This window comes from Momordica charantia, assembly GCF_013281855.1.
Source record: "Momordica charantia cultivar OHB3-1 chromosome 4 unlocalized genomic scaffold, Mcharantia_2.0 BLBB01000004.1, whole genome shotgun sequence".
In the NCBI taxonomy this organism is placed as follows: Eukaryota; Viridiplantae; Streptophyta; class Magnoliopsida; order Cucurbitales; family Cucurbitaceae; genus Momordica; species Momordica charantia.
The window spans coordinates 9314849-9386937 of NW_028275162.1; the positions used below are offsets into that span (position 1 = coordinate 9314849).

Genomic DNA, 72089 nt, shown 5'->3' on the forward strand with positions numbered 1-72089 from the left:
CCAAGGTCACCTTTATTGAGATCTCGGTCAAACTTGCTCTCGTATTTCTTCTTCAAAGCTTTGACCTCAACATGAAACTTGCTCTTCATAAGGTCAAACTCTTCTAGTGTAAATTCTCCTTGTGGGTTAACTTCACACGACTTGGATTTAGGCTTGTCATTGAGCTTGTTTTAAAGGTCTTCTTCTTGGCGACTCAACCTTGGATGTTTAAGGTTGATCGTCTAATTTTATTATTAATGAAATCACATAGATCTCTACGTTCTCGACGTACATTGCCATCATGCCTTGGGCGAACATGGGAATCTTGGCAACCCTAAAGGTGAGAGTTGTTTGCAATGTCTTCCTTTTGGCGAACATAATTATCTTCATCATTGACTTCTTGTTCAGCGAGGGTGGAATCTCCATTGTTCCTTGTTCACCGACCATGGAAGTCGGAAGGCACTGACTTCTCACTATGTCAGAGGTTAAGATATGACTGCTCCATAGCTTGCATTCTAACTTGAATCTCGTCCAGCTCAACCTACATATTGATAAGCACATCGGGATGCACCATGTAGCTAGTTTTCCAACCAATCTTTTTAGTACCCTTTCTCTACCACGGCTGGAACAAGTAGGCTGGCGAATTGGAACGGGTGAAAGATTTGTCCTGGCAGATCTGCGCGACTGATCCCCATTCTTGGCGGTTGGGTTGACAGTAATTTTATAGGGTCCCTGCATCCTGATGGTTCTGCGGGACGGACTGTCTTCCGTTCACACTATAGTGGCTTGGATTGCTTGAAGCTGTTAAGTCAACATGAGTCATAGCTCGTTTGGTAAGAATAACTTTAGATGTTGATTCCTACCATCGGTGTCAAATGTTTATACAATAATTTGGGTCATGGTCAGAACTAGTCAAAGGCATGACTTGGAACGAACTTAAGTGTCACTCGGCTAGGGAAGACCTGCACAAGAGATGCAAACACTTTGACGCTCAAGTTAGTTTAGTTCAACCTTAGCAAAGAGACCGAGCTAGAATGCCATACCCGATACTAGAGTGAAGTACTCTATTTATAGGAGGTTCATCCGAGAAGTATCCAACCGACGGTTTCTCCTATTGTGCCAAAAGTTGGCTTGTCGGGTGTGTAAGTTTGGAGATGAATGAGACCTTCAGACATATAGGATTCTTTCAACGTGGTTCTATGGCTAAGTATGAAGGGTCTGTCATCTTTGCTAGTCCTTTGGGGAGACCTGGTTTTCTAACCTTCCTTTGTTCTCCATGTGGCAAAGCTATTTTACTTTTCCATTCTTGAGTCTTGTATATAAAAACCTAACAAATTTTCTTTTGGATCTCAATATTACTCTTTCTAATTCTTAGTATTCTACTGACCACATTACCTCCACTTCTTCATGCCTAGTATTCCACCCACTATTTTTGCCTTCTGTTACGAGTATTTTACCTTACTATACTTTGCTTCTTTTCTATTACCAAAGGAATAATGTCCTCTCTAGTTTTGACTCCAAAGCATGCTTAGTTTCAGTTTAAATCTTTGTTTTCATAGTGAAAGTTTGATTGCTTGAGCTTCCTTGGGTCCACACATATAAACTACTACAATAGAGATGTAACTTCAAAATATGTATTTAAAATAAAACTTCTATGTGATAATTGTTAGTAATATTATTCTATGCTTTTTTTCTACAAATGCCAACAATAATATTAGTTAAAACAATAATATTAGTTAAAACAGAGAAGATAATCGATCATGCATCTAGAAAATATAGGGTTGCTTACAAAAATGAACTTATTAAGACCTAAATTTTTTTTTATAACAATTAAGACCTAAGATTAAGAAATGGTAAAACTGATCGATTATAAATTGCAAAAATGGGTCCAATTATATTTGTGAAAATAGAAAAATATACTTGTCAACTCAATCAATCAATAGTTAACAATTGTCAACGTTCAATATACTTAGGTGGTGTTTGGGGCAAAGAGTTATTAATTCTGGAGTTCTTTAATCTAGGGAGTAAATTTGACAAGTTAATTAGTCTGGAATTGTTTAGTCTGCGTTTGGGGTGCAGAGTTGTTAAACCTGAAGTTCTGAAATCTGTCTTTGGGATGAGGAGTTATTAAGTCCAAACTTGTATAAGCTTAGTGATTTTTTTCACTAGAATTTTATTGTAATTACAACTAGATTTTGAAAATTTGTTCAAAGTTTAATTAATAAGAACTTGTTCCCGTCAATGATAAAATTAGTTTTTTTACAAGATAATTTGTTAGTTTCTTCTATAAATATTTCAAAATAAAATACCACCCTTTTATTTATTATTTTGAAAGGAAAAAACATAAACAAATCAAACACTTTTTTTTGTTACATTTGAAAAGTAATCACTTAGAATTTTATATGTAAGTAAAGTTTTTTTTATATATATGTTGATGCGTGGATGATGCTTTCTCGGTTCCTCCCGAGATTCGTACCAAGCTTGATTATCAGGGACTCGAACAAGACTAGACCGGTGTGACAGTTGTCACACGGGCTTCGATGCCTAAGTTAGCAAGGGGGAGCAATAGAGTCATAAAATTCAAGGGTCGAATTCAGCTTACCTTAGGGTTAGGTTTCATAGCCTATTTATAGTCGTTTGGAGAGTTCTAGAGCCTTCTAGGTGAGCCCCAGATAACAGTCATAAGGCCCACAGCATCATGGGCAATAGAAGAGGGAGGATGCCGACTCGACAATGGGCCGAGCTCGGCTCGGCTCGACTCGGCTTGGTTTGGCCGGTCACCTCGTCGATTCTCTTATGTTCCCTTGGTTTGTTTATGGTTTTCCTTTGTATAACAATATCTCTCACTCTCAAAGTAGAAGGCATAAAGTATGTCAGGGCTTCTATATTGTGAGTATTTGTTGCTCAGTCATTCCATGAGTGACTGTTTTTGTGGAACAACCCCTGTACCATCTTGTCTGGGTCAATTGTCGTTTCACGGGTTGGCCTTTTTAGCCTCATACCCTTTTTGCCATAGTCGGTCGTGGTCAAGCCTCTTGGGCTTTGCCATACAGTTAATTTTAACTGTTTAAGCCCTTTGGGATACAACTTGCTAGGATTTTGGCCTTGCGATTTAACGTTTAGTTGGACCAGCGGTACCACCCTTGGGTTTTTAACGTATTTGGCTTTTGCCCATGACTTTATACCTTAGGGTTTACTCTTAGGTTTCTAACCTATTTGGCTTTCGCCAAGGGTTTTATACCTTGAGATTAGTCGGAACCCTTGGGTTTCTAACCTATTCGACTTCTGCCCGTTTTTACCCTGGGTTTAATCTACCCTTGGGTTTCTAACCTATTTTGGCTTGTGCCAAATGTTTTATACCCTAGGTTCCCTCGATTGGTTTAGCTTGCCTACTTTTTGTTTCAATCTTGCTGGGCCTGTACGCATACATTTTTCAGCACCTTTGGGATTCTCTTCCCTGGTTTCACTGACTGGTTTCTAGCTTATCGACCTGCTTCTAAGTATGTCTCAGTTTGAGTTCCTTGACCAGCTATTCATTAATCTACCCATGCCCCCACTTGAGGAGTTTTCATGTAGAATAAAAATAAATGCTCAAGTAGTAAAGAATTAATTAAATATCACATGCTAGAACCAAAAACAAGTAAATATGTTCTGAAATGTAGGGCCAAACATAATTTAAAACAAAGTAAACGATAATCTATATAAGCAATTGTCAAAAATTTAAGCCTAAACTATTAACTAGGCAAAAAAGAAAGAAATATTGTCCTATGTGATCAGGCCGTCACGCGTCATCTTGAGATAGCGTAATAGCATCCGTGCAAGACTCACTGCTCTCTCGATTCTTGCTCGGATGAGTTTGTCGTTGGAGTAAATTTCTCCAAAGGGTCTCGTTGATACAACTGGTCTTTAGTTTTGTCAAGACCCAGTTTTGAATGGAGTAATTCTTCTGTGCTCATATATTTCTGAGCTCGAGTCAATGCTTTTGAGAAGGTTGTTGGAGGTCTTTTTCTAAAAGAGAATGACGACTCTTTATCTCTTATGCCAGATAGGAAAGCGAGTAGTGATATTTCGTCGGTAAGATCTTTAACTAGTAGTCTTTCCTCGTTGATTCTTGATTTATGGTAAGGAGGTAAGTCACAAGTTGGCTCCTATTCTGCCATCCAACGAATTGCGTGACAAATGTTTCGGCCAGTTTTTTGAATGAGAAGATTAATTTTCTTCTTAATTGTCGAAACCAGACACAAGCAATGCTCGTTAACGTAAAAGAGAACACTCTACACTTGATTGCTTTTGTCATCCCATAGAGATCCATCCATTCTCTATACACGTCCAAATGGTCAAAGGATCTGTTGAGCGTATTGCTTTATAGTAGGGAATTTGAACTTTGGAGGGATCTTTTCTCTCATTATTTCTTCCACGAATGGGGAATCTGTTTGCTCTATAATCTCCTCAAGATCGTATCTTCTGTCTTTTCGTTTTTTACTGCCGTTTTGTGATCTTTTTGTATGCTCATGTCGGCTAAGCAATTTTTCTTTGTGGAGCGTGGTGTTCTTGAGGCTTGGTCGGGTTTTCCGTTGACGGTAAGTATCATTTCGTGGTTTGTCGTTCCCTCCCATTACTAGTTTACTCTGTGCCAATGGGTTGTTCGTCGACTCCTTCGCGTCTCCACTCGTGGAAGCTTTGCCCTTTCGTGGATCTCGTACAAGTGCTGGTGGGCTCTGCTCAAGTCTCTCAAGAATGAGAGACATGTTTCGATTTACTCATGCAATCTTCTTTTCTAAAGTAGCCAATTTGTTCTATTACCATTCAAAAATTTCTATCTGGTGCTCTTTCTACCTGGAATCCGTCGCCTTGTATCACCCAGTGCCTGCTCGGGAAATTATCGACCTATTTGACCCTCTGTTGTCTCGGGTAAAGGCAACCTCCTAATCGTATGACGTTCGTTGCCAACATGTTGTGGTCTATTTCCAGAATTCATGTCGATTTGTTTCTCTCAGGATCTGTCCTGGATTTTGTCGATTTGTTTCTCTCAGGATCTATCCTGGATTTTGTCGATTCCCTCCATCCTAGGCCTTCTCAGATCCTGAGCAGTTCTTAGTCGACTTGTTGATCGTCTAGCCTTCTAGATCTAAATTGTCCCTTCTCGGATCTGAGCAGTCCTCCGTATTCGAGCAGTTCTTGGTCGACTGGTTGATCATCTCGACTTTTGGATCTGAATCGTCCCTTCTCAGGTCCGAGCAGTTCTCGGTCGACTTGTTGATCATCTCAATTTTTGGATCTGAATCATCCCTTCTCAAATCCGAGCAGTTCTCGATCAACTTGTGGATCATCTTGACTTTTGGATCTTGTTGATCGTCTCGACTTTTGGATCTAAATCGTCCCCATAGACGGCGCCAATTGTTGATGCGTGGATTATGCTTTCTCAGTTCCTCCCGAGGTTCGCACCAAGCTTGATTATCAGGGATTCGAAGAACTGCAAAACCGAACAAGACTAGACTGGTGTGACACTTGTCACACGGGCTCCGATGCCTAAGTTAGCAAGGGGGAGCAGTAGAGTCATAGAATTCAAAGGTCAAATTCGGCTTACCTCAGAGTTAGGTTTCATAGTCTATTTATAGTCGTTTGGAGAGTTCTAGAGACTTCTAGGTGAACCCCAGATAACAATCGTAAGGCCCAAGGCATCGTGGGCAACAGAAGAGAGAGGATGCCGACTCGACAATGGGCCGAGCTAGACTCGAATCGGGTCGGGTCGGCGGCTCAGGTCGACTTAGTTTGACCGGTCACCTCGTCGATTCTCTTTTGTTCCCTTGGTTGGTTTGTGGTTTTCCTTTGTATAACAAAATATATATATATATATATTTATTTATTTATTTATTTATTTATTTATATTATTATTTGACTGTGGCTAGTTTAAAAATTAAATATTTTATTAATATAGTGAATTTAAATTAAATATTAACTATTTTACTAATTTTATTTTAGTAAGTTGGAATTAAAATACAGTTCATAATTTTGTTATCTTTTTTTAGATAAATAATTTTGTTACTTTTGAATATGATTCATTGTAAAATTAAATATATTCTTCTATTTTAATATTTGTTAGCTATATATATATATAATTATTATTATTTAAATATGAATAAAATAAAACAATAATTTAATAATAAAATAACTTTTAGGAAAATTAAATTAAGATTAAATTTTTTGGATTGAATCAAAAGATGAAATTTAATTATTTAAGTTTAACATTCTTAAATTAGGTACATAACATTGAATTATAATTTATATAAATATATATTTTTCAATAAAAGAAAATTATAAATATTCATAATTATAATTGAAAACAATTGTATATATGTGCAACTAAAAAATCATCATAATTTAGAAAAAGAGATAAATCAAAACAGTTAATTGGTAAAAAAGAAAGCAATTAAATGAAAAGAAGTTAAAATAACCAAAAATGAGAAGAAGAGAAAATATCGTCGAGATGTCCCGAAAATATCGACGTCTCGACGATATTTACAAATATCGTTAAAAAAAAAAGGGTAACAACACATATGACCATTTTAAATACGCAATTTCAAAAAATGGTCAAACAACTTTCAATTTTGAAGAAGGGTTAGGAAGATCCTTACTACGAAATTATCCCTCATGATTTTAAAATAAATATATTACTTTCCCTAGGAGAATCATACCTATATTTTTTCCTACCATTTTTCATTGAATAATTCAAATTGAGAATCTTACCTATATTTTTTAAATTCAAATATGGTTCAACCGTAGAGTTATACTAACACATCTAAGGAATAAGTATTAACTAAACTAAAATCTAACAAAAATATAAGAAAATCATAACTGAAAATTATACTAAAAATGTAAAATTTTAACGATAAAATCATTATTGAAAATGATAAGGTATGTTTTTAATACACTTTACCTCAGCATATACGTCTCTCTCTACCCTTTGCCACTGCATCGCCCGCCCCACTGTTGTTCCTCACTTGATTTCGTCAATTTGTGCATCGTCTAACAAGATCTATTTTCCTAGATTGATTTTCTCTTCCCCTCGTCAGCTAGGTTCTCATTGTTTCCCTCTCTGATCAGGCATGTTGTCTCCTTATTTTTTTTGTAAATTCTTTATCTATATAAGTAATTGTATAGCAATAGTGATTGAGAAAAAAGAAAACTAGAATCCAGGAGAGATGGAGAGCTCTAAGTTGAGATTTTTTTGCTTTTAAAAATAATAACTAAATAAGAAGGGTGAAAAGGTAAAAAACAAATATGCAAAACAGTTAGAAAATTAGAAATGAACATTTTTCCATTATCAAAATCATTTGACCATTTTTTAAAATTAGGTGACAAGTATACATACCTACAATAAATTCAAAAAAAAAAAAAAAAAAACTTAAACTTAATGCCACCCAGCCCAATAGGCCCAATACCCAATGGAGGGGATTTGCCTTTTTCCCTCTCTTTCTCTTCTTCCTCGTTTCCTTTCCTTTCCTTTTCTAAATTGTGTATATATATCAGTGTTTCATATCTTGTTCAGTTATATAATAAAACATTATATTTGGTTATAGATCACACAATTAAGTAACATTGAACTTCAATTTACTAATTCAAATTATTTCCATCAATCTCCATTATCTTATTCCGACATTTCTATCGACATCGACAATTTTATAAGTTACTCATATTTTTACATGCGATGGTTAGAAGTGATCAATTGTAGCGTAATTAAGCTACAATTAAAGTATTATTTACTAATTAAAAATATTTTTTATTATTTTTCACAATTTCTGTGATTTTTCTCCAAATATTCGTCGACATCGACATGTCCGTAAAATCGGGACCTCGACATTTCTATTGACATCGACATTTTGAACCTTGGTTGTTAATCCCTCGATACCAAATCGAAGTGACAATAAGTACCGTGAAGAAGTGGAACACCAATAAGAGCATTATGTAGGGAAGCACAAAATTTTCTGTTTGTAAATGCAAACTTTGTGACTAAACAAACTCTCTCCCCAACGTCCTCTTTTTCACAAAAAGAAATACATTTATCAAACCAATTATATATCATTGCTCTTCATAGGATTCATGTGATCCAAATACATTATGCTCATTAAATTCTTGACTCAAAATTTGAGATATGTAAATAATTTATACTTCTTTTCTTGGCAATCTCTCTCCCTCTCATATCTGATTATATAGATAGGAGAGAGAGATCAAACTGAACTCTAGCATGTGGCCATGGACAGATTTACAAAGCTAATCTTCAGTCCAGAAGCAGTAAAGTTTATCTCCCTCACCAATTTCCTGGTAGCTGCAACTGTTTTCACTATTGTATTTAGCTTACTCTATTTCAGATCCACTTATGTTTACCTTATCGATTTCAACTGCTATTTGCCACCGGATAACTTGCGAACATCAGCTGCCAAGTTCCTTGAACACGTGAAGCTGAGCAACTTGTTCGATAGAGAGAGCATGGATTTCCAAGAGAGAGTATTTGAGAGATCCGGAGTCGGACCTGAGGCTTGTATGCCGCTTCCTATGCACGAAATCCCGCCGAATACTTCCTACGATAGTGCAAGAGACGAGATCGAAACAGTTCTTTTTGCGGCCGTCGATGAACTACTTTCGAAGCACAAAGTTGATGCAAACAGCATAGACTTTCTGGTGTCTAATTGCAGCCTGTTTTGCCCCACCCCCTCCATTACTTCTATGATAATAAACAGATTTGGATTCAGAAGCAATATAAAGAGCTTTAACTTGAGTGGAATGGGGTGTAGCGCTGGAATGGTGTCCATGAGCTTGGCCAGAGATCTCCTGATAGTTCACAAAAACTCAACGGCTTTAGTTCTCAGCATGGAAGCTGTAACACCAAATGGATATAGAGGAAAAACAAAGTCAATGCTTATACCTAACATTCTCTTTCGAATGGGTGGAGCAGCTATATTGTTGTCCAACATGAAGAAAGACAAGCACATAGCAAAATACAAGCTTCAGCACATTGTTCGAACCCATATGGGATCCGATAATCAGGCTTACCAATCGGTTTTTCAGAAACCAGATGAAGACGGGATTGTCGGGGTTTCACTGTCAAGAGATCTTCTTCAGGTAGCAGCAAAGGCTCTTACAACAAACATATCAACTTTAGGCCCGCTTGTACTGCCCTACTCAGAGCAGCTTCGATATGGATGGTCTTGGATCACCAGGAAATTTTGGCCACCTGCGAATGGGAAAGAATTGTATGTGCCAAATTTCAAGAAGGCTTTTGAGCATTTCTGCATACACGCTGGCGGAAAAGCAGTTATCGATGCGGTAGAGAAGAGTCTCAAGCTGCAAAAGGAGGATGGAGAAGCTTCACGAATGACCTTATATAGATTTGGCAATACTTCATCTTCTTCTCTGTGGTATGAACTCAACTATCTTGAGGCAAAGGGAAGGGTGAAAAGGGGAGATAGGGTTTGGCAACTTGCATTTGGAAGTGGGTTCAAGTGTAACAGTGCAGTCTGGAAATGCATTTCAGAGATTGATCCAAAAGCAAGAAGTGCATGGTCAGATAGAATCCATCTATATCCCATTGACATTGCCATCCCCTAAAGTTTCTTCTTGACATATTCTCCTAAAGGAAACCCCAACTACAGGACTTTTCTACACAAGCATGGTCAATACTTCAATGGCAGATAATTACCTTCTTAATTACTTCTGGTCTAAAAGGGGCACATACCATTGTGTGACTAAACTAGTACTAAATAGTATTTGTCTACAAAATCGTAGTCGTAACAAGTCCAAGAAAACAGTGATCTTGTTCGAGTCAGATTGACATCTTTTTTCTATGTAAACACATACTCCGTACTGTTTCTACATACTGTTTTGCTGCAGGCCTGCAGTAACCTTCTCCAGGCATTCAAAAGTTCCCATTGGCTTCAATATTTGGAGTGTTTGCTGGGTGCAAGTAAGATCCTTACCTTTCTCTGCCTTTGACAAACAAATCCATTTCTATCATAGTTAGTCTCAACAAATATATACATATATTTTGAATCAATGTTAAGGGTTGATCAGTCATACTAACAAATAACGGTATCTTTAATCAGACATCACCCAACCCAAAAATCTTACGTCTTGGAGAATATTTTATAATCTCCTTGGCCTAAAATTTCTTTGAGACCCCTATTCTACCCTCTCCTTTTGTTATATTTACTTATCAATACAATCGTTCCTTATTATTTTAAAAGAACGAGTTCGCATGAGATCTTGTAGCTTTTGACACTAGATGCTGCTTTGAGAGAATCTCTGCAATAAGCTGGCGACCAAATAAATGTGAGTTCTTTAAGATAAGGTTTCTTGTTGATGAATCAACAACATAGCCCTGACCAGGCATCCATTGTAGTAATTGAAGAAACAAATCCTTCTTTTCAGGTAGCTCGATGTAGCGTGATGTAGCCATCATAAATAGATCCTAAAACAAAAATCAGTAAATTAGTTACCTCATAATATTTAATATTAACATATTCTATATAATGATGTGAAGCTACAAGACAGATGCTAAAACTACAATCAGTTGAACTCGAGCATTTTATTTATGTCTATCTTTACCTGATCAATCTTATATCCAGAACCATGGATTGCCTTCATTACGTCATTTATCAAGTTCACATTGCCCGACTTCATAAATTCAAAAGCGAACTTCCTTATGGCAGGTCGAGAAATTAATTCCGCATTGTCCTGCAAGGAAACAACCTTTTCAGCGTATGAAAATAGATGGTACACAAAGCAGAAATTTAAAATTTTAATATAGATAAATAAATAATTATTAAATACCTTGACAACAACATATGCATCTTTGAGAAGTCGACCTGCAATCAGAATGTGCAAGATCTTCTCATGCAGTGCCTTGCACATAGTTCTTTTACTATATTTCAACATATTGTAAACTGAAAATGCTTCTGAATAAGCCCTTATCTTCCCAAGAGATGATATTAAAGATGAACAGAGTTCCTGCGTAACGAAAATATTCAGAGTGGATTAATCAATTCTGACCAGGAGCTAACATTTTCCAGACACAAAAACTAATGTGTTATTTTTCAATTTGAAGATGAAATATAGAAACCAGATATGCAATCACACAAACTTATTAAAAAAAAAAACAAGGCCGCTGCTCCAACTTTATATTGGAAACTCCTAATTTTTGTAAAGAAAAAGTCTTGTTGTGGGAAGATACAACACAACCTGTTTCTTCAGGGGGTCAAAACATTTATAAACGGAGGTATATTAATTGCTTTAGGGTAGAATGAACCAAAGAACATAGAGTAAAATTTTTCCAATCTAAATCCTTTGGGTTAAAATGTGCTTGTGAAGTGCTAGGTAATTCTACTGGTCAACATGCATCAGATTAAATTATCAAACCAAGAAAAGGTAATGATAACCGAAATACTCAGCCTGCAGTTACAGATCCAAGTGAAATAAAAGAACGGTCAATAGTTGTACTGTTATGATTATATTATTATAAAGCTGTTTAAAATATCACATTAACCTCAACTTTTAACAAAGAGTAGTTCAGACAATGTGCCAGTTCCCCAAAAAAAAAAAAAAAAAACAGAGGGGCAAACTGAATATAGTAATTAATGGCGGTAAATCCCTTCAGAAAAATTAATGGATAATATAACAAAACTTTACCTCTTCTGGTTGGTGGCCTTTACGATGCATGTCCTCCAAGGTCCTATGACCAAGTAGATACAGTTTCTCCTTACAGAAATATTTGATTAAGATATGAAAGGTGTTATAATCTGGACTGATTGCTAAGTCATCCATTTTCCTAAGCATTTGCATGACACTCTCCATTTCGCCGGCTCTGCAGTAGGCACAGAGCATTGTATTCAATATCACAATGTCATATCTGTCATATGTGGCTTCAAAATCTTTAGCCAACTTTTTTGCCTCTTCTAGAAGCCCACTTCGGCAAAAACCTGATATCATGATGCTGTGTGCATAACCATCTGTGAGAAGAAAAGAGATTATTGCCCTTGTGGTTCTCATAAGAGAAAAATAGGTAAACAAATTTTTAGGTGGGCTTGACTTCTATAAAAAGCAATTTTGTCAAGAATCAGCCAGAAATGAAGTTTGACCACTTCAGATGGTGTTAAAAAAGACTCAAAGCAATGGTTATGACAATATGAACTGTAACATCCAAAACCAGCCTTAAACTTAATTGATGTAATGTAGGACATAGCTACCGAAGTTTGTGCGACTGAGGTTGGGCTTACTGGCTAATAATTTTTATTTACAGTTTATAGTTACTGAAGTTTGTGTTACTGAGCTAGGTAATCCTCGAGTATAATAGAAATGGATGCTAGAGTGACATTAGCAAGGAATGTAGATAATGCATTCATGGCCTTATTCTCAAATCTTAATCAACAATGTATACATATACTTTTTAACGAAACAAGCCTATATCATTAACCACCTTAACCACCTGTAATGCTCAACACTCACCAACTGCACTTCTTTTATAAGAAACCAAGCTTTCACTGAGAAACATGTAAGAATATACACTCACCAACTGCTATGATCCTAAGAATTAAGAACTTGCTCCCCAAAAGCATAGCCTATGGTTTTTCATAGATAAGAGAATTGCCACAAACTCTCACGTAAACAAACTTCTGCCTGACTTGCTTGGGAAGGACTTGGTTAAACTATGCAAGCAGGCCTCCTCCGAACCATGTCTTGATATGGAAGGGTGGATCATCGTTGTTTTTAGTTGATTGGAAGCTTCCTCCACCTCTTGACTCCAAGAAACCGTAGTCCTTTCATTGGATTGGTTAGAGGCAAAGCAATACTACTGTAACCTTTCACAAATGTCCAAAAATACCCAACACAATTGCCTCAACCTCAAGGTAGTTAGTATGGATTGAGTAATCACTAGGGATGGCAATAGGGCAGGGGGAGACCATCTTCCTGTGCCTCCTCATGCAATGGAGAAGCATGTCTTTTCCTCATATAGTCTGTTAACTCCAGCCTGCCGCAGTGCCGCTACACACACACCAGCAGAAGGAAAGAGCGGCAGGCTATAGTCAGCAGCAAGGAAGGACTAGGGTGAGAGAGTGAATAAACACGTTTAAAAGTAGTCGTGCAATATAATTTAGTTGTTAGCTAAAAAAATGTTCAAGGGTGTCAGTGAGCCACTAATTACTCCCTTTAAAATTTTCAACTAGCCCAATGATGAAGATCATATCTGTATCAAGAAATCTAGTTTGACAATACAGCAATAACATATTTTTCTATTATTCAACTTAAGACATTTTTTCTTGACTTATCTGTATCAACTAAACAGGGTGATCCATTTTGGCCTAAAATCTGCTCCAGACTATTGTTGTCTTGTCAATAACTGCACTATTGACAACCCTTAAATCAAGACCTAACTCTACCACTGTATTCACCAGGGTATCCAAACATGCAATCATAGTTTTCTCTCTCTCTCTCTCTATCTCACTCTAATGTTTGCACATGGTGTGTGTTAACGCTGAAGATATTTACATTCCACTTTAAACGATTGCGTCAGTTGGATAAAAGAGAACTAGTATAAGAAAAAGGGGATTATCCATCATAACATTTCATGTTCAACAAGCCTTTCTTAGTTTTAAAACGAACTATCACTATGAAAATAAGTATTAATTGCAAGTTCAGTGCTCCAAGAAAAAGTTTTTGAAAAGCAAAAGAACCAGAAATCATATATTCAAGTTGTAAATAAAGTATTTAATTTTTTATAATTTATCAGCTAAAAATATCTCAGCTCGGACATGTGCATGTATTTCTATGCCTAGACAATACTATTTCCCTCTCTCTCTCTCTCAAAAAAAAAAAAAAAAAACTATTTTCTTTTGAAGTGTTACCTTTTACTGTGTTGAGTTTTCTAGTGCTCAACTTTCTAACTAAGTTTGACCTTTTTCATTTAAATTATAAAATTCTTGTGATTGAACTTTGGTATTAGATTACAAATAATAAATTTTTTCAAACAATTGAGAACTTCAAATCTAAAAGGAGGACATAACATACCAGATTTAACGTTTTTTTCTTTCATTTCATCAAAAATTGACTTTGCTTCTGTAATAGAACCTGCCTTGGCAAGACCATCCATCAACAAACAATATGGCATCTACAAAAGAAATATTGTTATCAGTATAGAAGTACAGTATATTTTTAACAAGACAATCTAACTTTTTTTTTATATATAACCGAGAGTTGGAGCTTTGCTCCCCTATTTTTCTTGGGGCACCCACGCCCACCCAAGGCCCGGACCCAAGACACATTAAAAGTCTTTTTTATTAAGCTCACCCGAAGGTTCAAACTTGAGACCTCTAAGCCGGTAAGACCAAGAAACCTCAAGCCCTTGTCAATGGGATTGTCCTTTGGGGGCAAGTTTTTTTTTTTGAACAAGATACGAACTTTTCATTGATATATGAAAAGGAACAAAATTGTTCAAAGATACAAACTCCTGAAGGAGTGATAGAGAAAGCAAGAAATAGAAAATAAAACATAAGACAAGACTACAAAAGAGAAATAAAGGCCTCCCAATCCATACAAATCATACTAGGGGAATACGAAGAGAACAAATCGGAAAGAGCACACCATTGAGAAGCTTTGAATTTGGCAATGTTGAAGCATTCCAATGGCGGGCGACAAGAATCTTCAAAAATCCTTTTATTTCTCTCAAACCATAATTCTGAGGTGATAGCCTTAAATCCATTAATCCAAAGTAGATTAGCTTTAGGTGCCAACCCAACACCATGTAGAATCTGAAAAATATTATTAGCAGCCACACGATCCCACACCCATACTAATTGGAACATCCGGAGAAAAAGATTCCAACAAACAGCAGCATATGGGTAGAAAAAGAAGACGTGATTTAAACTTTCTTCATTTTCTGCACATAAAAATCAAATGGATGGCTGTAAAGCCATCTTAGGAGACTTTCTCTGCAAAATATCTGTTGTATTGACTTTGCCATATAATAGAATCCAAATTAACATATTAACTCGTTTTGGGCTGCCCGAACTCGAAAGAGAGAGTAGAAGAGCTTTTGAAACCCGCAAATCAGCTCTTTGAGACTTGCACAGAGAAGAAACGGAGAAGAGGCCCGACTTTTCCAAGCTCCAACAACGAACATCATCATTTTCTGAAATAGTAACTGAAGAAATGCAAGAAAGAAGCTCCGAAAGCTCCAAAATCTCCTCATCTTTCAATGCCCTTGAGTTACAATATTCCATGAAGAGGACTCACTATCCTAAGCTTCCGAAACCGAAATAAGAGGAGAAGCCGAAATGCTGTAAATAGAATGAAATCTATCCTTGAAAGACTCCAATCCATAAAAAATGCCAGAAGAGAGTTCTCTGACCATTGCCAACTTTGAAAAAAGAGGATTTCTCCACCTGAAGCCACTGTTTATTGATATTATTCCAAGGACTACGACTCGAACCATGAAAAAGTTTAGGTATCGCATTCCAATTAAAACGGTCAGAACCATATAAGCTGGCCACCACCCTACGCCATAAATCTTTTGTCTCCATGCTGAACCTCCATCCCCATTTAGATAAAAGAGCATTGTTGCGCTTAAGAATACAACCAATGCCTAAACCACCTGCTTCCTGCGGGAGGGAGGCAATATCCCATCTCACCAAATGTCTCAAGGATCCTTTCGAAGAATCGCCCCACAAAAAGGAACGCATTTTTTGCTCAATTTGTTTACTAACTCTCACTGGGACTTGAAAAATAGATAAGTAGTAAAGGGGAATGCTCCCAAGTACATATTGACATAAAGTCGCTCTTCCACCTTTTGATAAGTGATACTTTTTCCAACGATCAAGTTTCTTAGAAATTCTTTCTTGAACTGGAGCCCAAAAAGAATCCAGTTTGGGATTTCCTCCTAAAGGCAGGCCCAAATATAAAATAGGAAGACGTTCAGCTTTGCAACAAAAATAATTTGCAACCTGCACAACCCTTTGGTCTTCCATATTTATGCCACTCAAAGATGATTTTTCCCAATTCACTTTAAGGCCGGACAACCACTCAAAAGCTTTAATGGCTTCAAATAGGATCTTAAGCATCTCATCATCATCTTTACAAAACAATAATGTGTCATCAGCAAATTGCAAGTGGGAGATGTGAATTGAATCCCTCCCCACAACAAAACCTTCGAACACTCCTTTTTGGTAAATGCTGTCCAAAAAACTACTAAGCACATCGCTTATCAATAAGAATAGGAAAGGAGAAAGGGGATCTCCTTGCCTCAACCCTCTTGAAGCCTTAATTCTCCCTCTCGGTCTCCCATTAATGAAAACCGAAAAGTTATTGCCTCTAATACAACCGTTTATCCAATTAATCCACTTTTTGCCAAAGCCTTTCTGTTTGAGGACTTCTGAAAGAAATGCCCAATCAACTTTATCAAAAGCTTTTTCCATATCGAGTTTCAAAATCCACCCTTTCTTCTTTCTACTTCTATAATCATTCACCACTTCATTTGCAATGAGAATAGGATCAAGAATCTGTCTTCCACTTAAAAAAGCACTTTGATTACTAGAGATGGTAGAAGAGATAACCTTATTAAGCCTCTCTGTTAGCACTTTTGCCAAAATCTTATAAGTAGTCGTCGTAAGGCTAATGAGACGGAAATCTTTTACTTTCTCCACTTTGTCTTTTTTCGGAACAAGACATATAAAAGTCTCCTTAATACACGAGTTCAGTTTGCCATTATCAAAAAATTCAACAAAGAATCTTGCAAAATCTGCCTTCAAGAACTTCCAGAATTTAATGAAAAACTCTACTGTAAAGCCATCGGGCCCTGGGGCCTTATTCTTGCCAAGGCCTTTTAAAGCATCCCAAATTTCTCCTTCCTCGAAGTGTCTTTCTAACCAGACACTATTCTGAGCGGAAATAGGTCTCCAATTGAAACCAATTGGTAAAAATCGCTGCTGTCCGTCCTCTCTGCAAAGTACTGCACAATTTCCATCTCAATATCCCTCAAATTCACAAGAGAATTCCCTGCAGAATCTTGCATCTTAGAAATTAGAGCTTTTCTCCTTTTTGCTGCCAAGAATCTATGAAAGAATTTGCTATTTTCATCTCCTTCAGCCAACCACCTGATTTTACTTTTTTGCAAAAGATATTGTTCCTCTCGAATATAAAGATCAAGCAGATTCTGTTTTAAGGAACATCTCTTCCCCACTTCCTCAATTTCTAATCCCGACTCCTCTTTCTCATCAAGCAAAGAAATTTCTTCAATAATTTTTGCTTCTGCAACCTTATCCTTCCTTTATTTCTGTTTGTGCCATTGCTTCAGAGCGATCTTCAGATTTCTAAGCTTAGCAGAAATAAGATAACCTGCCCACCCATAGGATCTATCCTCCGAAAGCTTGGATTCAATTAAATTGATACAGTCCTTATCTTTCAACCAGGAGTTAAAAATCTGAAAGGGCAAGGCCCCCAAACAAATTCTCCTGAATCTAGAAAAATAGGGTAGTGATCCGATGTAATACATTCACCTCTATATACACGAGAGTTATGAAAGAGGGAGTCCCAATCTGAAGAAACAAAAAATCTGTCCAGCAATGAATGCGTATTGTTATTTCCCATCTTTGACCATGTATACCGGCCATTGGATAAGGGAATTTCCTGGATTTCAAGCTCTTCAATGATTTTATTAAAATTCCTCATTGCCTTAGACTGCCTTCCTCCCGAAGACCGATCAGAAGCCCATCTCGTGACATTAAAATCCCCTCCCATACACCAAAGTTTGATAGAGAATCCAGCAATATTACAAATTTCAGACCACAAATTCTTCCTTTCTTTGTAATTCGTTGGGCCATAAATGTTGGTGATACATATATTCTGTAGATTAGAAAAAGAGCACATTATGGTTAATGAAAAAACTCCTTCAAGGACTTCCTGAACAACTACTTTGCTTTCGTCCCATAATGTAATGAGGCCTCCTGATTTTCCCGCCGATACATCTGAGCCCAGCCAATATCTTGAGAACTCCACAGTGACTTGATCACCATGATATCAATCTGTTGTAGCTTGGATTCTTGAATGAGTACTATGTCCGAACAATGCTTCAAGATAAGTTTCTTGATTTTTAGCCGTTTCTTATAACAACATAGGCCACGGACATTCCATGACATAATCTTCATTGAGAATTCTGAATTGGGACCACCTCTATCCCCACGGATTCAAAGAATGGAGGAATAGCAGTCTTGGTAACAAACTTTTCTTCCACTCTTTGGGCTGACTGTGCAAGGTTGGAGTTAGAGAGATCCTTGTCTAAATCAAAGAGATTAGGAAGGACTTCATCAGAAAGAAATTCGGATGAATTATCAAAGTCGGAAATAAAATTCATTCGATCAGGGGAAGGATCAGGGCTACTAAGACTCACATTAAGATCTTCTTCATCTTCATCTTCGGAAAGTGCAAAAACACTTGGACTTTTGTTGAAAGTGTCTTTGGTGGAAAACACAAGACCAGGGAACAAAGTTTGCTGAAGGGCAACCGGTAATTCTCTTTGCCCAAGGACTTTTCGATCTTCTCCCTCCTCCATTAATGTTTCCTTAATAATTGGGATTTCTAATTGCTGCAAATTAGATTCGTCATTTAGCTTTGGTTTGAATTTCTTCCGCGAATACGAGAAAGGTAATGGGGGAATAAACTTTCTTGACTTATTTTTCAATGGCGTAGATTTTGGAGAATCATCTGGAATAGCAACAACCTTTGGGGTTACAGAAATTAGGGTTTCATTTATTACGGAGAACATTCTCTCCTCCCCCAAATCTTTCCCCAGTAAATCTCTTTCCATATTTCCTTTCGAATTTAATTTGTTTGCAAATTCTCTTTCTTCATTAATAGCAATTCTGCCTCTTTCTTCACAAAGATCCTCTGCCTTTTCTGATTCCATGTGTGAAATCTCTACAGAATTGTTAACTTCCCTCCGATTTCCAAGAGAATTTAAGTTAGCCTCAATCGGAACATCTGACGTCATCTCTCCTTCCTTTAATCTCTCTTCATTATTAATGGTAACCCTAAAAGCCGGAAGAATATCTTCCTCTCCCTCCTTATTTTGAATACCAAACGACATTTGCTTCATAGACTCTTCATTTTCTATAAATGGCGCTGTCATTCCGCCTGCCATATAAGTTGTAGTGATCCTTTTGAAAATGGCAAGTCGCCAAGTAAATGGTATAACACATTTTCATCTCTATTTGTTTTATCAATGCTTCTTGGGCCCTAGCAATCACTTGACACTACGGAGATAACAAACTAGAAATCAATCAATTTTGAGAAGTACAAACATGAAAATCAACCATAGACCATCATCCTACCAGAGAGAGAATCATAGAAACAAATACCAATTAGAAAACATTAGCTTCAAACGTACACAAATATAATATCACCAACACATCATTGGCACAGACCTCATTTTCACCATAGCCAAGGGCTTCCAATTTTGATAATAATTTCTTTGATTTTTCAAACAAACCTCCCCTGACATAAACCTTCAGCAATGTTGTTAAAACCACCTGCAAGTACATACAAAACTTGAATACCAACAAAATATTATTTTTTAGATATAGAATGAATATATATATATACATATTTCTGCAATAGACCAGAGAAATTACATACATTCTAACCACATTTTTCATAACTTTCGTCGCCGTACTTTTCAAGCCTGAACCATCAGAAGTGGAAGTTAATTGGACAACTTATAGAAAACCGTCCTTGGTAAAATGGGTTATTATTAGAGTTAACAACGAACTGTGAGAGTCCTAATAGAGATAGTTTGGAAATAGTATTAGTATTGTATTTGGGGACGTTATGATAATTAGCTAGGGATAAGTTTGTTATAAATAGTATTAGGGAGAGAGGGAAGGCATCTTTGGAGATATTCTCGGTAAAGTAACTAGGCATAGTTCTTTGGGAGAGAGATAGTCCCCTCGAAAGCTCTTGATATTGTAACGTCATTTAATATTGCAATATAGTTATCTTGTTCCATTTAGTGTATTTGAGATCCTAACACGAACCCAAAAGCTTAAACTACTTGGTTACAATAAGTTTAGTATTTTATTCATACTTAAACAATCTCCTCAATTTTCTCAAGATCTCAATGTCCTTTTTCCAGAAGTCAAAGACGTGTTGATTAAGTTGCTAGCGAGCCCGAAGTTAAAGATTTTTAAAGTTCTCTTATTGTGTCCTTGCAACTTGATCAATTGTTTTGCTAATAGTTAGCATGGTCTTTTTGGCTTTTATTGTCTCTTCATTATCTGTATTTCTCCTAGTTGGGCCTCTTTTTATTTTCTCTTTTTCTCTCTCCTTCGGGAGTTTGTATACTTGAACTTTTTCTCCTTTTCATATATCAATGAAAAGTTGTTTATTGTTAGAAAGAAATAATAAATAAAAACAATCTCCTCACTTGTGAGCCTGAAATAAACACAAGGTCCAACAAGAAATTATCAATATTAATTGGTAGGAAATTACATTATAGAAGTTAAAATACAAGACTTCCTACCTTGATACCATGTTAAACAATTACTAAACCAACAAACTGTAAATTTAATCTTTCATTCATACGTTAGGAAGCTAAAAGTACAGATGTTAAAAAAAAATACCTAAAACAAAGCTTGCCAATCCAAAATGACTATCTACTGAAGAAAACTGACAGTTGAGGAAGATACCAAAACAACCCTAAACACAAACTGACCGCCAGAATGAAGAAGAACTAAATCTGAAACCTCCCTTCACCAAGAAAAGACAAGAAAACTAAAAGATCTCAACCTTCAAAACTACCGCAATGCAAAACCAACCAAAAATTGTTGTACTTAATTAAAGTCTACCTATTCAGTGGTTGGAACTAGGGTAATGCCAACATCTTCAAAATTTTTTAAAAAATCTTTGATATCAGCGCAAGAAGCTGAGTCCTCATTTGCACATTAGAAAGGAGTTCATTCAAGGATATAGAGGCTGGTTAACCATTCAAGACTTACCACTGTACTATTGGACTCGTTCGACATTCGAAGCCATTGGAAGACAATGTGGTGGATTATTGGAAGTTTCTACCAGGACTCTTAATTTATTAGATGCCTCTGAAGCCTTCATTAAAGTTAAACGTAAATCTTGCGGCTTACTTCCGGCTTCCATGATTATCAAAGATGAGAAATATATGGATCATTCAAAATCAGGGTTGTCGCTTGTCGTCCTCTAACTCCAGCTGGTTTAGTTGGTTTAAGCATTGATGCCAAAACAAATGTCAAATCCCTTAGACATTGAACGTTTGAGAATGATTTTGGTTGACGAACAGTCAGATTCATTTGAGATAGGCAAGGAAGTTAATGGGCCGCAGGAGGATGAAGTAAATTCAAAAAAGGAATCTAAAGCGGAATTCGAGGAGCCTGATCATACGCTTGAATAGTTAGCTGGTGTTTCACTCAGTGAAGGTGAAAAGACGGCGGAAATTAAGGAAGATGATGAATATATCAAGGAGACGCCGATTGGTGATTGATTTTCTAAATAAGGAGAGAGAGAATTCCTTATCTCACGCAGAAAATCGCTTCAATTTCTCTAAGGAGGGCGATATCTGTGGAGAGAGAACAGAGCACGATGAGGTGGCAAATGAAGCTTCGATTGAGGCAACTTTAAATTCTCTCGGGTCCCCAAATCACAATGAAACGCCTGCTGGGTCCCCAAATCATTTGGAAAGCTTTTCATCTCTACTCTTAACTCTTAAGAAGTTATTCCAATGGACGAGCGGTCCCACTCCCCTTTTATTATTTCAGGAATAAGGCAAAGCATTCAGCAATTAATGAAATGGAAAAGATGGATGTCGTTAATAATGTTTCGACAAACCTGTTGGAAGAATTTAATGAGAAAGAGAAATTCCCTCCCAAAGCAACATTCCAGCTACTCCTCTGTTTTCGAAAAATTGCTTTCCGCCCTCTCTTTCTCATGGGATTGTCAACTCCACCAAGATTCCAGTCCTATGGCCCCCTCTCCTCGAGATCCATTGGCCGAGGATATCGAATCAGAGATAAACGTTAGTAGTCCTGATTCTTCTCCGATTCCTAATTCCATTGAACTGTCGGATGAAGTGACATGTGAGCATTCTTTTGAGGAAGCTATTTAGAAACTATTTGGTGAAGCAAAAGAACAAGTCCAGTCAAAGGTTGTTCCACATTTTTTCAAAAAGGTGGGCATTAATCTAGTTCAAATCTCAGGATCGCAATGAAAGTAACTTCGTGGAACGTCAGAGGATTGTGCAACGATGAGTCAAGACTGAAGATCAAGAAGTTTATTCAGAATCATAATCATCATGTAGTGTCTTCAAGAAACAAAGGTTTAGCATTTTGAGCAGCACCTGATTAAATCCCTTTGGAGAGCTAAAGACATCGGATGGACAACAATTGACTCTTATGGGAAATCTGAAGGCATCCTAATTATGTGGGATGAAGGCCGAATAAGTGTCAAGGACGTCATTAGAGGGGGGTATTCCTTATCAATTCTTATTTCCTTTGCAGGTATTGATAACATATGGCTAACCGCTACTATGGTCCAACAGACTATAAGGAAAGAAGATTTTTCTTCCAAGAACTCAGGGACTTCTCATTGGGTGAAAAATGTTGGTGCATTGGCAGTGACTTCAACGTAATCATATGGCCATTGGAAAGATCATCGTGTGTTCGATCATCAAAAGCCATGAAGAAGTTTAATGATCTAATTAGCGAAATGGACATGGTATAAATTCCATTATCCAATGGCAAATTTACTTGGTCTAAGCTAGTTCTCGAGAATCTACTCACTCCTTGCTCGACAGATTCCTAGTATCAAGCGGTTGGGAGGATGTATTCTCAGACTCCAAGGTATCGCAGGGTGAAAGGACTACTTCAGATCACTTCCCGATCATTTTGGAGGCTAGGGACTTTCAGTGGGGTCCAAGTCTGTTCAGATTCTTCAATTCATGGCTCAAAAATAAGGATTGCATTAGTTTAATTGAATCCAAGCTTGCCAATGACCAATCCTACGAATGGCCTGGCTATTCCTTTAATTCAAAGCTTTGAAATCTTAAATCCCCCCTAAGAGCTTGGCACATTCAGAATGAGAAGCGCAAGAAAGAGGCTGAAGTTCAGCTACTTCAACTATCTTCTATTGATGCAAAGGAAGAAGACAGTGGGCTATTTGCGGAGGAAATCGAAACTAGATGCAATTGCCAGAAGAAGTTACTCGGTTTATATGTAGAGAATGAAAGAAACATGTTCCAAAAAAGTATGATTCATTGGCTTGAGGAAGGGGATGAAAATTCCAGCTTCTTTCACAAGTACCTAGCGGCCCGCAGAAGGAAGGCCGTGATCTTAGAATTAATCAATGAGCATGGCACTGCACTTATCAATCATAAGGACATTGAAGGAGAGATTTTAAGCTTTTTCGAAAAGCTCTACCCTGAAACTCTGGCCCTCGGTCCTCTCCAGGAGGAATTAATTGGCGCCCGATTCCTTTATCAGAAAGACAGTGGCAGGAAAGAGATTTTGAGGAAGCAGAAATTTGGACAGCATTGAATGATCTTGGTAAAAATAAGGCACAGGGCCATGATGGTTTTACCACAGAATTTATTATCCGATTTTGGCAATCTTTGAAATCTGACTTTGTTCGTTGGTTTAAGGAATTCTACAGGAACAGCCATATCAATGCATGTCTAAAGGAGAGCTTTATATGTCTTTTGCCCAAAAAGGCTGCAGCATCAAGAATACATGATTTTAGACCTATAAGCCTTTCTTCTTCAATTTACAAGGTGCTGGCCAAAGTCCTTGCAGAACGCCTCCAAAAAGTATTGCCCCTAACTATTTCAATTACTCAAAGCACCTGTATTGAAGGTAGAAACATTATGGACCCAATCTTGATTGCCAATGAAGCATTAGAAGACTACAAAGCCGGAAGGAAAAGAGGGTGGTTGCTAAAATTAGACTTCGAAAAAGCCTTCGGCAAGGTAGATTGGACTTTCCTTGAGAATGTCCTCCTTCAAAAACAATTTGGTGAAAAATGGCGTAAGTGGATTAACGATTATGTAAGAGGAACCAAGTATTCTATTTTTATAAATGGGAGGCCTAAAGGTCGAATTGTGGCTTCTATGGGATTCCACTGTCACCGTTTCTTTTCTTTCTAGTTGCGGATGTATTTAGTAGCATGTTGGAGAGCATCCATGTGGGAGGATCTTTTGACGGGTTCCTAATTGAGAGGAAGAATGTCCACGTTTCCCATCTTCAATTTGCAGACGACATTCTTATTTTCTGTAAGGATGATGCTGGTATGTTGAGAAACCTGATTGAGGCTATTAAGGCCTATGAATGGCTATCTGGATTTTCCATTAATTGGGAGAAGTTAGCAATCAATGGAGTTAACATTCTACCCTCGAAAATTCAGCAAGTCGCATCCACCATAAATTGTCAGGTAGCTTCCTTCCCAACAATGTATCTTGGTCTACCTTTGGGGGAAATCCGAGATCTTCTACTTTTTGGAGTCCAATTTTAGAGAACAATGAGAAAAAGCTAGATCGTTGGAGGCATTATAATCTCTCCAGTGGTGGTCGGTTGACTCCATGCAAATCCATTTTAACAAGTATTCCCCTCCGCTATCTTTCTTTGTTTCAAATGCCTTCAGAGGTTTGTAAACAAATTGAGAGAAAAATGAGAGCCTTTCTATGGAACGGTGGTCCTATGGGCCTCTAAATCACCTGGTACACTGGAATATATCATCTAAGATTATGGAAGATGGTGGATGGGGGTAGGTGGCCTCTCAAAGATGAACAACGCCCTATTAGCCAAGTGGGGTTGGCGTTTTGGCTGCGAGATCAATGTTCTTTGGCGTCAGATTGTGACAAGTTTGTATGGGGAAACTGAACTTGGGTGGTCCTGAGGAGAAAGGACTAACGGCTGTCTTAGGAGCCCATGGATCAATATTTCTCGACATTGGAAACAATTTTGTCAGTTTGCAATCTTTAAATTGGGCTCAGGATCTTGGATTCTGTTCCGGAATCATATTTGGGTAGAGGACAGGCCTTTCATGGTCAAATTTCCGAAAATTTATAGCTTATCTGTGTCCGTTTTAGGTTCAATTGCAAATTATTGGGATGCACAGTCACTATCTTGTTGAATTCTTTCTCATAGGGCCTTGAAAGATGACGAGATTGAGGAATATATTTCACTTCTGTCACTCCTAAATTCTTATACTCCTTTTAATGGACCAGATAGCAAAATTTGGTCTTTGGAGTCTTCAGGCTGTTTCTCTGTGGCCTCTGATCTCTTCGCAAGCCTCTTTCAGACATATCAATGCCACCGGATTTATTAAAAGCCATTTGGAAGACTAAGAGTCCAAAGAAGGTTAGTTTTTTCACTTGGATTCTTCTATATGGAAAGGTACAGCTGACGTTCTTCAAAGGAAGCTGCTCGGATATAATCTTTTGCCTTCTATCTACCCTCTATGTCAATCTAATGGAGAAAGCTTGAATCATATCTTTTTCCCATGTCGCGACAATGTTGGGAATTAACCTTCGAGGAATTTGATTTGTCTTGGGTTTTTAGCAACATAACATCAGACAACGTCCTTCAGCTTCTCCTCAGGCCAACCTTGAATTCTAAAACCAATCTTCTTTGGCTTAATGCTATAAAGGCAGTGCTCTACGAGATTTGGTTTGAAAGAAAAGAGTTTTTTAAGGAAAGAGACAATCTTCGACAGTGTGCTTCAATATAGCTAAGTTCAAGGCTTCTCAATGGTGTTCCTTATCGAAATTATTTAGGAATTACTCCCCCAGCTTGATTTGTTCTAATTGGAGAGTTTTTATTGAACTTTGTTAAGTTTTTGTTTTTTCTTATTCCTCTTCACTCTTTCGAGAGTTTGTATCGTTGGACATTATTGCTCCTTTTCATTATTTCAATGAGAAGTTCGTATCTAGTTCAAAAAAAAATAAAACATTAGCACAAGAAGCTTTTTCCACTACCAAATGTTGTTCGTGAGAAGGAGAAGGAGAAGATCGTAAAGGGACTTGATCTTCTGTAGAAAGTAAATTAAAATCAAAAGGAAAACCTCTAATAAATCTTCATTAAAACTAAGAAGCGCAGACACAGACATGCGACATGGACACGGCGACACGTCAATTTTCAAAAATGTAGGATACGACACGTTGTATATATATATATATATCAACATATTATGAATATTTAATACTTTTAAATAGATTTTTACCTTTAAACATTAACATAAATGCTATGTTAAGAAAAATTAAATACTTAATTTTTAAAACATGAAGAGACTAACAAAATTATTTAATATTTAATACAAAATAAACTTATTAAAATTTTCAATAAAAATTTACTTGAAAAATATTTGATAAAAAAAAGTACAAAGAGAATTTTTGGAAATCTTAACCGTTTGGATTAAAGAACAACTTTAAATACAAAGGGGAATAGTCGTCGGTAAGTCATAGAGAATAGTGCCAGCTTTGTTTATTGGAAGACAAAATTTCCCGTATGTCACTCATGGGAGACATATTCCATGCAGCCATTACTTCTCTTTATCTTTTCCGAGAACTCTTTTTCATCTTCTTCTTACCTACTTCATTACTTCTTTTCTGTCACTTATATTTTTCGAGAAATCATCTTTTTCCATACTTCATTTCTTCCTTTTCTGTCACTTGTTTTCTTTTTTGGAAATCTCATTTTCTGTCACTTCTTCTTCCTCTCCTTCTCATTCTAGTTCATTTTCTTCATCATCTTTCAAACTTAGAAGGCTTAAGGCATCTCTTTTTTATTCGAATTTTCTGGTGTCCATCCGTGTCCGCCCCGTGTCCCCGCCATGTCTAAATAAAAAAATCAAAAAAAAAAAACAGGACACTCTAATTAGCGTGTCTGACACGGACACTTGACCATTTTTCATGTGTCCGTGCTTCCTAGATTAACAACCTCTTGATCTTCCAAAAATCCTACTGAATCCTGACACTAATTCATCCATGCGATGGACAAACAGAGGTAACCAATCGGGACGTTAGGCAACTTAATACGATGCTTAAGGAGCAACAAACCAAAACAGTGGAACCTCACACTTGCCCAGGCTGAATTTACTTACAATCACATAAAGAATAGGTCACGAAGAAGTCACCGTTTGAAATTGTATATACTAAACTCCCTAGCTTAACTGTTGATCTAGCTAACATACCTCATAATGTCGATCTTAGTCAAAAAGTCGAACACATGGCAGAGAGGATTGTGGAGCTACGTAAAGAAGTCACAAACAATCTTATCAAAGCTACCAACTCGTACAAGACACAAGCCGATCAACATAGAAGACTTGAAACTTTCGCTATTGGTGATCTTGTCTAGAGGAGAAAATTCTACTCTTTGCAATTCGATTCTTTCGAACTTCCTTTTTTTTTTGGAACAAAATACGAACTTTTCATTGATGAAATGAAAAGGAACAAAATTGTTCAAGGATACAAACTCTCGAAATAGTGAAAGGAAAGCATAAAAGTTAAAAAGATACAAATACATAATCTAAAAGCCTAAAATAGAGTCCAAATAAGCCAGCTAAGCGGAACAAATAAACCAACTTCCAATTTATTTATGTCAATCTTCTTTGCCATCCAAAGTTTGTATTCAAATGGAAAGAAGTATGAAAAAAAATTTCTAGGAAGGTAGTGAGGATAGTAGGCTTAAGCGTTTAATAAGATGGGATGTATCTTCAAATTCAATAGAAGCTGGTGGTTTGGGCTTTGAAAGTCTAAAGGTGAAAAATCAGGCCTTACTTGCAAAAGGGGGAGGGAGATTCTGTAATGAACAAAGTGATCTTTGGTATCAAGTGATTTCGAGCATATATTGTCTTCAATCTTTCAGTTGGTTCACAACTATCAAGAATAATGTTTGTTTGAGAAGCCCTTGGGCCAATATTTCTAGACATTTTTTTTTTTGAAATCCGTGTGTCCGGGCTAGCTTGCGCGCACCTCGACTAATCACGGGTCAACCGCCTGACCCTACTACATTTGGTTGACAAGGTAACTCGTAGGATATTAAATCCTAGGTAGGTGGCCACCATGGTTTGAACTCATTCCCTCTAAGGCCTTTACTATTTACAAAGGCCCTTATTGACCACTTGAGCCATCCCATGATGGTTCCAATATTTCTCGACATTAGAAACATTAAGCTGATTCCTTTCGGCTTGTTTCCAATTGTACTCGTTTATTTAGATTTGCCTTCTATTCACCTTTTCGACTAAGGAAGAATTATTCTCACTGTTGACAGTTTTCATTTTGTTTCTTCTCATAGCAGTAATTCATATACATGAAACCAAATAATAAAGTTTCTAAAGCACCATAAACAAGAAAACAAACCTTATTTGGTACTAACCCAGTCAATTTCATATCCTGAATCAGCTCATCAGCCTTTTTATAGTCTCCACTCGTTGAATAAGCATTAAGCAGAGAGCCATAATGGAACATATTTGGTGAATGACCTTCGTTTTTCATCTGGATGAAGAAGCTTTCCGCATCTTCCAATCTATTATGTGAAGCACAAACAGCAATGAGTGTCCCATACAGTACGCTATCCATGCAAAGTCCATTGAATTGCAGCTCCTTAAGAAGCTCTAATGCTTTGGCATAACCATGTTTAACCTTGATGCAACCAGTAAGCATCTGAGACAAGTAGACAAGGTGACAATTTTTACTTATCATATTTTTTTTTTTTGAACAAGATACGAACTTTTCATTGATATATGAAAAGGAACAACATTGTTCAAAGATACAAACTTCCGAAGGAGTGATAGAGAAAGCAAGAAATAGAAAATAAAACATAAGACAAGACTACAAAGGAGAAATAAAGGCCTCCCAATTCATACAAATCATATTAGGGGAATACGAAGAGAACAGATCGGAAAGAGCACACCATTGAGAAGCTTTGAATTTGGCAATGTTGAAGCATTCGAATGGCGGGCGACAAGAATCTTCAAAAATCCTTTGATTTCTCTCAAACTGTTGGATTTATCAATATTTGTGTAAATATTAGGTGTGAATATTAGTTGTTAATATTTAGTCTTTATTGTTGATATTCAGTCTTTATGGTATTTATTACTTTCCTTGTTTGTAGTAGGTCATTCTCCGACCTAAGTTACATGTTTGAATATAGTAGTATATTTTTTACTCTCTCAATTTCACATGGTATCAGAGCTTAGGAAGTAAACCCTAACTCTCAAAACCCTAGCCATCATCAAAAATACCAAACCCTAATTTTAAAACCCTAGCCGTCAATCAAAACCCTAGCTGTCAATCAAAACCCTAGCTGTCATCCATTCCTCCTTCCGGTAAGTCTACCTCCGGCGAACTTCCACGGCAACGCAGCTGTTGTCGTCGATCCGTCGTCCTCACCGTCGATCTGCACCGGTGTCATCTGCACAAATCCATCGCTACTCCCATCCGCGGCGCAACCTGTCCTCCGTCGGTCTCCGTCATCCACACAGATCCACCGCGACGTGACCCCTCATCTGTCGACCTCCGCGTCTCTTCGTCTGATTCGTTCGCAGCCGACCTCACAACCGCCATCACCAACGCCGTGTCTGACCTACGTTCACAGATCCGTGCCGCCGCACTGTCGTTCCTTCGCAGATCTGTTAGTCTGGCAACATCCTTCGCATATCTATCAGTCCAGCCGCCGCAAATCTCACCGCCGCCTCTGTAGTAACCGTCAATCCTGTCCTCCAGAGATTTTCTAAGTATTGCATTGTTCTGTGCTTTGGTTCAAATCGGTTCGGGTTGGTTCATCTGCCGTAACTTATTTTGACTTGGTTCGACTCTCCTAGTTATGGTTATCTCCTTTCTAATATCAATTTGTGGCCTGATTTGATTTGGTTAATTACTATCTGTGGTGTGATTCTGTTGTCAGCTTTTGTTCAGGCCAAGTTGTTCAGGACAAGTTGTTTATTTAAAATGGTCCAAATCTCAACTGACAATGGTAGAGAAATGTTTGGTGATAGTCGTGGTGACTCAGGTATAGAGCAAATTCATCAAATCCTAAAATTGCTATCCTCCAATTTACCTTCTAATAACTCATGTGTATCCTTACACAAACAGGTATTTATTCTAAGGCTTTCTCGTGTAGTAACTCATCTCCATGGATTATAGATTCTGGAGCTTCTGATCATATGACAAGTTCTTCTAATCTCTTTGAATCATACCTTCCTTCATATTCCAATGAAAAAGTTAGAATTGCAGATGGTAGTTTTTCTTCTGTTGCAAGAAAAGGAACCATTAAATTGATGAGACCATTTCGTTACAGTATGTCCTCCATGTTCCACAATTAACCTGTAATCTTTTATCTGTCAACCAACTTAAAGATTCTAACTGTCGTGTTACTTTCTTTGAATCCTATTGTATTTTTCAGAATCAGAACTCGGAGAGGATAATTGGCTGCGGTAGGATGCTTGATGGTCTCTACTACTTTGGTGAAGGTACCTTTAGTAATAAAATAACTCAGGGCCTTAATAGTATTAGTTCTCTTTCTGTTAGGGAACAAATTATGCTTTGGCATCATAGACTAGGACATCCCAGTTTTTTCTATTTAAAATATCTGTTTCCAAAGTTATTTAAGGGAATTGATTGTTCATCTTTTAATTGTGAAAGTTGTTTTTTAGCAAAAAATCATCGCTCCACATATTTTTCAAAACCTTATAAAGCTTCCAAACCATTTTACTTAATTCACAGTGATGTTTGGGGTCCTTCTAAAATCAGTACTCATAGTGGAAGAAGATGGTTTATTACTTTCATTGACGATCATACTCGTCTGTCTTGGGTTTATTTAATGTCAAAAAAATCTGAGGTGAAAGACATTTTCAAAAACTTATATGAGATGATTGAAACTCAATTTCAAACAAAAATTTGTATTTTACATTCTGATAATGGAACTGGGTATTTTAATGAGTTTTTGAGAAATTTTTTGAAAGAAAAAGGTATGGTTCATCAGTCTACTTGTCGGAATACTCCTCAACAAAATGGGATTGCTGAAAGAAAAAATAGGCATTTACTTGAAGTAACACGTGCTATAATGTTTTCTATGCATGTTCCAAAATATTTATGGGGGGAAGCGGTTCTCACAGCGACCTACCTAATAAATAGGATGTCTACTAAAGTTTTAAATTTCAAAACTCCCATTGAGTCATTTAAAAATATTTTTCCAACATCCCGCATATATTCTGATCTACCTCTCAAAGTTTTTGGGTGTACTACTTACGTTCACACACCTAGTCATTTCAGGTCGAAACTTGACCCTTGCGCTATTAAATGTGTTTTCTTAGGCTATGCTTCAGGTAAAAAAGGTTACAAATGTTTTGATCCTCAGACAAAAAAAATTTTTGTGAGCGATCTTCAGATTTCTAAGCTTAGCAGAAATAAGATAACCTGCCCACCTGTAGGATCTATCCTCCGAAAGCTTGGATTCAATTAAATTGATACAGTCCTTATCTTTTACTTATCATATTAACAATAGAAAATATCAATTAAAAGCATAACTAGCCCCTCCCCCTTCTCCTGAACAGATCAAGAGCCCTATTAGTACTAACATGTAATACTGACACAAAATTAGCAAACAATTTGAGGCTGGCTGGCAGGGAGGCTGGCTGGCTTTGAAGGTTGAAAGACTTGGCTGCCTTCAGTTAGCTCGTATGTTAAATATTGCACGATCTCTTCTTTGCCCAAAAATTTTTCTAAAGCACTGTTCAAAGTTAAGTGTCCTAAAAAGGTGAATACTCATTTTTGGATGACCTTTCACAAGAGAGTAATTAAATACGGTAGATGAGATTGAAAAAGGGTACTCATTCTTGTGAGTCCAAAGGTCTGTGTCCCTTGTTTTAAGGAGGAAGAAGACATCAATCTTTTATTTTCATTGTAAATGCAGTAGTAGAGTGTGGGTTGCTCCTTTCCAGTTTTTGGTATTCATTGGATCTTTGGTCTTGGTCGAATAATCTTGTGTCTTTTCTAGAAGGTAGAGGGATTAATCTTAGAATCACTTTATCCTTTTTTTTTTTTATATAAGAAACTGAGCTTTCATGCTCATTGAGAACCATGAAAGAAAATACATGGGACATACAAAAAACAAGCCAGCAAAAGGAATCCGCATACAAAACACTTAATTGGGAAGAAGGCCTTAGAAACTGACACATATAAAGAGGTATTAAATCTAACTAAATCTCAAACTTCCTCCAGGACCTATCCACCCCCAAAAAATTCTACTATTCCTCTCAATCAAAATACCCCATAAAATTGCCAAAAAAAAAAGGTCTACGTCCCTATATTCCAAAAAGAGGGCAAAGCAAAACCTCTAGGAAACACGGACACTTGTGTCGGACACGTGTCCGACACGGATACGCCCGGACACGTGTTAGACACGTGTCAAACACGCATTTTCGCGTCTGATTTTTTTTTTTTTTAATCGGACACGGCTGGGATACGGCCTGCGAGGTTTTCTGGGCCCAATGACCATGAGTAATTTAAAAAAAAACAAAAAAATGATAAAAACCTAATACCCACCCACGATAACAAAAACACACCACCCCTCTCCCACAAAGCCGACGCCACTGCAGCGTTCTTTGCCGCTGCCACCGACGCCGCCGCTCGCCCTTGCTACCGCCACTGACGCCCCTGCCTCTGTTTTTCTTTTTTTCCTTAGGTAGACTCCCCTGCCTCTGTTTTTCTTTTTTTTCTTAGGTAGACTCCCCTGCCTCTGTTTTTCTTTTTTCTCTTAGGTAAACTCCCCTGCCTCTGCCTCTGTTTTCTTTTTTTTCTTAGGTAAACTCTAATAAAAACAATCCTCTTTTACGTCCCTTCCTTCTTTGTTTTGTCACTATATTGGTCCTTTGGAACTTTGTTTTGTAACTTTTGTTAAAGGATGTAATTGACTTCATATTTATGCATTTTATTGTATTTAGCATTTTCTGTGTTAAATTTACATATATCCTAAAAAAAATATTAAAAAAAAATAAACGTATCCCCAACGTGTCTGTGTCCTATTTTTTTAGGAATTGACGTATCGCCGTGTCCTATCGTGTCTGTGTCCGTTTCCGTGTCCGTGTCCCATATCCGTGTCTGTGTCCCTTATCCGTGTCCGTGCTTCTTAGCAAAACCTCCTCCACCATTGCCCTACACTCCCTGTTACAAGCTAAGGACACCACAAAGACCCAAAAAACCGACCCAAATAGACTGCACAAACTGCCAGCTCCACAAAATATGATCAAGGTCCTCAAAAACACTTTTGCAAAGAACACACACTAAAGACCCAACACAAAGGAAGAACACCCCCCTGAAGATGGTCCATGGTATTAGCTTTTCAATATAAAACCTGCGGAGCAAAATCTTCTTTGGAACTTTTACCTTCTAAAGCGAGCGAACAGCGAGGCATTAGGAAGAAGCGACAAAACACTCAAAAGGTTAGAAAGATCTACAAGTAAAACCCAACGAAGGATTAGGGACCAAAGGCGAAAGTCTTTCCTTCCCTGAATCAAGTGAACCTCTCCAAGAGACACAATTAACTCAACAACCTCCAAAGATTTTGTACTCGTCAAGGACCGAGAGAGTCCTGGAGAAAGAGAAGAGGAATTCCTTGGGGACCTCAAGACACAAGGGTTTATCACCCACCTAGCAATCCTCCCAAAATAAGTAGATGTATCATCCCCAACGGAGCATGAGACAAACTGCAAGGAAAAAGAGACAATAGAAGATATAGCCTTCCAGGGGCATTTACTTGAGATAGTAGGACCACTGACTGAGACCCAATCAAAAGGAACTCATATTTGCTCACAATAATCCTATGCCAAAAGCCATTAGGCTCCAAGGAAAAATGCCATAGCCAATTGGCCAGTAAGGCCTCATTCTTGAATCTCAATTTCCCACTACCCAACCCCCTACCTCCATCAACTTCAAGACGATATCCCAATTAACCAAATTGACCCCCCCCCCCCCTCATCCACTCCTTCCCACAATCAATTCCCCATGATCTTTCTCCAAGCTTTTGCAAATGAGCACTAGGATCATTAGAAGGGACAAGAAGTGAGATGGTTCCTCCCTATTGGGAGGCTCTATTAGAAAGTAGTTGTTTTGGTATTTATGTAGTTTTTCTTCGTCGGCTTTTTTGCATTGTATCACTTTGTTTACAATCTTGCTTTCTCTTTGCTTTTTTTCTTTTAGATAGTAGTTGCTTTGGCCTTTGTGTAGTTTTTCTTCTTTGGCTCTTTTGCGTTGTATCACTTTATTTACAATCTTGCTTTCTCTTTGCCTTTTTTCTTTTTCCACTCCTTTTGGGAGTTTGTATCTTTTAAACATTTTGTTCCTTTTCATTAATCTATGAAAAGTTTTGTAGGGAGTTTGTATCTTTTAAACATTTTGTTCCTTTTCATTAATCTATGAAAAGTTCTGTAAAAAAAAAAAAAAAGGTAGGATGAAATTCCTCTTAACAGTGACTGAATAAGGATGAGTCTCTCTCCTTTCAAGAAGAAGACCCTTTTCCAGGAAGATAGATGCTTTTGAAACTTTTCCATAATAGGAGACCAGAAATTTACACATTTTGAATTATGGAAAGGAAGCCCTAAAGAGGACGAAAACTCATGAACCTCACACCCAGATAAGGAGCCAAGAGGAAAGTTTTGAACCCTTTATCATAGAATCATTTTATCATGCTTCTACTGTGAAACTGTTAATGTCATATTGTTGAATGTGTTCAAACATAATTGCTTATTATATAAAGTGGCCAATTTCCCTGCCTAATTTTGTTAACATTCACTGGAAGAATGCACAACGCAAACAGATAACAGGAAAGGTGGCTCAATTAGAAAATTAGGCATGATGCTATGAATTACAAATATCATACCGTGCTGTATGTAACAGTATCTGGACATAAACCATCATTCTTCATTTGATGAAACAACTTAACACTGGTGTCGAACTTGCCATTTCTCACCAGACAATTGAGAACAGAATTACAAATGAACACATTATTCTTTGTTGATACTTCTTGAATATTATTGTAGATTTCCAGTGCCTTCAAAGGATTAAGACTTCTCCCCACGAACTTTATATAACTGCTGTAAGAAGAAACGTTAGTCTTTCCAGTCTGCTGCATCCACTCAAAGAGCTGCAACAACAACAAATGTAAACAAATGTCAAAGAACAGGCAGTTTAGAAAGTTCTCAAACCCACAGGTGAAGACAACCAATAGCAGTATGTACCAGCTTCAATTCAACAAAAGAAAATGTAAGGATGAAAATGAGTGAAAAATGGTTTAGAAAAGATTTAAGGAGGTATTCCTTTTTAAAAAAATAAAACAAAATAACTGGAACTTTTCAATGATAAGTTAAAATAGTAGTACAAGACAACAAGTCCTCATTTGGAGTATGAACATATTTCCCAAGAATACCACAACGTTACAAGAAAAACTCCCCAGTTAAGAAGATATCCTGTAAGGAGTAATTCTGAAAATTTTGAGTAGACACTACACTTAACTAGATTCAGCTTGTTCATGATCCAATAAATACATAATTACAAGCGGACTAATGTCCCTAGAAGCACCTGAGATAGATCCTGCCACCGACTCAACATGCCAAAATGTCGCAGTATCACATTCAAATCTTGCACTTTTAGAATTCCACTAAATCTGCACAAGAAAAATATGATGAGAAAAAAATTAGATCCAGCTTAACGTTTCAGCCAGTAAAAAATCTTCTTTTTTTCTTTTTTTGGTAAGAAATGAGTATTTCATTGATAATATGAAATATGCAAAAGGCTCCATAGGCAAATTACGAGAAAACCTTCCAATTTGAGATTAGGTCGTTTAGTTTGTAACTATCAAAGGAAGAGTAGAAACATTTACACCACCCTAAAGTGAGTACAATAACATAATCTTCTATTTTGAATGATAAAGAGAAGCATGGCTTTAGCAAAATTCCATCTTTGGAAACAAAATACAAAATATGTTTATCAAAGACATTTTTGTTTCTCCTTCGAAGAAAATAAAAAAGATGAAATATGAAACAATGTGAGAGATAAGAAAAAGAAAAGCCTCAGTCAGTAGTTGGTAATAATAAGAAGATTTTCATAAAGCTTAAAACACCAGACGATCTTTCCATTGGATTCATATTTCCCACAGGTCAGTCTTTGCTCTTCTTTAACACCAAGATTTATTCCAGTTCCATAATCCTTTCTAATTTTATGGATAGCATAGGCAGAAGTGGTTGAACAAGTGTACCCTTCCCTCTCCTACCAAAAAAAAAAAGTGTACCCTTCCCTAAGGCTTTTCAAAGTTGTGAGACATGAATAAAAGTTATGAGGGTAGATCCAATTTTTACACCATGCTACCCGCTCTATGTACCACATTGTTGGGGCTAAAATATTTGGGTGCAAGCTCCCCATTATTTTTGGCTAAGGATTATCTACAATGAGGACAAACTTTTAAATAAACCAAATCACCCCCAACAAATCATACATCCCTTTGATGTTGATCGGATGATTTCTTCATTATGGCTTGTGCAATTAAATGTTAGAGTTTAGGGTCTTCTAAGGCCCGATCATGTTCCTATGATGGTTGATCAAGGGAGAGTTTGATGTCTTTTGATGCCATAATGAACTAGAAGAGGTGGTGGCCTTTCGTAAACTACATGGAAGGATGCAGCTTAGGTGGAGAATTGTACTATACCAAAATCCAACTCATGATAGCAGTCATTATTGCCGGTGACTAGGTTTTTTTGTTATAGAAGCACCTCAGATAGGTCTCCAGACAATGGTTGATCACCTCAAATTGGCTATCCGCTTAGTCAAATACCGTGTCCCGATTCGAGATAATTGACCACAACAACTCATGGAGTCACGCCACACCCTTGAAAGCAACAACCATTTAATTTGGTCGTGAAGGGATAAAATATGCATATGGACAAACTCAAAGATATCGCAAATGCAGCTAAAACTTTTTGCCCAATTTAAAACTTCCTAAACCAGAGAAGAAAAAAGAAAATCCCTCTTGGCATTCCACAGTACAATAAACTAGCATTGACAATGGAGAAAACATCGTTAGACGCATCAAAACGAAGCAAGTGAATCCCACAATTCAAACTCAAACTCCAAACACACATTGCAAGAAATAAAAAGAACAACCTCGCAAGAGCCGGACCCAACTCAGAGCAGTTCTGAACTTGTCTAATAGCGGATTGTCTCTCTAGGTATGACTTGGAGTGGCGCTTCTGACCATTGAAGAGCTTACGATTTTGAGAGCTGGGGTGGATTGGTTGCTCTTTAGGGACGGTTGCGAGAGAGTTGGAGCGATGATTGCTGAGCCTGGGGACAGCACGCGGTGCAGAAGCCATTAAAGAAGGAGGAGTGGGTAACTGAGTCGCCAGAACATGCTGATATCCATTACCAATAACACAGAGCTCCATTTCGAAACAGTGAGGGAGTTCCCTCACTGCTGGATGATTGTAGTGTAGAGAATGGGAAACTGGCACACGCGACGAAATAAGTTTTGCTCCAACTACCTCAATTAGAACCCAATTTTAATTTTTCTTACCTTTCAGAGATGATGTAATGACAAATATACCCATGAATTAATTAAATTACAACCAATCTTGCATGGAAATAGTTACGTTGGTGTAATTAAAACCCTGGGCGAATTCCATTTGATTTACGGCCGTGAATTTATTAAAGTACCACCAACTTATTAATTTTTTACCAAATTTTTGTACTATCATTTAATATATACTCATACATTCGCACAGATTGTAGAGAATAAAAGTTTGTTTAAGTCCTTATTGTTCTCATGCATATCTTTCACGTTTTTTTCAAGAACTTTCATACATTTTCCAACATTTTGAACACCTCAAAGGAAGCCAATTTTTCATTTTTGATATCTTGAATGAGGTTAGTTTTTGATTTGCTCATAATATTGTTTTCAATTCGTTCAGTATATGATGTATGTAGTTCGAGTGAATGTAATTTATGAACTTTTATGCGTATTTTTGTGGGTCAAAAGTTCCCTAAGTCAACGATACTCGGTCGTATTTCTTCGTCTAACGGTTGTGGTCTGTGTTTGTTTGATTCCTGGTCGTGGTAGTAGGTTATTTCGGTCATGGTTGTATACATATACCTTTAATCACCTCACGGCCATGGTCCATTTTGTTTGATTCTTGGTCGTGGTTGTACACAAACACCCTTTCATCGTCTCACGACCGTGGTCATGTATTGTTCGATTCACGACCGTGGTAGTACGTTCCCTCACCGTGGTTGTATACGAATACAATTTCTTCGTCTAACGACCACGATCAATTGTTGTTTGATTTTCAGTCGTGATTGTGGGTACCCCCAATCGTGGTTGTATACCCATATATTATCTAGCGTATCTTAAACTATCACGGTCGTGTTGTGCAACTTTGATTACTTGTATGTTGTTATTATTATCCATGCAGAATGCGTCGACTAGTTGTGATCTACGATGGCAAAGTGGAATGAGGTTAGTACTATGTACGAAGGTGGCATTATGGGTGGGCTAGATGTTATTGATGAAACGATAACATATGTCAACCTAGTAAGTGCTTTGCACATGCTTACTAGAATTGATCCTGACCAATTTGATCTTGTTATACAGTGTATATATAGATTTTATTTTTAGTACGAAGTCCTGAACTATTTGATATTTGATGATACCAGTTTGAGATTCTATTCGAATGGTCCTCCCGATCCATCGCAAGTACCCTTGTACATAACCGTCCTACCTAAAGCATCATATGGCAGTGGGAGTAAGAGAGGAAATACTTTTTTGGAAACTCATACATCGTCTTCATTCCCATACTACCCAAGGTAGAATGATCCATGTTCGACCCTTCTATTTCTATTCACTCTCCTCTAGACGATGTATGTCCCCCCTCAATTGTCCCACAGATTACACCATTTACCGATAATGTTGTGTCATGTAACCTAGGCGATGATGAATCTCCATATTATGGTCAATTGTATGAGAATGAAGTTGAGTACGAGCTTCAGAGCGATGATGAGTATGATTATGATGAATATCATATTGAGGATGGGGTTGATGACGAGGATAGTGAAGCAGAGATTGAGAACGATGGTGGGAATGAGTATGACAATGGAGACGAGGATATGCTTGAAGACCATTATGAGAATGAAGGTCAACCTGTTCGTGAATCCCATAAAGTGAGTAGGAATGCATCTTGTCACACAGTTGAAGGAGTCGTTTCACGTCCGATGCAGAATATCATAATTGGCGATGAGACAGACTATGTAGGTGAAATTGATGTTAAAGGTATTTTTCATTCGAAGGAAGAACTACGCTTCAAGCTGTCTGTGTTAGCTATGAAGCTTAATTTTGAATTTAAGGTTAAAAATCGACGAAGATATTGTACACTATTGGATGTACCAGACAATGTTGCAAATGGGGTTTGCGTGCAAAGAGTATTTGAGGTGGTGACTCATTCATCATTTCGAAGTTTACTAATGTTCATAAGTGCAAGTGTGAAGTACTGAACTATGACCACAGGCAAGCTCGGAGTTGGGTGGTTGGTCAGTTATTGAAATCCAATCTCGAGGATGTAAGCCGTCAGTACAGACCTACGGACATTATTAACGACATGCGAAAGAACTATGAGGTGAACATTATATATGAAAAGGCATGGCGGGCCAGATATATTGCCTTAAATATGTTGATGGGGTCACCTACATATTCATATACTATGTTACACAAGTATGGTCAAGCATTGAAGGCTGTTAACGCAGGCACTGTTTTTGAAATGGAGCTGGAATAAGATAAGTATTTTAAGTACACGTTCATGACCCTCAGTTGCTGTATTAGAGGGTTCTCTAGTTGTATCCATCCAGTGCTCGTGATAGATGGTGCACATCTCAAGGGTAAAATATAGAGAGGTGTTATTCTTATTGTTTCTTTTGTTGATGGCAACAATCAAATCTATCCTCTTACATTTGAAATTGTTGATCATGAGAGTGATCAATCCTGGACTTGGTTTCTGAATATGGTCAAGCGTTGTATTGGAGAGGTTGATGGGTTATTATTCGTATCTGATTGACATGTTTCCATTACGAAATCTGTTAGGTAGGTCTTTCCTTAAGCGGCTCACGGAATATGCATATAGCACTTGTCCATGATGTCATGCAAGAAATATTCAAATTAGCAGTAAAGGCATGTCGGAAGTCAGAGTTCAGGTACTATTTTTCCCAACTATCATGATTTCTAGAGGTCCAAAGGTACTTGGAAGGAATCAGTTTTGAAAGTTGGACTCGTGCATTTCAACCGGATTTGAGGTACGACCAAATGATGTCTAATATTGCAGAGTCTATGAATTCAGTCCTCGTCCATACACGTTCATTGCCAGTCACTATACTTCTTGAACACGCTCGAGCGCTCTTACAGCGCTGGTTTACGAGAGGTGAACCTACGCATCCAGTCGGGAAACCATTCTTACTGACTATGGTGAGACTAAGATGCGTACTGCACAGAACCTCTCTCGTGCTCACTACATAACACTCATTGAACACCACGAGTTTGAGGGAAGTAATGGACTAAAAAGGGTGCGACTGAATTTAAATGCAAAGACATATGGATGTAAAGAGTTTGACTACTTCCAGCTTCCTTGCTACCACGCTATTGCAGCGGCCATCTATCGAAACGTGAACATGTACATACTATGCTCACCTGCATATACTCTCCAAACTCTCATTAACGCATATGTCGAACCTGTGTGCCCTCTCGGTGATGAAGAGGATTGGATTTTACCTGATGACTTCGTCGACCTTAAAGTGGAGCCGCCCAAATATTTTCTGCATGTTGGCCGACATCCAAACTGTATGAATTCCATTTGTTGGGGAAACCGCCAAGTCCATAATTGCGATCGGTGTGGCAACATGGAACATAATGGAAAAACATGTCGCCAACCACTTAGAACTATCGATTGAGACATGTAAAACATTAACTGAACTATTAACATTCTTTTGGAAAACGTTGTACTCTTATTTAGTTTTCTATTATTCGACCGAACCAGTTGATATATTTTTCATTACTCTACAAAATATCATGGTCGAAATATATCTAAACACGTCCAGGATCAACTATGGATGAATGAACATGTTTGGGAATGTTTCACGACCGTGGCATTTGTCGATCACGGTCGTGGTGACACTTCGAAGTTAGTTTTCCCAAAAATTGACGGCCGTGAGTTCTCGCCAACACAGCCATAAATTCTCAACACCACAGCCGTGGTTCCTATAATTTTTCAACTACTTCGAATTCTAGTAGTTTTTCATCAAATGTTCATGTATTTATCTTAAAAACTTCGAATTGAGGTATCTGAACAACAATCAAGTATATCTCAATGACCAAAACCGCATTCAACTATAAGATTAAAAAAATAGTTCAATGATCACAATAACAGCGTTGGAATATATAAAATAATGTTTGTTGAACTATTACAATTTTATGGTTCAAAAAATGGATTTGTTCGCCCAAAGTTGAACAGCAAATTGCTGCCTAAAATGTGATATCCTATACTGTGTTAAGGTATCAAAGCTAGAGTCAGTCATATCATATTCAAAAAATTTGACACAAATATACCACAATCATCGTCCATCTCCTACTGGGGTGTTGATGAGACTCTATGGATGCGCTATGGCGTGAGTGGTATGTTCGGCTTATTTATCTGTACACCGCCCCTACAAATAAGTGTCGGGATAATAGTTATCATCGCCTTCAGCTCCTCATCCAACTTTGGTAGTGGTGTCATTGCCATTAAGGAGTCTCACACGATAAGCTCACCCTCTTCGAAATTGATGCAAACCATTATCCAGTGCATTCCACTGATATTGTACGGTAGATATATGACATCAACATTCATACATTGCCTCTCGTAGTCCGAGTGAGTATCATCGATGCAGCTGAGCACAGTCTTCATTCTTCCCTCCCAATCATAGTCTGATGCAACTCTTGAAGCAATGCCATTATAAGATTGCATGCAGGCATAGACAACGTTCGTTCGTCTGAGGAAGTTCTGTAACCAGTACGACTATAATTATATAAAATACGGTATAAATTGATGAATTACTGAATAAGAAAGCTTACCAAAAGTACTATGTCACCTGTCGCCGATGATGAACTTGCGACGACATAAATCCAATCGTAATTCGAGCTTCTTACGCACAAACATGACCAAGGAATCGACTATCTGTAAAGACCAATAACATATTTAAGTTCAGTTGGAAGTGAAGGTATGAACATTAATATAACTAATTTAAGGTATGAAAAATAGTTGTAACTTGCACAAACACCATTTTTATGGTGTTAGAATATCCTGGAACCATTGCTTTCCTCGTTTTGCGTAGCATGTCTTCTGCGTTGATCGTGGGTTACCGTCATCATCCAGCCACTTCTGAAATTTGGAGTCTTGTTCCTTCGGGATCTCAACGACCGGATTTCAAACCATGACCTTCTTCCATTTACCTCCAACCTTAACTTCAAAGGACCCTCGAAGCTTCCATGGTGTTTTCCTCTTCAGTTTTCTCTGACGAGGAGGAGAGGGATTAAATGGCTAGGACAGAATGCGTACGTCTTCTGAATGATCGTGTGCCATGTCTGATGAGCTTTATGGGGGTTGTGACTTGACGTCGAGGAGCTCATCGGATTCCATATTCGAAAAGTCATCAAAGACTTGGTCCTGTAAACAATATAGTTAGTAAGTGAATACATAAAAACACTATATTTCGTACTTACCTCGCATGTCTTCCGCGTTGATCGTGGGTTACTGTCATCATCCAACCACTTCTGAAATTTGGAATCTTGTTCCTTTGGGATCTCGACGACCGGATTGTAAACCATGATCTTCTTCCATTTACCTCCAACCTTAACTTTGAAGGACCCTCGAAGCTTCCATGGTGTTTTCCTTTTCCATTTCCTCCGACGAGGAGGAGGGGGATTAAATGGCTGGGACAGAATGTGCACGTCCTCTGAAGAATCTGTGCCATGTCCAATTCCGAATTCAAAAAGTCATAAAAAACTTGATCTTGTAAACAATATAGTTAGTAAGTCAAACACTAGTTAGTAAGTGAAATACATAAAAACACTATATTTTGTACTTACCTCGGGTGTCTGTAGGTCTGGTACTTCCTTGGGAGCTTTCGTACCTTACTGCACCCCACCAATTGATACCGTTGCATCCACTACTGATGCATGCTGTTTCGTATCCAATAGGCTTCGTTTATTTCAAACTCCCATCAATGTCTCAAAACACTTCCGTAGCCTCTGATGCATTCAACACGTCCCCAACCTCACCTCTTCGTTCGGTAGGCTCAATTTCCATTGCGTCGGTATCTTATCCGCTTCATTTTCACCGACACGCTGTTCATCCTTGTCATTTGTCAGATTCTTACTACCACATCCCAATCCTACAGAATCTCCGTCACTAGTGTCATCTCCATCTTCACCAATGTTTTTTCTAATAATCGAAGTATATCAACTGGTATGCCCTATATGCAGCAAGCATAATGTCAGAGCACAACTAATTGAGATATAGAAAGCATTAATAGAGTACACACCTTAACTAGATGACGCAAGAACTTCTGAATGCTTTTCAAATCACCTCCCATACCAGCGACGCGATCATCCATAGAAGTGACTACCTATTCCACACTGGCAAGCCACATATCCATAGTAGCCACCTGCTCAGTGAGGATCCTCAAGCTAGATTTGCATTTGCACCGATGCTTCTTATCACTCTTGGTCTTGACCTTACCTTGTACCTCTACATCCACGGTCGGGACATCAGGATCGACATAGGTGGCATCATACTGCACGTCAGACCTTCCATTGCCTGTTCCTCGTCAACGTAATCATCAACAGATGTTAGGTCGAATACCCTTTCCATGAACCTCTCATACGCTTCCGTTGTGAATAGTCTGACAGCCACTTTAGCCTGCATATAGGTGTACTAGTGAGGGCACGTTATATTAAAAGAAATACGACATGTGTATGTACGTTTGTGTCCGGATCTTACCGATGCGGACTAAAATATCTCCTTCTCCATGATAACCCACGTAGGTAAATGTTTGCACTTCCACTTAAGTATGTGTGGGGACAACATCCGGTTTTATAGGATGCACAACCCGCTCGGTCAAACAGGATATCGTTTCGTATCCCACACTTGTACCAACATCATCATGTGGTATAACATCACATAGAATGAACAAAATATAATATAAAGTAAAACTAAAATAATACTGCAAATATCTGGAATGCTCAGGGGAAATTGTACAGACTATATGTTTTCCTTAACCCCCATCTTTCCCCTCCTTCGTCAGTGCATGCTTTAAACTTCTTATAGTCTTCTCGAAAGATATCTCAATCCAGTCATAATTACAACACATCTCTAGGTCATCCACAACTCCTAAGAGGCTATTGTCTAACTTCAAAGTCTTGTCCCTCCCAAACAAGACAAGCTCCACGAATAATAACATTGATATCTTGATCGCATCAAGGTCATCCTCAAACCGCATCACCATGTACTTTGTCTTGAACTCATTTAGTAAAATGTCAACTTTGTCATCAAAGTACAACTTTCTAAGCCTCTTGGGAGAAGTGTCCTTACAAATCAGCCTCCTACTATATTTTAGGCCCGTAATCATATTAAATTCTCTCAATCCAAAGGATACCTTATTACCAAGCACGTCTATAGTAATTATGTCTGCTCTACTATCCTCCAACTCCCTAGCAACATGTTGTGTATAAGTGGCCTATTAAGTGCGAGCTCTACGTCTAGCAACTGGCTGAAAATAGTCTTCCTAAACATACTAAGTTGCCTAGGGGTTAGTTTACTCTTAATAACCTTGACCGTTCTCCCTATATGGGATAGATAGGTCAAATTGGCTGAACGATAGCTAGAGGGAGGAATCTTAGGTACCATTTCCATTTTATAAACCTGAAATACAATAACAATATATGCAAAACTTAGTATTCAGCAAGCCACAAGTACAAAACCCAAACAAAAGAAAGAACTGATGAAAATAAGAAAAAAGAGTAAAGAAACCATGATTCTGTCCAAATTCTCGATCAAACGTTGGCTTTATAATATAAAAACATGAAAACACAAGCTTGTAATTCGTTGAATTGGTTTTAGTTTAATTTTAAACTTTCAGACTTTAATTACATTTTAATCAAATTTTAAATATAATAACAAAAAATAAAAAAATTTAATTGCATCTTAATTAAATTTCACAATATTAATAAAATAACAATAAAAAAAGCTGAAGTCGTATACATTGTACGCGACTTCCAATAAAAAAGGTGGAAGTCGCATACAACATACGCGATTTCCAATCGACGCGACGCAACTTCCGCCTGACTTACCAGCCACGTCAACAATACACGTTTGCATAGAAATCGCAGTCATTGTACACTAGTTTTGACTTTTACTTTGATTGAACCTATTTTTGTCAATAGTTTTGAAAACCTAACTTACTTTTCAATTTATTTATTTAAATTACATATATTTTGTTATTATTTTTAAACTAACATTATTTTTGTAATTTATTTTTAAAATCAGATTATTTTAAAACTTTCTCCGATAATATATGTATGTATATTTACACAGTAATACTTCTAAGTTCTTTTTTTTTTGTTTTTTTCTATATCCGTGAGTGTTTAGGCCAACTTACGCGCACCTCGACTAATCTCACAGGCAACCGTATAACCCTACAACATTTGGTGCCATAAAACACATAGGACTTACTAATTCCTAAGGTAGGCGGTCATCATGGTGTAATACTTCTAAATTTATAACTACTACAAATAATAAAATAGTAATAAAAATTATTTCAAAAATAAAAAATTCCAAACTTAGTTGGCGACGAAGGTGATTGACGATGAACAGAGTCTTACGTCAGTGTCAATGATGAAAGCTAGCAATGACAATGGTAACAGTAAAGCCAATCGCGAAGTAAGGCGGGCAAGGGAAGAAAATGTCCTACTTGTTTTGTGCTTCAATATTACTTTTTGATGGAGGCTAACATATTTTATGGTTTTCAATTTTAAGTTTTTTAGTTTTTTTTATGTTTATTTTTTTAATTATTGGCTTTAAAAGCGTGTTGGGTTGGGTCTTTCTTCTTTTGTTTAGAACAAATGGGGCAATGACAAGAATGAATTGAGGATAAAAAATAATACGTTTTTAAAAATGGCCAAAAGTATTTGATATTGTAATAATAGTTACCTGACACCTTTCCATTATCTATTTTATTTGTGACAAATGTATCCTTAAGACAAAATGGTTATATCGTAGCATGAATTTAAGATATTTACAACCAACACATACAAGCTAAAAATATAAGCTTAATTTTATGGATTACGGGAATAAAATTAAATTGTAAAAGAAACTTGAAAAAATATTAGTTCACTTAAATTTGACTATTTGTGAAAGAATAAGAAAACAAATTGTAAATTTCAAGTAAAAAAATTTGAATTATTTGTAATTGCGAGTAAACTGATATTTTTAATTGTCAACCTAAATTTAGGGAAGTGGTTGAGAATTTAAAGGTCGAAGTAAATACCATATCAAATCACGTGTGTGCTTCACTATACTAAAAATAAAAACACTAAAAGAAAGGTGCACTTACCCAAATTCGACAGGACTTTCTTTCTTCCTTATTATTTCCATTTCATGATTACCCTAGCTACAATCTCATTTGGATTCTCATTGTTGGAAGAATATAACCGTTGGTGGATAAGAACGTTGGATCGCTTCAAATTTCTACTAGGTATATACTCTCAATTACAATTTGATGCACGCGTTGTGATTGAATTTTCTGAAACATGCAATCATACATCTTTGGAATGTCACTTGTCTCAAGAAATCTTTGGTAGAAGACAATGTTCAGAGACAATGTTCAGACTAGCCATTTATTTAGGATTGTATATTTAAACGATGTTTTTATAATAAAACGTATTTTTAAATCCCTAACTTTTGTTTTTGTTTTTTTTTTCATTTGGATTTTGTTGGAGATATGGATGTGTGGTATAAAAGGGACATCACATTTAGGATCCATTGTTTAAAATTTCGCAATTTTAGTGTTCTTTTAACCTTTTTATATTACGTACTTTAAATACACTAAATCTCTTAAGCAGATCTATTTGGATTCATAGTTAATATTTCATAATCGTTATTGAATATATTTAAAATAATTTAGTAGTTTCTCGTTTTAGTTAGGTAGATATGACCAAAGTTAAAACTGAATCAAGAAGAAGAGTAAGCTAGAGGCTAATAGCTACTCGTGTAACTATTAAAAAATTAACAATATGTAAAATAATGAACATGTAAATAACCTCATATACCAGCAAATCGAAGAGCAAAAACGTTAATAGACTATATTCAACATATGACTCATTGTATATTCACTTTGGTCATACAATGTGCATACATGTTATTGGTGTTGTCTAATGTATGATGCATACATGTTATTGGTGTTGTCTAATGTATGAGATATGAATGTCGTTTAACTACTTTCTTGACTACTATGATTGTTTGTATTATAATCGAATTGTTAAGGTAATAACGTCTTATATATCGTGTATGAACAAAGGAGTGTGTTGACTTATTGTAGTTGTCGCAACATCATTGCAATGCAAAGCAGCCGACGTCATCTCCTGAAGGATCTCTTTCGAGAAAAGTGTTTGGAGTCACCACCAACCTCCACAAGGTGTGATTGGTCATCTAAAAAATAAAAACGGTCTGCGAAAAATAGATCTTTTGTTCTAGAGTCGATTGAGTGTAGGGAATCAGCCTCATCATCGGGCTCAAAGTCCAAAGGCCGGCCCAAGTCCAGCCCAGGTCCGATCCAAGCCCGAAGGTTTGACCGACCAGGCCCAGCCCAACCCATCCATAAATTAGATTGAATATGGATCTTTGTTTTTTCAAATTGGGCTGGCCCATGGGCCGACCCAAAGGTTCGATCCAATATTTATTAATATTTATATTATATAATATAAATTTATTATTTATTATTTATTTATTATAAAAAATAAATAACACATATGGTAGGCTGACATGCAACAACTTTTTCCACCCTATTAAATAGAAACATGTTACGAACAAACTCTCCAGCTTCGCAATATCTAATTTAAATCTTTGTTTTGAAACATCTTCAGATTCCCAATATCTTATTTAAATCTTTATTTTGAAAAGTATAAAAAATTTTAAAGTTCCAACTCCATGATATTTTAAAATTCAAAATTTAAAATTACTTTAAACATATTTAATATTTAGGTGGTAATTTTTAAAATTTTTTAATACAAAATTTTGTTATAAATATCAAACTTCTTCCTTTTTTCTTCATTCAAATTCTACTTCTCCATCTCAATTTCTTTCTAATTCTCAATCTCAAATTCTCTCAAGTTCCAATTCAAAGTGTTTAAGTTTTCAATTTTTCTTGTATTTAACCTCTGTTCATCTCAAATTATTTCTGTTTCTAGTTAAAAAAGAATAACAAAAATTGAAGCTTTAAAGAGAAATGAACAATGGAGATTGAGAGAGAAATTGTAAAAATTTTGGTAGAGAAAGTGTTATTTAAACAGAAGGGAAATGAGTTGAGAGAAATTTGAAATTGATTTGAAAATCATAATCAATTTGGACTACTGGATTGAGGAGGAATAGAAATCAAGGTTGAGATTGGTTTTGAAAAGTAGTTGTAATAATAATAATAATAATAATAATAATTAACCCAGCGGTTTGTTGTAGGATTTTTTTTTCTTTTGTTTTATAAAAAAATTATTTCCAATCAAAGCAAATGTCAAATGTCAAATTTTACATTTTTTTTTCTTTTTCTAACGGTAAAATCTATTTTTTTTAATTTCACTTTTTTTTAATCCATTCTTTTCCTTTCTTTTTCGTTTTCTCTCTTTTCTTTTCAATTTCTTTTTCTCTCTTTTTTTCTCTTTTTTTTTTAATAATACATTATACCACATGTCACTATTTCACTAGTCCAGGTTCGCCACGTCATCCACCACATGTATTATTTGTTTGAACTTCGTTTGACTATAACTTTTTTGTTTCAGCTTCGATTTGAGTAATTCAAAAGTCGTTGGAAACCTTATTTTGAGCTTTACACCTTTACACTTCAAAATACTAAAATTTTCAATAAACAAAATTAGGTTTGTTATCATCAAAACATTAATTAATTAAATTAATTAATTTGAGATTAAGGGCCAAAAAGCCAACATGAGATGTTTGGCACGTGGGTTTGCCTCGGTTAATTAAGTCAGATCTCTTAAGTTTGTGTTTCGACGGTGCAGAAAATAGGCTTGTTAGGGCTCGTTTGGTAATGTTATCGTTTCCAGTTTATTGTTCCTGTTTCTTGTTTTGAGAGAAACAAACGTGTTTGATAATCCATCTCGTTTCTCATTTCTAAAATTTAAGAAACGTTTCTAAAAATGACCCAAAATTTTATAAACTAAAAAACATAGTTTCGTCCGTTCTGATTCTTATCCTTCCCATTTTTTTTCTTGTTCCGTTTCTCTATCACTCTCCAAGCCATCTCTGGTCTTTGTTCTTTTTGAGTTTCTCCATCGTTCACAAGCAAGCATCCATATCACTTTTTTTCTCAAGCTAAGGAGAGTTCTCTTTGTTCTCCAAGTTAGGGCAAGTATTATGAAATCTATCTTTTGAAAAATCGTTATATTTTGAAATCTAAGGCATTGTTGGGCCCCTACTTAAGAGCTAGAGGGTCGGGTGTAAGTGTACCTGTCACAAGTAAGGATATGGAAGTATTCTAAGTTCGTCTCCAGAAGGATTGATTTTTCTTTTAAAATAAGGTAATAAACTGTTTGAATGAGTAATCGATTTATGACAAAAATGGTCGGGAGTGTTTGGTAACAATACTTAAAATAAGAAAGAATAGATTATGGAAAACCAACCCCCTAGCTACTTGTCTTAGCCTTGAAAAAGATACTGCAACAACTAATCAATGTGCATAACGCATCATTTCCTTTACATGCAAACTACGTTCTACTCCTACTCCATGTCACTTTTAATTTGTTAAGAAGTTTAGGTTAACATTTACATATGTATATAAAACACCAAAATCCTAAATAAATTAAGCTCTAACTCTCATTTAATGGGTAAGAAAGCCTACGTCTATGTTCTTGTTTTAGTTATTATTTCTAAGTAACTTCCTGTTTTATCTTGATGAACTCCACTTAAATCTAACCTTTTTAGAATCAGACTTAAACTAGCGTGATTTAAACAAGTTGCCAGCAAGTAAATTAACTATGAAATTTATCGTGATTTAAACAATGAGGGCATGAACGTCGTGCTCCTTGATAGTTGCTATTTGGATAAAAATTAAACTAAGGCATTCATAGTGAGAAGGTATTTTAGCAAATCAAAAAAATGGGAGAAACGGAAACACTGAAAATTTGTTGAAAAAAAGTCATTTGCATTAACTTAGAGTTGAATAAAAAATTAAATAATATTAGGAGTGCTGGAATTTTAAAAAGACTTGTGAAAATAAGCACAACAAAAAGCTAAAGAACAACTTAAGAAAAGAATTAAATTTTAAAGCTAAATGTTCAAAATATATAAGAGTAAAACAGTTGAACAAAGTTCTAAAGAGAATTCAAAAGCTGGAATAAGATGAGATGAGGTCTCTTTGGAGCTAAGCTGCATTTATAGATTTGGAGGTTGTAATTTGTTGGAGAGAATTTTGGGAAGGTAGAATTTGTTGGAGAGAACTTTGGGAGGTTGCAACATATCTTGAACAAACTATATTTGACTTCCTCTTGTGAAATCTGAAGAATAATAATTTGGGCACGAAAAAAAATCAAGAGGCTCGGTCAAACTAAGCAAAAATGGTGCGTTTTCACATTTTGGGCAACGAATGCACCAGGTGCATAAATGTGTGTCGACAGGAAATTTGAAAATTATGTGGTTGGTGCATCTAACCATCAAGGTAGAATTTTGGGAGTTAATGTGTCTGGTGCATCTGATCAACATTCCTTATTTTTCCCTACAAAACACATATAATTGCATCATTTTACCTGCATGTATTTTACCCAAGTCTACGTGCCTGATTCTTAAAACACATAATATACACATTTTCATCTAATTATATGCATGAACATACATTTTCAACTTTGAAAAGACTCTAAACATGTAGGATAAATACACTATTAAGCCTTTAAATCAAGGTTTATCACAAGTATTGGATTTGTTACGAGAGTAATTGATTTTTTTTTTAAAATTTTGGTCAATTGTTTTGATTGATTCAAGTTTTGGTCGAAGAAGAGAGTATATTTATATTTGATTCTATATTGGATTTAGAATATGTGTGTTGACGAAGATAAGAGTTGAGAGGGAGGAAGGGAGTTCTGCATTCCATATTGAAGATTAGGTAATTTTTTTTTTCGATTTTGCTTTATTATCTTCACTTGATTCTTGACACACGTATTCTAGTTTATGAAGCATTTATGGCTACTGAGATGTAAAAGAAAATCAAGGAATGGTTTAATGGAAGTCGCATTTTTCTTAAATTGTGTTTGTTGTTGTGCCAATTCCTGTTATGATCGTATCTTCCCTTCTGACATTTGGAATTGAAAATTGCATTTGTATTGCAAAGGCGTGAGCAATCTCATTCTTGTCAACGTCTTCCCATGGTCGGTGACATATTGCCCAGTCCAAAATTTGACCTGAAGTATGTTGCCATGTATAGGTTTGCTTGTCATAACCTAAAAGATTTTGGGCTAAAGTATATTGCCTTGTATAAGTTCGGTTTTAGAACCTAGAAGAACGTAGGAACTATACTAGGTTGTTTCATTTTTATACATGATCAGGATATATTTTCCTTTCTCAATCTTGTTTTGTTTTCTGAATGATTCCATTTTGGCACAATGACGTTGATACAAATTTTTCTACCCGATTAGAGTTTTGGATTTGCTAATGATGGGTTCATTTGCATGAATTGTGTTTCGATCCATGTTTTATGCTAGGATTTGACTTGGGATTTCGATGTAGTTTGTTCTTGAAATTATCTTAGGATATATATAGTAACATGAAGGAAAGAATGGGGATATTCTTATACGGAGGGGTGGGAGAATTCTTACATACTTCCATCCATAAATTTCGACAGACTCTATGACAATCTTTTAATAATAGATCCAAATCTTCAACTATTTCTAATATTATATCATAAAGAACCTTATAAACTCAGAAACTTCACTAAAACACTTCTAAGCAAACAAACATAATGTTTTAGAAATTAAATTATATATTCTATTTCTTAAATAGTGTGTGCTTGTTTAGATACTTGCTAATTTTTTTTATTTTTATTTTGGTGTTCTTAAATCTTAAATAAATTTTTAGATGTCACAAAAATCATCAGAAAAGCATTGTGTTGAGGATGTGGTTGAAATTGATGAGTTAAAAAATGACGAACCATGGAAAGACAAGAAAGGATGTGAATCCCGGAGCGGAAACAGTAGAATGCGTTCTTGAATTTTTTTGTGATTGAGAGAGTACGAGAGTTGAGAGATTTTTTTTAGCATTAAGCATTCCTTTAGGGTTCCTTTAAGGTTTAGCTTACTGTTATATTTATAGAAGGAAAATCTTAAGACCATTAGGATATCTAATCCTCTTGGATATAAGATATATTCCTCTCAATCTATGAAAAATCCCAATATCATCAGGATATCTTATTCTTTTAAATTCCTAAAGGAATTAAAAATGTAGAAAATATGGATTTTTCTCATCCATAACATTAGCCCCACTCTCAAAATACATAATATTTAATTTTGAATCTATCCAAAATTAACATATATTTATATAATATATCAATATACATTATATACATTCCCTTATATAATTTGAACATTTTAAATTATTTCATAATTATTGATCATCGATTTACCAGTTGTGAGCTAGCAAGAGGACCTAATGGACCTTTACACCAGAAGCTCTAACGGTGCAAGATTAATCAGTCAAATTCATTAACCGAGTTAATCAACATTCGTCAACTGCGGGTCACTCCACTAAAGACCTGCAGTTGCACTTTTCTCACTGCATAATATTTTCATGCCCATAGATGTACGACTATTAACTCTTGTTGGATCAAATTACTATTTTACCCCTACGTTACATCTTGCTCCTCGAATACTACTGCTCCTCTAATGAACAACCCGATTATGGTCCGACCAATAATCGGTAGTCCCTCACGGGCCAGTGAGAGGGTAGGGCCCCTTGTTCAAGTCTCGGAGTCTGTATGTAAAGGAACACTCATCTACTTCCTTAAAGTCAGGATGAAATTCCATCTTGCGTAGTTATGTTGCCAGCGTCCCGCTCGATCTCGTTCCCAAAATGGTAGAATTATTGAGTCGGCAACCCAGACCATTCTCACCCATATAAATAAAAGGACGATCCCTTATAAGTAGGAGTCCATAATCCGCTCAGGATTAAGATCGAGTTACCTGGTCATCCTATGAGATAACAATCTATTGACTAACGGTGTTAGAGTCAATGATTAATTATTTCGACGTTTGGTCTTATACAACCTCATTGTAAAGGATACCTCCACTCGCATGTCTTGACAAGAACGACCTAGATAAAGTCGTTTGTAACTATTACAAAGCGGGTCGTATCCATAGTGTTACCAAGATAAGGTACCCAACCTTATCAATGTACTATAGACCATTTAGGTTATTATTGGAATATTATCCTCTTGTATATCAAATATATATTGTATATATACTGTATATCGAATATATATACTGTATATTAAATATATATTGTATATCAAATATATATACTGTATATCAAATATATACTGTTTCAGTTGCATTAAATAACCTTGGAACTTAGTTTATTAGAATATGAGTAATGCAAATAAATAGTAAAATAACTTTTATTAATAAATAAAATGTTTACAAATTACAAACTCACGAGCTCAGGGCACGAAACCCAACAACTTGCTAAATAGTTTTATTTTGGTGTTCTTAAATCTTAAATAAAATATTAGATGTCACAAAAATCATCAGAAAAGCGTTGAGGATGTGGTTGAAATCCATGAGTTAAAAAGTGACGGACCATGGAAAGACAAGAATGAGGCTCTATTCGTTGATTTAATGGATGAAGAAGTTATAAAGGGCAATCGACCAACCACGACATTTTCAAGAACAACTTGGAGTTATATGATAAACCAACTGAATGCTAGTACGAGATATGCTTATACTCATGACAAACTGAAAAATAAGCTTAACAAATTAAAGACAAATTTACAAGGACTTCAAAAAGTTATTGAGTAATATTACTGGAAATGGTTGAGATCCATTATTGGGTACTATCACTCTTGAAGAGAATAAATTGAGTGATATTTTTACGGTAAAATTAAACTTAATACTTTTTTCATACGACCCATTTGAAATATGATTTATTTCATATATTGGTGTGCAATTTCTTATAGGTGAATAAAGTAGCTAAAGGTTTACGAAAAATGGTTGCCCACATTATGGAAAGATTATGAGAATATTTTGAGATACTACAGCTACAAGTGCTCATGCTTGTCCATCAACCAAACTTCGTTCAGATTCTGAAGATGAAAATGATGTGGGAATCAGTACAAACTTTGATGTTGAAGATAACAATAGACAAGAAAAAAGTGGGAAACAAGTAAGAAAGAGAGAAGAATTAAGTAGTTGAGAATGCAAAGAGAAGAAGTGACATTCTTGAGAAAAAAGTTCATGTCGATGAGAGTCATTCATCAAAGGCAAAAGACTATATGGATGAAGAGTTAATGGAATGCTCAAAATCTTAAATACAATGGAAGGTATTAATGAAGAAGCTTATACTAATGTCTTGAAGCATTTGCATGGAGATATCGCTTGGAGAATATTGTTTTTACTCATGTTTGAATCAAGTATGAAAGACTTCATTCCTAGTATTTAGATGTCACTTTGTGCTTTTATCTTGATTGAAACTCAAAGATTGAATTTGTGGTCATCTTTTTTGGTTTTGTTATTTTGTTTTGATTGAAACTCAAAGTTCGACTCTTGTAGTTATTTTTTCTTGTTTATAAGATGACATTTTGAATTTGGTATCTTTTTACTTTCCTCCTTTTGATCTATTTATGTTTAGAGAGTTGCTTTTACTCCTATCTTATTTAAGGATCTTTATGGAACTATTTCAACATAATGAGAAAGATATGATTGGAGATGACTTTGAGGATTATGAGGATGAGGATGATGATGACAAGTTTTTATACGTCTTTATCTGTTTATTGTGTGTTGACATCCACAAGATGCAATCCTATAAACGAACTTATAGAACTTGTTCGCTTAAAGGTTATGATTATGTGATTGAATTGTTGAATGACAACGTCACAAGATGTTTTGATTGTTTTAGGATGAGACAAAAGGTACATTCACGACTTTTTGCGAAAAATGAAAAGCTAAGACAAATTTGAAAGCCTCTAGGTATCTAACTGTTCAAAAGCAAGTTGCCACCTTTTTGTTAAATCATATCACATAATGAAAGGAATCGTATAATAACAGAAAGGTTTCAACATTCAAGTCATATTATCTCTTGATTCTTCAATCGTGTTTTAAAAAAGGTTTGCAAGCTTGGAGTATAAATTATTTGTTCATAAAACTTAGACATTGTCTAAGCCTAAATATTATCTTTTCTTTAAGGTAATGAATTACTTCTTTTTTTTTTCCTTCACAAACATAACATTCTGAATAAATATTTTTTTTTGAATAATATGCTTATGCTTATGCTTATTTTATAGAGTTGTATGGGTGTGGTTGATGGTACTTGTATTGCTGCAAAACAAATTCCAGTTTGTGGTAGAAAAACTCACACTACGTGGAATATATAATGTGTGTCTGTTCGTTTGATATGCTATTCACCTATGTGATGTCTGGTTGAGAAGGATCGACTAATGATTATTGCATACTCCTCAAATGTATAAGGCATCCCGAGAATAATTTTCCTATGCCTAAAAAAGGTATATAATTATATTTGTTTGTTATATTTTAATTTCATATTGGGTTCATCATAAATTTCTATGATTATGCAGACACATACTATCTTGTTGATTATGGATATACAAATATGCCTGGATTTCTAGTACCATATCATAGTCAAATATACCATTTACGAGATTTTAGAGAAAGAAGGCAACATCCTCGAGGTAGGGAAGAGGTGTTTAACTATCAACATTCTTCGTTGCGAAATGTTATTGAACGTTGTTTTGGCGTGTTGAAAGATCAATTCTCTATTCTTAAACAAATTCCTCCTTACCCAGTCGATACACAAAAATATATACTTATAGCACGTTGTACTATTCACAATTACATTAGATTAAATGATCGAGATGATTATCTCTTCAATGACTTATAGCAATGAATCAGTGATCGTTTAAGACTTAAAAAGTTTGTTGGAATAGAATAGTCTAATTGAGCTAGATGTGAGTCAACATCATTTCAGGCGAATGGTTCGAGTTTGAGACGACATTGCACATCAAGTTTGAGCAGCATTTGAAAGATAAGTATTCTAATTTATTTTTAATTTTGCTTTTGGGGACTTAAACTGTAGATATTCTAAACTCGTAACAATTTGTTTATTTATTGTTATATTTTTGGTATTATATCTATTAAATTTATTTTTAATTAAAAAAAACAAGAACAAGAATAGCTATCAAACAAATTTTTGTTTCTAGTTCTAAAAAAGAATTAGAAACAAGAAATTGGAAATCGAAAATAGGAAACAGAAAACAGGAAAAAGAAATGTTGCTAAACGGGCCTTACCAATGCGTTTGTTATGTGTTTGGATGCTACTTTGTTAAACCTGGGTTTATTAAAAGTGTATTTGGTAGGGTAGATTTGGAATTTGGAATGTATAATAAACTAGAAGTTTGAAATGAAAGATATGAGTGTCGTAAATGTTATCATGGGAATCGAGATCCAAATAATGTCTGTCTGATGGATTAATAGTTTCTCAATCACATTGTACTGAAATAATTCTTGAAAAATTCAAGTAATTTGATAAAAAATTTATAAAGACATCTTTGGATGCTAGTCATCAATTTTCTTAAAATACAAGTGATAGTATGTCTCAATTGGAGTACTCTTATATGATAGAAAGTTTAATGTATCTTAGGAATTGTACAAGACTCAATATAGCATATGCGGTAGGTATGTTGAGTCGATATACAAATAATTCAAGTCCACGTCACTAGAAAGCTCTTATAAGAGTGTTGAGATATTTAAAATAAACTCAAAATTATGGTCTACATTATACTAGATATCTGACTGTACTTGAAGGGTATAATGATGCAAGTTGGATAATTAGTATGAAAAATTCAAAGTCAACATGTGGATATATCTTTACCCTTGGAAGTGAAGTTATTGCTTGGAAATCTTCCAAACATACTTGTATAGCTCTAACATAAACCATATATCAAAAGAAAAAGGGGCTAAATAAAAATAAATTTTTTTGGAAAACCCCGTATTCTCCTGAAAAAACGTCTTCTCTTCTTTCTCACTCATCCAGCCCAACATCTCCTGATTTCACTCGTGTTCCTATTTTCCTTCTCATTTCTACACTTCCCATTTTTGTTTTGTTTATTGATTTGAAGAGAGTCACTTCTGGACATTGGGCTTTTTGAGTTACTAATTTTTTTTCCTTCTTGATTACAACATGTGGGAGTGGCCATTCAAACTCCCCACCTTTTGGTAATTGAGGATAGGTGCATTTGCTAATTGAGTTATGTAGCTTAGTTTGACTGGATTTGCTAATTAAGGTAAGGTTTTCTTCATCTGGTCTTATTTTTTTAGTTGGTTTTGTTAACTAAGTTAGAATCGTTAGTATCATTATTTTCCGTTCAAGTTAGAAAATATCTTTAATGAGTCATTTTACAAACAATATTTCACAAATAGCGTAAATTTTAAAATATATTAGAATCATTAGTATCATTATTTTCAGTTCAAGTTATAATTATTTAAGAGAAAGTATCTTTAATGAGTCATTTTACCAACCATATTTCACAAATAGTGTAAGTTTTAAAATATTTACATTGATGGATTTCAAGATTTTAATTTTTTGTTTATCCCAAATTTGCCCTTAATTATTAATACTTTATTTAAATGGAATCGTGCTTTATTTAAATTATTAGATTTGATTGGTAATTAAAACTTTCCTTATTTTGATTCCCAATATTAAATATTAAATAGAATATATTCAAATTTTAAAAAATCAATATTGTGTGGGCCCATCCGAATTATTCCCATATTTTTCTCTATTCAATTTCAAATCTCGTCAGAATCATCCATTAACATCATTCTTATTTTTATGAGAAACATTCTTCTACCTTCAATTCTCGTCGATATCTCCTATTCCCAAAATAATAAAAAAATGGACATCAAAACCCAGGAAATGCAGTGACTTCCAATCAGTATTTGTTGTTTTATCCAATCGATGTTGCCGTCACTCTTGTTATTTCCCTTCTTCCAAATTTTTATCGCTTGTTTCACTATTCTCAGAGTTCATAATTATTAATTAGGTTAATGTTTTATTTATTTTGTTAATTCAAAACCACTTATTTACTTTTTTGTTTAATTCTTGCTATTTCTTTTCTTTTTCAAGTGGAAATTGTCAATCATCTAGAATATTTTGTCGAGCTGTTCAAATTTCTAACGAGTAAAGTTTCATCTGACTTCAAATTCGGCATCTAAAATTTCGAATAGAGAAATTTTATTTGAATATTCAAATAATGGGTATGATTTCAAATTAAGGTTTTTAAATATTATATCTCTATATAAATTTTTAATTTTCCTAATTAATAATGTAATTTTATGTTTATTAATATCATTTGATGTATCCTGAACTTTTGATGTTTTGGTAACAGTATTATTAGGTTAGCGCTACGAGGTAAATTAAGTATACAAATCTATTTTAGGTTATAATTTATATACCATGGATCGTAAACTTTTGATGTTTTTGGTAACAGTATTATTAGGTTAGCGCTATGAGGTAAATTAAGTATACAAATCTATTTTAGGTTATAATTTATATACCATGGATCGTAAGATTATAAGAAATTACATTATATTCAACATACGTATCTTTTTTATTTTTTTTGTTGAGATATTCAACATACGTATCTAACATATGAATAAGTATATTTTTATAATACAAATGTATTATTTATACTCATACATCATAGTTTCTTATAAATGTTATATATGTAGCCCTTCTATTCCTGTACGCATGCCACATAGTGGATTTTGGAACGACAAAAGACAATATTAATTATGTGCACTACAAGAATTTGTAACTTTCCCGACGATATTTTTGCCGACACTTCAAAGGCTATCGAGATAAACTCTTTTGCCCGACGAAATCATTAACGTTGGGAAAAACGCACTTTTTTTTAAAACGTCGGGAAAAGTAACAAACTATGAACGTTTAAAAAAAAGTTGGGAAATATCTTCTCTTTTCGACGTTTTAAAAAAAGTCAAGAGAAAGTGTATTTTTTACCAACTTTTTTTCGAAAAACGTCGGGAATAATGATTTTAAAAAATTAACTAAAACATTGTCTAAAAAAATTGTCCTAATAACTTTTCATGATGTTTTATAAATTTTCCCGACATTTTTGAGACAAAGTTACTTTTTCCCGAATTTTTTGAAAAACGGCGGCAATAATGATTTAAAAAAATTGCCTCAAAAAGTGCTCAAACAACATTTGCCCGAAGTTTTTTAAAAATGTCTGGAAATATCTACTTGTCCCAATGGTGTTATAAAGGTCGGGATAAGTTTTCTTTTATCGACATTTTCATTGAATGGTTGGGAAATATTTTTTTAGAATAAAAGGTTATTTTAATTTTCTTGAAATAATAACTAAACCACAATTCACCCGACGGTTTTAGAAATCGTCGGGCAAAGTGGCTGTTCCCTCGACGATTTATAAAAAACCGTTAGGCATAGAGATTTCTCCATACATTTTTTACAATAGAGTTAGGATATGAGATTTTACAATCCTTAGACACCCTCTCTTCTCTAGATTACATTTCTCTCAAACCCTCATCTCTCACTGTTTCCTTCATCTATTGCCCGCACCGCTCACTGTAGCTCTCGTCGCACGCTTGTCGGTCTCTGTCGCTCGACTGAAGAATGGGAGGGAATGGATGCTCTGAGAGCCTTGTATGGAGGCAGTTGTCGGATGAAGAAGCCGACATAGTCTCAAGTCACCGCCGGAGTTATTTCCGCCTTCGCCTCTGCCTCCGCCTCCGCCTCCGCCGCCTCTCTCACTTCTCATTTTCCCAATTATTTCATTTGTATACCTCTTCTCTCTGTCTTAGATGACTTACCAATCACTCAACCCACTCGATTTCGGAGCTTCCCTCGTGTCGAAGGAAACTGTGTCCTACACGTCTTTATTCCAGGTCTTTCCATTTATCTCTTTTCAATTGCATTCCTTGTAACTGAAGCTATGTAGTTCATCAAACTTGATTCTTAAAACCTAGCTTTTCCTCTTTTCCATTTTAATCTTAATGAAGAGACTTTTTCTTTTTGTTGCTTATTCAAAAATCATTTATTCAAAAATCTTTTTCTCTTTAGTTGATCATTATTGAGGAGATTCTAACATTTATGGTGCCATGTTCTTATCATTTTCATATGCTATTTTACTTTTTTTGAAAGCTCACTCCTATGATTTCTTTTTTATGGCTACTCTTACTGTTCTGGTTTCTTTTTCCTTGACTAAATATATGGTTATTGTTGCAACGTCATCGTGACGCGGAGCGGCCGACGTCATCCCCTGAAGGGCCTCTTTCGAAATAAGAGTTTGGAGTCACCACCAACCATCCACGAGATGTGTAATTTTTCATCTATAAATAAAAAACGATCTGTGAAAAATATATTTTTAGTTCGGGAGTCGATTGAGCGTAGGAAAGTTGTTCTCCTTACGACACCAAACAGTTACCAAATTTTGTATGAAATTATCCTATTATATTTATTGGTCCAAAGGAAAATATTTTTGTGATTTTATTTAAATGTCTCACAATCTATTAATTCACACTTTGTTATAGAATATGAATTAATTGGTGTGAGTAACACAAAGACCATTAGAAAAATTTTAAAACCTCGAGAATTTTGAAAGGTTTCAATATCCGTCATTGGAGTTTTCGAAATAATTATTAGTTGAAAATAAAAATGATAAATAAATTTTTTTTAGAGAAGCACATAAGGGCTTAAAGTGGGATCTCAAGTGTCAACTCACAAGACTCTTGCCACTATGCAAATACCCAATGATGCTAAGTTAACTTCTTTTTTTAAATAATAAAATCGTTTATTTTCAAACTTTATTTTAAAGAGTCTATTCTAACGAAATCTTCTACTTTGCAATTTGAAATTCATTGAGGGGATCAGATCCCGCATCAGAAGCGCGTGAACGCGTGTGATTCGATCTTGTTTTAGAATTGCAACAAAAGAAAAGAAATAAACATGAGTAAGAAGGAAGTTAGTGATACATACCTTTGAAGACACTTCTTCATTGTAGATATCAACACCACCACAAAGTCTTCCTCGCTATCCTCTGGAAGTTAAGAACTCGGTTTGTGGGAACCATCTTATAATTGAAAGGGAAACTGAGAAATCGAGAGAGAGATTTTTTCGTTGGAGTTTTAGAAACTCAACCAATCGATGTTCAGGCGATTCGAAAGGAAATGAGAGAGCCTCCCTTTTATAGGGAAGAAGGAGTGACGTGGAAGTCACCATTTCCCCACTCACTTCCCCACCCTCAAGGTTGGAAGTGGAAAAACCTCTAATGGTGGAGAGTGGGAGGTTTTCTCCCATTTTCTTTCTTTTTTTTTCTTTTATTTTAATTAAAACAATTTTAATTAAAATAATAATTAATTAAATCTAATTTAATTAATTATATAAAAGAATTATTAATTTAATTTAATTAAATCTAATTTAATTTAACCAAATTAATATATCACATTAATTTAATTAATTTAATTAAATTAATCTTAAATTAACCAATTATATTATAATCAAATTCTAATATTTATCTCTCATAATTTTGAATCCATTCAAAATTAACTTTATATTATAATGTATTAACATACATTATATTAATTGCATTCCATACAATTAACTTTAATTCCTTTAACTAATTTAAACAATTCAAATTCTTTTCAAGACTAACTGGTCTTACCTATCCTTTACCAACTAGCAAGAAGACCTAATGGATCTACAGATCGGAAACTCGAACGATACAAGATTAATTGATTAAACTCATTAACCATATTAATCAACATTCGTTAACTGTCGGCCACTCCACTAATGACCCACAGTTACACTCTTCTCACTATATAATATTTTGCGTCCATGGATTTTAACCATTAACGGTAAGTCAATCATTCACGAGTGTTCGTAACCACAGTTGGGTCAAATTACCGTTTTACCCCTGTGTTACATCTTATGCCTTAAGTACCACTGATCCTCTAATGAACAACCCAGTTATGGTCCAACCAATAACCAGAAGTTCTTCTCGAGCTAGTGAGAGGATGGAGCCCCTTGTTCAAGTCCCGAAGTCAGCACTTAAGAGAACGCACATCTACTTACCCTGAAGTCGGGAATGAGTGAATTCCATCTTGTGTGGTTATGTTTCCAGCTCCCCACTTGGTCTCGTCCCCAAAATGGTAGGCATATTGAGTCGGTGACTCGAGCCATTCACACTCATACAAATCAAAGAACTAGCTCTAACATACAGGAGTCCATAACTCACTCAGGATTGATATTGAGTTACCTGATCATCCTATTGAAATATTAATCTATTAGCTAACGGTATTATAGCTAAAGATTAATTATTTTATGGTCCGGTCTTTACAAACTCATTGTATAGGATACCCCCAATCACATGTCTCCACATGAATGACCTGGATCAGGTCATTTGTAACTATTACAAAGTGGGCCGTATCCATAGTGTTACCAGGATAAGGTACCCAACCTTATCCATATACTATAGACCCTTTAGGTTACTACTGGAATATTATCCACCTGTATATAGAATATATACTGTATATATATACGCTGTATATTAAATATATACTGTATATCTGTTATATACTGTTCCAATTACATCACATAACCTAGGATGTTAGTTTATTGGATTTGGGTTAATGCAATTATATCAATAACAACTTTATTGAATGAATGTTTGTTTCATGTTTACAAACCACGAGTTTAGGGCATAAAACCCAACAAACTCCCTCTTGAACTAAACTCCAGTGGGATGTACAAAAGCTAAAAGCAACAGTGGGTTGTACAATAAAATACAAATACAATAAACTAGGGCATACATTATTCCCTTTACAAGTCTCCCACTTGCCTTAGACTATATTGTACATATCTCGTAGGCCTAGACTATCTAGATGGCCCTCGAACACTTTAGTTGTAAGAGCCTTTGTAAACAGATCATCAATGTTATGCTCCGAAGCGATCTTCGTGACGATCACGTCCCCTCGTTGCACTATTTCTCGTATCAAGTGATACTTTCTCTCGATGTGCTTGCCTCTTTTGTGACTTCGGGGTTCTTTATAATTTGCCAATACACCATTGTTATCAAAATAAAGTGTCATGGACAAAGTCATGTTTGAAACAACTTCCAAATCAGTTAAGAACTTTCTAAGTCATAGTACCTCTTTTGCTGCTTCACAAGCGACAACATATTCGGCCTCCATTGTGGATTCTGCGATGCATCCTTGTTTGATGCTCTGTCATACTACAGCTCTTCCATTAAGAGTGAACACTGATCCCGAAGTGGATTTCCTCGAATCCTTATCACTTTGGAAATCAGAGTCAGTGTATCATGTAAGATCAAATCCTTGGCGCTATACATAAGCATATAGTTCCTCGTTCTCTTAAGATACTTGAGGATATCTTTAACGGCAGTCCAGTGGTCATATCCTTGACTGGATTGATACCTACTGACAATCCCTACTGCATAGCAAATGTCAGGTGTAGTACACAACATATACATCAGACTGCCCACTGTTGAAGCATAGGGAATGCGTCTCATATCCTCAACTTCTTGAGGTGTCTTAGGACATTGTTCCTTAGACAGAGAGATTCCATGTCTGAAAGGTAGTAAACCTTCCTTGGAATTCTGCATCGAATATCTGACAAGCATTTTGTCGATATAAGTTGCCTGAGACAGGGCTAGCATTTTGTTCTTTCGATTCCTTATGATTTGAATCCCCAGTAAAAACTGAGCGTCTCCCAATTCTTTCATTTGGAATTCAGTTGCTAGCCACTTCTTAATGTTAGTTAGGAAACCTACATCATTCCCGATGAGTAGGATATCATCCACATACAACACTAAGAAAGCTACAATGTTGTTGATGATTTTCTTGTATACACAAGGCTCATCAAGATTGTTGTATCAAATCTTATGTTCCGTCGGGAAAAGTCAACTTTTCCCAACCTTTTGTCAAAAGTGTTGGGAGTGACCTCTCCTGAAGCAGTTCTCCAGACATTTTTGCCGACGCAAAAACTTCGTTAGGAATACAAAGTTTCCGAACTAATGTTACATGAAGGATTGTCATATGCCAATTTGATGAAAGGTATAATGGATCATTTAGGATTGTTAGGCTTTTCTGATTATCTTGAAGTGTTAGCATGCATAGAATCTACCCAATTTATTAAGAAAGACATAAAAATATCAAATGACGAGGATGTGCTCTAGTTTTACAACATCATTGATAACTATCTTGTTTAATGTTGTTCTTTGGTTAATGATTGCAGAAATTATCTTTCTAACATATTGGATTGTATACCTTCTATTATTGCAAGTTCGATAAACATTAGTATACAAGCAATTGGTCAATTTCATCACTCAATTGACGCTGCGAACATTTCCTCATTTAACAATCTACCATATATAATGGTTTTGTGCTTTTCTCATCTTCTCTCCTCCCTCATTTTGAATCTCATCAAGTTTCTCTAATCTCTTCATCTCTCCACCATGTTTGTCCACTAAAGCTCTCTCCATCTCACCATCGCCGCCCTACCGCCTATTTTGCACAGTCGCTGCCCCACTGTCCTCTGCACCGTCGTCGCCCCGCTACCCTTCCGCATTAGCTCCGGTTGGTGTCGGTGACTGAGGTATTGGAAGTAGCACCTTCTTTTTTTTTCTTTTGCTTTATATTTCTATCACATGTTTTTTAACTATTTCATTATATCTCCTGAAAGCAAATTCGTCCATCGTCGGTGAAGGAGGTCGTCTCCGGTGAGTTAATCAGTAGCTATTAACCCTATTATTAATTATTTCAAACTGAATCATAGATATGATGTATAAATTAATAAATGTTAACTTAGTTTCTAGCTTACTGTTAGGGTTGACTTTTTACTGCAGAAACATGTGTCGGTAGCCCTGTTTGACCACGTTTTTTACCCATTCCCCATTATTATTTACCAAAAAGGACCACATATTCTTAAAGTAGAACATACATAGATTATTTCTGCATAAAAGTCAAACTATGTTACTTTAGGAAAAATATGAGATAAATGCGGTCAAAGTTGGAAGAAAATAACAGAATTCTATTTTTTTGCAGAATTGCGCCTGACGCATTTTTGGATGGCAATTTGTCAAAACGCATGTTTTGATTAATTAAGGGCAAGGAGGACATTTCCCACATGTTTAAAACCGTGAGTCCAAGTCTAAGTGAGGTGGTTAGGTGAATCTCAACCCTTTTCCACCTAAAATGGAGGGGAGTTTCAACCAACCTATGGTGCTATAAAAGGAGGCCATCCATCCCTCAGCAAATCATTCCTTCCAAGCTTCATTTCATCTTCTTTTAGATGCTCTGTAGTTGTAGAACATGCTTTTAGGGTTTATGTTCATGTTCTAGTTGTTCATTTCTTCGTTTTTCACGCTTTTACCTTTCGTATTGCCTTTAATTCAGTTTCTTACTTTCGTTCTTTGTTCATTCTGTTCTTTTAAAGTTCTTTAGTGAGTTTCAACTCCCCTCACGCTCGAGAGAGAAGAGGGTCAAGCTAGAACTCCTTGTACGGCTTATTTATTCATTTAAATTCAATGAAAAATACTTTCTTTATGTTTTCGTGCATTTACTTTCATTTAATCATGTTCTAATTTAGTTATCAACCTCCTTGTGGAATGCCTTAGTCAAATGATTTGATTTTCAACATGCTCGGGATTTTGGCCAGATTGCGTCTGTCACTTTTTTTGGGTTGGTTTCTAAAAACTTCTCTTTACGTCTTTTTTCCATTTGGCCAGTGGGAACTTGATTTATACACTAAAGCCCAACCTTGGGGGAGGTGAGTTAGGTAAAATAATAGGAAACCAATATGGGATGTGACTTAGGAATAAGCGCATAAAACATGGTCCTAGGCATAGACCCTCTGACCCATAATGCAAATGAGTTGGTAGATATTCTCCAGGATTGTAATCACACATAGGAATATGATTGTAGGTTACCCTAGCCTCTGCAACAAGCAAAAGCGGTAGTGAAAGAGTAGAACTCAAATCCCAAGAAAAGTCAGGAATTGCGCCTGGTGCATTTTCCCAACATAGTGTGTTTTCTATGTTTTGCATCAAAACTAGGGTAGGAGACAAGGAGGTTGAGTTTCATTAAATTGCTTGATAGTTAAAACCCAAAACAACTACATTTCACCATTATTTTCTTCCTAAATCACAATTGCATATTTGAACCATTTCACTGCATTACTTGATTTTGAAAAGCAACAAGTCCCTGAGGATTCGACCTTGGATTACTTCCGAGTATTACTTGTGACCGTGTGCGCTTGCACGAGTCTCTAATCTTTTTAAAGGTAGAGAAATCCCAACACTTACCTTTTTATGCATAGACTATGAAGTATGATTGAGTTCATTTTTTTTTTATCAGTATCTATATATTGTGGTTGTGAATTTATGATTGATTGTAAAGTTGTATTATATTAATTGAGTTAATAGCCCTAACGACAATGCAATGTGAGAGAGTATTAATTTTTATTTAATTACTTATTGTAGATAGAAAGTAGTAGTGCAAGTAGAGATAATAATGAAAGTCCCTAAGACTGGATCTACCCTTACTACTGATATTATTTCTGAGACTGGATCTAAACCACCATTACCTATAACATCTAAGAACAGACCAAGTAGACCAAGTAAATCTTCAGTGTGGGATCATTTTACAAAAACTGAAGTGGTAGATAGTAATACAGGAGCTAGATGCAAGTGCAATTATTGTGATAAAGATTATGGTTGTGATACTACATCTGTGAAAACTATCACTTTGTGGAAGCACTTAAAAAATAAGTGTAAAAAGTATCGATATAGAGGAAGAAAAAGGACAAACCACTTTGTAGGGTTTATTAGACCGCGACTTGCCTACAGTTGTTTGTGGCGCCTTTTGCAGTCGGTCCAATTCGCCATTTGGCCGATCTAGCTTAACTAACTGGTTCATTGTAGTTCAACTTTCTTGCTTTTTATAGAATTGATCACTTGACCTCTTACTTAGAAAGTTTGCCCTTTACCACCTTTGCAAGTCACTTTATTATTACATGATATTTTGTTTTAATATTTAAACATAATCTGTTTTTATTTTTGTTTCCTTAGCTTGGTGATTTTGTCCTATTTTATGTGTGTCATAATCACCTTTGTGTTTTATTTTTCTGTATTTGTTACAGAAAATATGGCAAGGATGATAAAGATACCAAGGATTCCTAGGACAAAAGTTAGAAGGACTGTAGTGAATAAGATGATATAAGACTTATCCCTTCTAAATTTTGAACCGGGTCGCGAATTGGATTTAATATACTAAGCATGTATATAATCCAAGTTAATAATTAGCTTCAAATGATTATTTGGGAAAGAGGTTTACTGCTAGATGTTTAAAGACTGAGTGTCTTAAGATCACTATTACCTCTTGAATGCCTTAAGACCTTCTTAGATAATGTATAGAGCCGACACAGTGGAGATGACCTTTACGAAAAAGTGACCAAAGTTTTTGTCTATGAGCTCGGTAAACAAGCTGCTTTGGAAAGGCAGAAGGCCTCAGTCTATGGAGAAAGGATCTGTCTCAACTGAAACAAATGTGGAGTGGTTGTTTGCAACCACAAATTTCCAAGAGTTCTTTTTGAAATTTTTAAAAATTCATTTCTTGTTCGTCGGATGCAATTGTACATGTTTTCATGTACATTTTTATGTCTATATTGTTGCTGATATATATACTAAATGAAAAATTGTGCCTATTTTCGAGATTTTATTATGGGCTTTTGAATGATGATTGTGTCTTATTATTCTCATATACTTTTTGGGTAACACATTTGTTTATTTTATAATGTGATAAGTTTGTCTATAATTATTTCGTTTAAACATTGACGATAATTTGGAAACTTAGTGAAGTTTCGACTCGATGTTGAACAAAATAATTATGATAAAATTTATTTGAAAATTGTAAAATTAGAAGGGTGGTCTGTTATGCATGTAAATTGATGAATCTGCTAATATGGCCTGTAGACTCTGAAAATATGGCATATGCTTCAAAAAATATAATTGTTGAATTGAACAAAGGGGAGAAGCTTAATGAGGATAATTATGAGATCTGGACCATGAAAATCCAGTATGTACTGGAAGAGCAAGAGGCTCTAGAAGTATTAAGCAATGTTTTGATTGAGCCTGAGGAGGGTAATATTGCTCAACATAAGAGGGACAAAGAGACTTATGAAGCCTCGAAGAAAAAAAACTCACTTACTCACATAATTTTGCTGAGCAGCATGGACAATGATGTCATGCGTGAGTTTCGCTCTTATGACCTTGCCTAGGACATGTGGGAAGCGTTAAAGTTGAAATTTGGTGGGACCTCTATCACCAAAGTTAGGCAACTTACCATTAAGTTTGATACTTATAAAAAACGCTTTAATCATAATATGAGGCAACATGTGAGGGAGATGTCTAATATGATTAGTGAGCTAAAAGAAGCTAGTTATGTCCTGATTGATGAACAAGTTCAAGCTACTATTCGATCTCTTCCCCAAAATTGGAAACACATGAAGGTGCATCATACCCACAATGAGGGAATTTTAACTCTTACTGATGTTTCACGTCATCTTGAACTGGAAGAAGACCGTATAGAGACAACAAGGCCTGACAATGCTGAAGCTTATGTGGCTGACCCTAGTTCACATGGGAACAAAGGGCACAACCGTAAACATCATAGAGGTTTTAAAGGGAAATGAGATCAAAAGAATAAGAAACACAAGCAATGTCAAAATGACAAGGGTAAGGGGAAATATCCCATTGTTCGTCCTAAAAACAAGAAAGCAAATATCAAGTGCTACAATTGTCACCGAAAGGGTCACTATGCTCGCGAGTGTATTGAACCCAAGAAGGTACAAACTTTCAGGACATTTAAGATTTGTTCTTTCACTTCTGAAAGTTATGTTTCTAGCTCTGTCTTATTAAATGACTCTCATCCTTTGTGGACTGTAGACTCAGGAGCAACCGACCACGTAGCTAAAGATCATGAGGTGTATGTGGAATTTGTCGAATTCCATCAGGAGCTAGGTGGCTGTATGTAGAAAACAATGCCCGAGTGCCTATAAAGGGAGTTGGTTCCTGCAAGTTGAACATGCGGAATGGATGCGGTTTACTTCTGCATGATGTATTGTATGCACCTGATATTCGACGAAATTTGCTTTCTGTTATTGTCATTCTTAAGATTTGTTATACTTTTACTTTGACTGGAGACTTATTAACTCTGTCTTTGAACAACATACATTATGATGATGGTTTTCTTTTTAATGGTTTTATTATATTGGTTGTTGCTGAAACGATATCTTACAATTATGTAAGTTTTTCCCTTATAACATTATCTGTTGATGTCAATGTTGACATGACTATGTGGCATGTTAGATTAGGTCATATAAGTCAACATAGAATGATTAGACTGGCTAAGGAAGGTTTATTAGATCAATTTGACAAAATAGAATTTCCTTTATGTGAAAGCTATCTGGCTGGAAAAATGGCCAGAAAACCATTTGGTAAGGGAATGAGGACTGAAACTCCATTGCAATTCATTTATTTTGATATTTGTGGACCCATGAGTATAAAGGCTAGACATGGAAGTGAATATTTTATCACTTTCATAACTGATTCCAAACGTTATGGTCATGTTTATTTGATTTCTCACAAGTCTAAAGCATTAGAATGTTTTAGAAAATTTGTAAACTTGGTGGATAATCAATTATATAAAAAGGTTAAGACATTAAGAATTGACCGAGGGCGTGAATATCTGTCTAATCAGTTTAGACAACTATGTGACGAAAATGGTATAGTAAGGCAACTACTCCTCGAACACCAAAATAGAATGGTGCAGTTGAAAGAAGAAATAGAACTCTTCTTGAAATGGTCAGGTCAATGATGGCTCAAGCGAAATTGTCAATCACCTCAAAAGGTGATGCTCTATTGACCGCAACATATATCATTGATCATGTGCCTTCCAACTCTGTTTCTTCCACACCCTATGAGTTGTGGAGTGTTACAAAACCCAACCTTAGTGGTCTAAGACCATAGGATTGTGCTGCTTATGTACACAAGTCATCACATCCACATGGAAAATTAGGTCCAAGAAGTAAAAATAGTATATTTATCAGATTCTCGGAACAATAAAAAAGGTATGTGTTCATTGGTGAACAAGAAAGTTGGAGTGTAACTGAATTTGAATCACGATATGCTACTTTCTTGGAAAATGATTTTCCAAGGAAAGGTGAAATCAGTGATGAGATATCCCTATTTGAAAATTATAATCAAAATGATTTGCTTTCATCAAATCCATCGTGAGATAGTTTCAATATTGTACGAACAATATCTCATCAATTGGGAGATATCTAAACACTACGTATGATTTGGACGAACCACAGACCATTCATGACTCAATTGATCAGTTGTCACATGATTCAATGGAATCAGCACGTGAACAATCAACAAAACCATAAATAAGACGCAGTAATCGTGGTAGAATACCGAAACGTTCTTTTGACGATAAAATTTATATGATTACACTGAATGATGATGAAGAGTCGAGAAGTGTTCAGAAAGTTCTTCAATGTCCCAATAGAGAAAAATGGATGAAAGCAATGGAAGAAGAAATGCAGTCAATGAAAGTTAATAATGGTTGGGAGTTAGTCGATCTCCCAAAAGGACGTAAAACAATTGGTAATAAATAGATTCTTAAGATTAAGCACAAGGCTGTCGGCTCTATTGAAAGATATAAAGCCATATTTTTAGCAAAAGGATTCACACAACAGGAATAAATAGATTATTATGAGACTTTCTCGCCGTTGTGAGGTTTACCTCCATAAGACTCATTCTAGCCATAGTCGCCGATTTAGATTTGAAGTTATATCAAATGGATAAAAAAACAACATTTCTAAATGGTAAATTAGAAGAAGAAATTTACATGCAGCAACGATTGATTTTGTTATCGAAGTACAAGAAAATAAAATATGTAAATTAATAAAGTCAATTTATGGCCTTAAACATTTTTCGAGATAGTAGTCTATCAGATTTCACCACATCTCATATGATTGATGAGGACCAGTGTGTGTATGTCAAAACAAACAAAGATAAGTTTGTAATTCTTTCACTATATGTAGATGACATATTGTTGGCTGGAAAGGATAAGGAGTATGTGTTAGCCATTCATGAATGATTGTCCTCAAACTTTCAAATGAAAGATATGGGTGAAGCAATTTATATACTTGGAGTTAAGATTGAAAGAAATAGCTCCAAAAGGATGTTAGCTCTGTCACAAGGCCAATACATCTAGAAAATTCTGAAAAGGTTTAATATGCAAGTCTGCAAACACATTGATATTCCTATCGCAAAAGGCGAAAATTTGAGTCAAAGAATGTATCCTATGACTCCTGAGGAAATAGAGCTCATGAGAAAAGTTACTTATCAAAGTGCTATTAGAAGCCTCATGTATGCTATGATG

The 72089-nt window shown here is 35.8% G+C and overlaps 3 protein-coding genes and 2 pseudogenes across 5 annotated transcripts; 4 read left to right on the forward strand and 1 right to left on the reverse strand.

Annotated features, from left to right (window-relative positions):
- The first annotated feature begins 8232 nt into the window (after positions 1-8232).
- On the forward strand, positions 8233-9585 carry KCS7 (3-ketoacyl-CoA synthase 7). The gene has a single exon (XM_022301269.2). The coding sequence runs from the start codon at positions 8233-8235 to the stop codon at positions 9583-9585; it is 1353 nt and encodes a 450-aa protein (XP_022156961.1).
- Positions 9586-9993: 408 nt separating this feature from the next.
- EMB3103 (Pentatricopeptide repeat (PPR) superfamily protein) lies at positions 9994-37546 on the reverse strand. Of its 3 annotated transcripts, XM_088122597.1 has the most exons (10): positions 37184-37545; positions 35606-35690; positions 34908-35171; positions 28391-28693; positions 19443-19547; positions 14038-14137; positions 11662-11981; positions 10807-10983; positions 10582-10710; positions 9994-10444 (listed from the first exon to the last, which is right to left on the reverse strand). In XM_088122597.1, exons 1-10 carry the CDS (start codon positions 37462-37464, stop codon positions 10214-10216), a joined length of 1995 nt encoding a protein of 664 aa, XP_087978723.1. In that variant the 5' UTR covers positions 37465-37545; the 3' UTR covers positions 9994-10213. The 3 variants fall into 3 exon arrangements, with proteins under 3 accessions (XP_087978723.1, XP_087978725.1, XP_087978724.1); XM_088122599.1 differs by lacking the exon at positions 28391-28693 and having other exon boundaries at positions 37184-37546; XM_088122598.1 differs by lacking the exon at positions 19443-19547 and having other exon boundaries at positions 37184-37546.
- A 2988-nt stretch (positions 37547-40534) lies between these two features.
- On the forward strand, positions 40535-41005 carry LOC111023792 (uncharacterized). The gene has a single exon (XM_022301272.1). It carries the CDS (start codon positions 40535-40537, stop codon positions 41003-41005), a length of 471 nt encoding a protein of 156 aa, XP_022156964.1.
- An 11432-nt stretch (positions 41006-52437) lies between these two features.
- LOC148211749 (uncharacterized) lies at positions 52438-55011 on the forward strand (annotated as a pseudogene).
- Positions 55012-55861: 850 nt separating this feature from the next.
- Positions 55862-56614, forward strand: LOC148211750 (uncharacterized; annotated as a pseudogene).
- The last annotated feature ends 15475 nt before the right edge of the window (positions 56615-72089 follow it).

Excerpts from the sequence above, each read along its gene's own strand:
- KCS7 (XM_022301269.2), top strand. The coding sequence starts at position 8,233 with ATGGACAGATTTACAAAGCTAATCTTCAGTCCAGAAGCAGTAAAGTTT.
- LOC111023792 (XM_022301272.1), top strand. The coding sequence starts at position 40,535 with ATGCGTACTGCACAGAACCTCTCTCGTGCTCACTACATAACACTCATT.
- EMB3103 (XM_088122597.1), bottom strand. The coding sequence starts at position 37,464 with ATGGAGCTCTGTGTTATTGGTAATGGATATCAGCATGTTCTGGCGACT. Across the intron at positions 35,172-35,605 it reads GGTGGCAGGATCTATCTCAG|CTCTTTGAGTGGATGCAGCA; the intron begins GTGCTTCTAGGG and ends TTGTTGTTGCAG. Across the intron at positions 10,711-10,806 it reads ATGCATATGTTGTTGTCAAG|GACAATGCGGAATTAATTTC; the intron begins GTATTTAATAAT and ends GTTTCCTTGCAG.